The sequence below is a fragment of the Poromitra crassiceps genome (assembly GCF_964638095.1).
Source record: "Poromitra crassiceps genome assembly, chromosome: 9".
NCBI lineage: Eukaryota > Metazoa > Chordata > Actinopteri > Beryciformes > Melamphaidae > Poromitra > Poromitra crassiceps.
This window is the reverse complement of record NC_139630.1, coordinates 56,827,262-56,899,350: the sequence shown is the minus strand read 5'-3', so window position 1 is coordinate 56,899,350 and position 72,089 is coordinate 56,827,262. Positions and strand designations below refer to the sequence as shown.

At 45.4% G+C, this 72,089-nt stretch overlaps 2 protein-coding genes across 2 annotated transcripts; one reads left to right on the top strand and one right to left on the bottom strand.

The window, feature by feature from the left end:
* Positions 1 to 36,811: 36,811 nt before the first annotated feature.
* On the top strand, positions 36,812 to 50,659 carry ufl1 (UFM1-specific ligase 1). Its single transcript, XM_083643668.1, has 19 exons — positions 36,812 to 36,943; positions 37,184 to 37,329; positions 37,563 to 37,591; positions 37,796 to 37,893; positions 38,011 to 38,125; positions 38,842 to 38,972; positions 39,127 to 39,185; positions 40,137 to 40,283; positions 40,411 to 40,586; positions 40,775 to 40,954; positions 41,053 to 41,179; positions 41,401 to 41,523; positions 43,911 to 44,031; positions 45,082 to 45,251; positions 45,360 to 45,490; positions 46,180 to 46,260; positions 47,276 to 47,361; positions 48,034 to 48,214; positions 49,358 to 50,659. The coding sequence occupies exons 1-19, from the start codon at positions 36,867 to 36,869 to the stop codon at positions 49,559 to 49,561; spliced, it is 2,382 nt and encodes a 793-aa protein (XP_083499794.1). The 5' UTR covers positions 36,812 to 36,866; the 3' UTR covers positions 49,562 to 50,659.
* A 6,663-nt stretch (positions 50,660 to 57,322) lies between these two features.
* gpr63 (G protein-coupled receptor 63) lies at positions 57,323 to 62,288 on the bottom strand. The gene is made up of 2 exons (XM_083643673.1): positions 62,115 to 62,288; positions 57,323 to 58,925 (listed from the first exon to the last, which is right to left on the bottom strand). The coding sequence occupies exon 2, from the start codon at positions 58,805 to 58,807 to the stop codon at positions 57,584 to 57,586; it is 1,224 nt and encodes a 407-aa protein (XP_083499799.1). The 5' UTR covers positions 58,808 to 58,925; positions 62,115 to 62,288; the 3' UTR covers positions 57,323 to 57,583.
* Between the last annotated feature and the right edge of the window lie 9,801 nt (positions 62,289 to 72,089).

Here is a 72,089-nt window from a genome sequence, read left to right as displayed (position 1 = left end):
ACTTGACAATGAAGTGTGAATTGTGCTTAATGATAATCTGCCAAGCCTAATATGGATCTAGTGATAGAAGCAGGAGCTCCTATTGATAGAATGAGTGAAGAGTGTGTCTGAAATGTCAATGTGATCGTGCGTATGATTATCTCGTTAACGCAAAGCTCCCTGGGATATTCTTGGGTAAGTGCGCAGCAGGGCTCGCTTAACGCTGTGAGACATGAGCGCAGAAACTGAAAGCAAAGATAGTCCAGTGTGGGTGTAGTGCTATCAAACTGCCACATGGTGTCACAGCAGGTAGTAGGGATGTTCATCAATTATCGAAAATCGATAATCGATCGTTAAGGATTGGAATCGATCCTGTGGCATTTGGATCGATTTTTTAATTATTAAAAAAAAAAAAAAAAAAAAATTTTTTTTTTTTTTTTTTTGGGGGGTTTGGGTGGAATTCGTTCCTCCTCGCCCCACTCCATTGCACAGCCGACTAACGTGAGGTGGAGCTTCATATAGTCTCTAGTTTTCTGGCTGGGCACGGGCCTTTGTGCCAACAAAACTGTTTTAAACATGGGAAATTCACACCGGCATGCGCCGGGGACAGCAGTGTTGGAGAGGAGACACATTGAAATAAAGAGTTCATTGAGGAGAACACGTTGTCTTTCGTATTTTCTGCCATAAGCATTCATTTTGTAAAAAAAAAAAAAAAAAAAAAAAATGAAAATATTGAAAATTTTCTAAGTATTAATAAAATCGATGATCGATAATTGATCGTTAATATTAACCAATTATCGATTTTGGAAAATTTTCAAAATGAACATCCCTAGCAGGTAGAGTTCATTCCAGTTCAGATGCTATGGGAAGACTACCGCTACCGCTATATTAAAACACAACACACCTTCAGAATCAGGACAGATCTGGCAGGGTTCAAAAGTGCCCAAAGACAAAAAATAATGTAAACAGAATGATAAAAGGGATAGTTACGTTTCCTGATTATGATTGTCTGAGCCGCGTTCTTCTAAGCCGTTGTAAAATACTCTATTATAATAATTAATATTCATACTCTATAAACACCATAGACCGTATAAATATATCGACGTATAGCTACTGTGACTCCACCCATTGGTCGCATTGTGAGATATCGCGTTAACAAGCATGAAAATGGCGGTCATGAGGTCACAGTGACCTTGAACTTTGACCGTCAAAATCGAATGAGTTTATCCTGGAGTCCAAGTGGATGTTTGAGCACAATTCGAAGTCAAGGCGTTCCTGAGATATCGTGTTAACGAACATCGGAAGGACGTACAGTACAGAGGGACGGACGGACGGACGGCGGACAACCCCATAAACATAATGCCTCCGGCCGGGCTATCCCCACAGAGGCATCAAAAAGTCTTTATCAATTAACAAGTCCAAGTGCTCGTCTCCAACGTCCGAGTCCGAATGCTCAAGTGGAGTCACGAGTACTGAAAATGAGTCCAACACTCGAGTCCTACAACACTGATTTTGGCAACAAGACTCCGTACTCGCTGATTCATGCCAACAAACCTTTCTCTGCATGTGAATCTGAATCCATGCATATGTATTGTGGCTGACCTCAAAACCCCACAGCTGTCAGCATTACACTACACAGTGAGATATACACAGCACAGGAAGCGTACCATCACATATTGAAAAATAAATAAATAAATAAATAAAATAAAATAAAGCCCACCCACTTTGCCTGCAGGTAATTGTGTGGGGATAATAACAGCAGTGTGCTGAGAAGGTTTACTTTCATAAGTTAACAGTCACTCCGCAGAAGGAGTCAGGCAAAGTTGAGACGGAGCTTCTCTTCCTCCCCCAGCTCAATTCTCATTAATGTCAATTTCATAGTGCAGGCCCCGGGGCGACGCTCTCCTAAAATGTGTCACATATTCAATAAACTCCCAGACATCAAAAGACTTCCTAAATAACTCTGTTTTCATCAACTTTTCTGCCAGCGTGTTGATTTTGAGAACTTTTACCCTCGTGCCTTTTTGACCTCAGATGTGTGCCAGCCCAGGTTTGGCAGCGCTGAAATGTGTATTAAATAGCGGTAGATCTATGCGGGAAAGAATAATATATGAATTTAAAATGGCATCAAGAATACACCCACATGTTCAATACACTCCTAGTCATCAACGATGATGATGCTGTTTTCATGAACTTTTTGCCATGCTGATTTTGGGAACTATTACCCGCATCATGCCCTCGTGCCAGCCCACATTTGGCAGGGCTGAAATGTTGATTAAATAGAGATCTATATGGGGAAGAATAATATATCTCACTACTATAACAAGATGGCCATAAGCACGCTACATGTAGACACTAGTTCATTTAAAACAGCGTACAGTGGATGGAATGGCGCTGGAATGTGAGCGTGTGTAACGGTAGCCGACTAGTGGTCGTGCTGTGCAGTGAGTCAAACTCACTCCCAGACGAGATGCTCTAGCAACAGATGCTACAGCCCAAATGGGTGTTAGCCTGCTCGGTAGAGTCCGCCTACCGATATCGAAGGTTTCCGAGTTCGATTCCCAGCTGTGGGGGACGTTACACAACACGGGTTACATGAGGTACACGCCACGGGCCATTGTTTTTCTTCTAAAAAAATGCATCAACTTGAACGCGCTGATATGTCATATCAGTGGGCACATGATTTTTCAATGAACTATACAATTCTGCACTGTGAAATATTTCAACACGGGGTGAAATTCAGGGTCATCAGCAGTGGGTTTGTGAGTGTATCTGTGTGTGTGTGTGTGTTTGTGAGTGTATGTGTGTATGTGTGTGTGTGTGTGTGTGTGTGTGTGTGTGTGTGTTTGTGAGTGTATGTGTGCATCTGTGTGTGTTTGTGTGCGTGTGTTTGTGTTTGTATGTGTGTATCTGTATGTGTGTATCTGTGTGTGTGTGTGTGTGTGTGTGTTTGTGAGTGTTTGTGAGTGTATATCTGTGTGTGTGTGTGTGTGTGTGTGTGTGTGTGTATGTGTGTGTTCTGTCTGACATTCTGTCTGTAGAATGAAAGAGGCCTTCAGTCACATTAATCTGCCACTCAATGTTGTGTCTGTGTGTCTGAATGTCCTTCTTCACTCATCTTTCTGACAGCAAAGTAACCCTGCTGTGCTGTGCTCTCTAACTTGGTTGCCATGGTCACAGTCAAGTTGTGCTTTTGCTTGTTGCACTTTGGAGTTGCCATTTATCCCGTCAGAGACGCAGACGACATGACTTGCGTGATGTTTTTGCGGTGTAGCAGCTCCACAGGGGATGAGCTCAGCCCCTCTCAGAGCAGCACCCGCCTCGGCAGACAAAACAGATTGATGCCCAGCAGACTGCCGGAATCAAACAGATTGGACTTTTAGGGGCTCTTTTAGACGAGACATGACAGCCGCCTGGTAATCATTCCGTTTCAATGAGAGGAGAGCGGGGAGCCGCGGAGGAGGTCTATCCCCCCCCACCCGCCTGCTCCACTACAGCTAGTGAGTTTCTCACACCCAGAGTCCCACAACTCAATTGACGAATCAGTGGACGCTGTAGTCACATTTCCATCATCAACGTATTTTGATCCGCAGACCCTAAATGGAAACATGGCTCATGTTGCCCGGCCAATGAAACGATTGCTTGTTTTGTTGTCACCGCGTTTTGAAAATGGAGTCAGCGTTAATTCATGCAGTGTGTGATTTCCACAAATGCTCCCCAAGCAGTTAGCAGGACATGAACGTGTGTTGGTGAAAAGGACGCTCGCTGTTTTGCCATCACTTTGCAGCAGTAGCATCTTGTAGTGACTACACGGCTGTGTTGTGGCTGTTTCCATGGTAACCATGTGCACAGTGTGCGCTACGGAGCGAGTCTGCATGTGTTCATCTCATGTGAAAAGCCCAGAAGTGACTAACATGATCTGAGGCAGAGCTGCTGATATCATCTGATTAGTTCAGGTCAACCGCACTGGGTGGGCGGAGCCAAATCATCACTTTTTTGGAGCACGTATTCACCTTATGTTCAGACGCGGGGGGTGGGCCAAATTCTTCCGGGTCGTGTTAACACTTCCGGCGGTCACGGCGCGAAATATGAAAGAACGTCATGAAGAAGAGAGTTGTTTTTGTAGCGGACAGTGCAGGGGGTAAAACAAAGAACGTAGCCTACTACTTTGAGGTCGGTACACAGCAAGCAAGCGGAGTATCCACTGTTAGCTATGTCAGATAACGTTATCGTCGACAATGACGAGCACTTTCTTGTAAAACATACCTGGACTCCAACAAAGAAAGCTTCAGATAGTTTTCTCTCCTCCGAGCGCAGCGCGAGCCATTTACGTCTATAAGACCCGCAGACGTTAACGTAATTCCCTGGAATGCGAGACTTAACGAGCCAGTTACATGGCGTTGCATTCTTAGACATTGCCGTTTGCTTTTATTTATTTTCAAATTATTAGTTAATTCAGAGTTAGATGATATTGGAGCAGCCAGCCATTTTATTTTAGCCAGAAGTCATCACACGACCACACAACCGGGTCAAATGGGCGTGGCTACATAAGGTGAATAGAGTAGTGAGGAATGAGTGCTAAGACACGTATGTAGCACTTCCTGTTCCCTCGTCTCAAAGTCAATGACATGTTTGTATGTGTGTATGTGTGTGTGTGTGTGTGTGTGTGTGTGTGTGTGTGTGTGTGTGTATGTGTGTGTGTGTGTGTGTGTGTGTGTGTGTGTGTGTGTGTGTGTATGGGGATATCGGAAATGTTTTGGACAATAAAGAGAGAGGAGGGGGTTGAATTGTGTGTGCGTTGCTCCAGTCTGACTGAGAGACTGTTATCAGTTGTTATGGTACACGATGCACTGGACAAGGTCTCAGCAAAAGCAGCAGTCCTCTGCTATGGGGCTATGGGTGAGATGTCAGGGTGAGATGTCATGGGCCGGAGCAAAGAGAAGAATAATTATGTGTATGCAAATATAGCTTATTGATTAATGTGTCAGATGTCATGTTAACTTATATTTTTCTCCAACATCGGTCAAATGCCTGAAATAAGCTCTGTAGTTTAAAAAGGTTTATGAAACTGTGGCTTTTGTGTCAGCAACATCATCTTCACAAATGACGACCACTTTTATGATTTGTCAAGCGTGATTTTCAGAAAACGCTTCAAAAATCACAAAAGTGGTCCTCAATTTCTCCCCGATTGTACTTGGCCAATTCCCCCTGCTGTCCCGGTCGTTACCCCGCCCCCTCTGCAGATCTGGGGAGAGTTGTAGACTAGCACATGCTTCCTCCGATACATGCAGTCGCCAGCCGCTTCTTTTCACCTGACAGCGAGGGGTTTCACTGGCAGGATGTAGCACGTGGGAGGATCACTCTATTCTCCCCAGTTCCCCAGGAAAGCAACAACACCCCCTCTCTTCTCTCTCGATAAAACTACTCTATATCAAACAGCTGTTAACTGATGCCAACCACTTGCCTGTGAATTTTCATATTAACAATGTGGTGTCATATGAATTATGAGCGGTTGTGTTGCTCGTTATTAAAAGAAAGTCAGATCAGGTAACTGCAGCCATAAAGGCTTACCTCAACAGTTGACTCTATTGTGCAGACACACTCTCCTCTGTGGCACCAACATGTGGCCATGAAACCTTCTTATTCATCGATATTTAGCCGCACTTTATCTTGTGACACTGCGGTGAGAGAGAGGGGCTTATTTGCCGTTTCTTGTAATCCTCCTTTCCCATTTTGATAATGCTAGTTTCAGCATAATTTCACATTTGATTTATTGCTTGCGAGGTGAGAAACTCATTCCAAAAGGATATGCAGCACATTGTCGCCCATTTCCAAGCTTTTGAAGTGGCTCTTTTGGATTTCATCATGACGGATTGAAAGGAAGCTTGCATGGCGTGTAATGCTACTTCATTCAGTCCATGTTGACTGATGGAACTCTTGACTTGACATCCGCAGACGAGTAGAAGACGAGAGCAATGAAACGGATATTGAAATAGAGGACAGAGATGCATGCTGATTAACCGTGATTATTCACCTCATGTAGAAGAGACGTTCTGGCTTGAGAGACTAACAGGAAGTGTAAACGCAATCGGAAACCGATTGCGTTTACACTTCCTGTGGCAGAGCTTATCCCCTCAGCAGCCTGCTTCCAGTGAGTCACTATAGCTTTGACCAGAGAGACGATCTCTGGTTTGACCAGAGACGATCTCTGATTTGACCAGAGACGATCTCTGATTTGACCAGAGACGATCTCTGATTTGACCAGAGACGATCTCTGATTTGACCAGAGACGATCTCTGATTTGAGCAGAGACGATCTCTGGTTTGAGCAGGCAAAAGAGCCGGTGTTTTGAACAGGAAGTCGTAACACATACGGGTCAAGTGGGCGGGGCTACATAAGGTGAATAGGTCAGAGCAGTTACAGGCTACTGTGGCTCTGCCTTAAATTCGAGCTGAACCCAAAAATGACTTTTCTTTTCTTTTAGTTCAAATACCTGGGTATCCAGTGCACATATTGAATAATGTATGCAAAGAAAAATCACAAAAATCTAATTTATTTAATTTTTCACACTTTTTCACATCAAAAGTTCATTTTTCAAGATTTCATTCATAACAGTAATCTACAGTTTGCTGATGTCACCTAGTACTATCAAATTTCTACCCCATTTCAACCAATCATATCACGACATGGCAGCTGTCAATCAAATCTTCATTTCAGGATCATTTTCTCTTCCAAATGAAGGGGAAAATGGCGCCTAGTGCCTGTCATCTGGCAGAATTTCTAGCCCATAAACTAACTACTAACTTGACCAATTATGCAAACTAAATCAAACGGTAATGTCTACGAATGCAAAGAAATGTAACTGGCTCGTTAAAACTCGCATTCCAGGAATATTATTTACCGCAATAGCGATAATGGCACGCGCCTCAGAGCTTGGTTGTCAGGGGTCGCACTTCGGAGATTCCAGGCCGACAGGCTGCACTCTCCGCTCGGCAACACGAAGGCAGCTGGCTGCCTGCGGCTCGCTGAGCTCCACTCCTCCCGTCAAAAGGCTCTTCCCGAGTAGAGCGCCACAACACGCTGAATCCCACTCGATTTGGAGGCGGAACACGCCAGGATTGGCCAAAGCCCAATCCAGTCCCCAGAATTGTCAAATAAAATCATCGACATGATACTATGACCCGCCTCTCAACCTGTCATCTCAGACAAATTATGTTTTCAGTCTGAAACGGACTCTGACGCACACGACGAACGGGTTCAGTTCGACTTTAAGCTGGACTACAGTACACGTTTCAACAAAAGATAGAAACAAGACTATAAGTGTTGTAGTCTGCAGAAAATAACACAGAAATGGTTTAAAATATATATATATATATTAAAAGTTTATAAGGGAAAGTAGCCTATTACCATTCTCTTTTTCTGTCAGATTCAGAATGCTTGATTGAGATGTTCAAACCTGCTCATCTCACCTCTGTTCTGTGATGTGCTTCATTAATTCAAATGTATTCTGATGTGGTCTGCTGTTGCCTCAGGGACCAATGAGCATCTTTGTAAGGAGTGTGCTGTTGCCTCAGGGACCAATGAGCATCTTTGTAAGGAGTGTGCTGTTGGATTTGTTCATCAAAAGTAGCTGGACTTGGCCATCTAATACATCTGACACCTATGAGAATAGTACATAGTACTGCAGGAGAGCCTGTGCGTTTGATCAGGAGCCAATCACACCGGTGATGATCAGAAGATGTTGGGTTCAAAGCCGGGGCAGAACATCCATAAAATTATTCATTATAGATATTCAATATCAGTAGTTACAGGTCTCTGGGATGTAACGTGACGGTGAACCCAAGAGGTTTTTTCAATATACGCCAGGGAACTATTTTCTCAGAGGGTAAGGTTAAGGCAAATTAATACAACAGGGCACAGAACATTATTGATTTGTTTAATGAACCAAACCCAGAAACGTATTTTGTTTCAAATCAATGTTGATATTGTGCATTTGCGTGGACACAAATGTACGCCTACATCTTATTCTGGCGATTCGGTTTGCTCTTCGTTTGGGGCTTGAACAAAATCCTGGATTAAGAGATCTCCAGAATTTATACTTTGCTGCCTTCTCTCGTTCTGTCTGAGTCCCCCTTCTGAATTCTTTGCATTTCCTGACCCCAATTTCTGAGTTTGCCGCTGTGATGAGGGTTCCCACTGGGCCGGGTTCAGATGCAGACTGACTGCAGTCAGCCAACAAGCAGTCAGCCAACAAGCAGTCAGCCAACAGGCCTCTGGTTTTCTGTGCTCCCCAGAGCCAGCCCATCCGCTCTGCATGTACAAATAGACATCTCAATCTGCTTCTAATTGTAGCCGCTCAAAGGGCCAGCGTATGCCATGCACATATTTTACCCAAACTCTTCACCCTCGCAGAAAATCACCATAGCTAAGCTCTGCTCTGACTGTAAAAGTCACGATTACTGATTTGAAACAAGTAATAGTTCAAAATAATAAACAACAATTTGACCTGTATTTTGTAGCATGATAAAAAAAAAATTACGGTAGTTAGTTTTTCCTAATTTACTTAAAGTATATATTAACATAAAAATAAAAAATATCTATGCTTTACATATTCACTACAGGTTAGTCTGGTGTTGGAAAGCTCATTTCTTGCTTTTAAATTCATGTTTGCTCCCAACTTACATGTAGAGTCATGTTGGTTCTTTGTTGCTCCATTAAACATTAATTTCCCTGACTGGGGAAGTACTTGTGAAAATGTCCTTCACTTGGATATGATGAATGGCTGCTCCCTGCACTTCTCATTTCACACTGAAGGTCAATTATTTCCTCTGATATTATAGGCATAAATTAAAGCCTTGTTCATTTTGCTCACACACACGAAAGAGGGAGAGCAACTGGATATTAAAACTTGATTTAGATCAGGTCAATCCGAATCCACTGAGCGGTCTCCGTACTGTACAGCGCGGCAAAGTCTGCGTCATTATGCACAATAGATATGTTCGTTTAATGAAGAAACTGCATTTTCTGGATCGCCTCGAACGAAGCACGTTCTCCCAAATTGCCCCCTGAAGACCTCCAAATATCGATACCAAGCCGAGCCAATGTCCGTTAGGTTTCTACAAAGTGAAAAATGACCAGACAGTGTTTATCGCACAGATAATTAGCTAGGTCATTAGCAATGATACACAACCCCTGGTGCATCAAAGCTTGCGTTACTGGCTGGTCAGGCACTCGAATGCCTGAAGCCAAGCAGCTGTACAGAAGAAGAGGGGAGGAGGGAACACAAATCAATACTATATTACCTCAATTAAACCTGCATAACCACTGGAGCTACTCCTCAAGGTGTGCACACTGAGCTGCAGGCTTCTCGCCTACTAAGGACATCACTTAAGTTCTATGATGCCTGAAAAAATGAAGCAATGTACAGTATCAAATTGAGCATTTGGCCTCATACCTATAACAACTATTAGCATTAGCAGCAGGCGGGATTACTGTGCAAATGCAATGAAAACATAGTTTCCTGCCGGGAAGGGAAACATTGTGATTAACAGGAGTTGACTTGCTAATTTTGAAAACCGCAGTACGCACTTTTTTGAGTGGAGTCAAGTGATTTGCCCTACGATGACATGCTGAGGAAAAAATGATTACAGAACAAAGAGAATATTTTCCTAATTTTGCATTATAGAATGGAATTTCCTTGCTGCAATATATATGCATATAATGTACTTCGGTTTGCAAATTGGACTGTATGACCTTCCAGACGTTTATACGTGTATGATTGCTGCCCACTCTCCAGATTAAAATGTCCGCATTGTACGTGTCTACAATCCACAGAAATGTCAAATATACACATTTCTGAAATAGATAAATTCACGTTTCTAGATACCGAATACTGAAAGAATTATGTTATACACGTCCTAGAGCCTGGAGGTTGCGGTCTTGAACGTAAGGGAGAAAGGGTGGGAGTGGCGGACCTGTAACCTTTAACCCTAACCGTCCAGCATTCCCGACTTGCAACTTTCTCATCATAAAACAGCTGGTTCCAATCCTGACCCAAACGCTGACCCCAACCAAGTTGCTTTTGTTGCCTAAACCCAACTATTGTTGTACTTGCCCTGCGGTCCACCTTGGACCGCAGGGCGCTACGAAGAGTGAGACGTGCGGCCCAGCACGTAACAGGATGTGAGCTGCCAGAACTGCAGGAACTATATAACCAGCGGTGCCTCAGGAGGTCCCTGAAGATCATCAAAGACACAAACCATCCCCACAACAGCCTGTTATCCCTGTTACCCTCAGGTAGGAGATACAGGGTCCCAAAAGCACGCACAAATCGCTTGAGGGACAGTTTCTTCCCGCAGGCCACGAGACTCCTTAACATACACAAATAGTGTAGTAGCTGTACTGTACCGCACTGTAGATGCTACCATTATGTATGTATAATGTTTAATTGTATGTTTAATTAGGTATATGCTATTTGCACCTGTACGTCAAATACGTCGAATTTAAAATGTTTAAGTACGTCCAAAGTATGCATATGACATGTGCACCTATGTGCAGTGAATATGCCACTGTCTCTGACTTGTCTTATCACTATACTGCCTTATTGCTTGTTGTGTCTCTTGTTGTTTTTGCACTCATATGCCCTGTTATATTTGTTACTATGTTGTAAACGGAGTTCACAGCACAAGAATTTCACACGTGATACTTGTACTACGGAGTGACAATAAAAATCTTGAATCTTGAATCTTGAATCTTAAAGTAACAGGCGATCTAAGCTGTGACTACTGCAACACCTTACCGAACACGCTACCGGGCCAAGTCGGTGGTCACGGGTCACTAAGCAGGAAGTACAGTAGCGGTGGCTCCTCTGAGGCGGTTACTTGGCCGCGGCAAGTTAACCAGGAAGAGCCAGTGTCTGTGCTGGAGGACCGAAATGTTCATATTGTACATTTCCATGGATTCTAGAAATGTAAAATGCTGACATGTTATGCTGGCGATTGGGTTTCTAGAAAACTTTGGATAACTCACTCACTCACTCACTCACTCACTCACTCACTCACTCAGTGAGTGCCGTCTGGCACTTGAGGTGATGGCAAAGGGATCTGCAGCTGCTGCTCTGGGGGCTGTCTCGTCTCGGGAGTTACTTCTTACCTTTCAACTCTTTCTCCACTGTTCTGCACCAGGCTTCTTTGGGTCGCCCACGGTTTCCTTTCCCCCTGGGGGCCTCCAGCCATCTCCATCGGGACACCTGGATTGTCTCTTGCATGGTCACCATTCCTGTCCTGCTCGGGAAGATCTTCATTTGAGATAGTGTTTGGCCACAAGATCTTGAGGATACGCCTCAGGCCCTGTCTGGGACACCTCCAATTCTCGTTGGATCATGAGGGTGGTCTTCCAGCAGTCTGAGCTCTACAGGAGCACGCTGAGGAGATGTTGCTCTTGGATCCTTCACTGGCTAGTAAAAAGAAGAATAGAAAATAAATCAAAACAGCAGTGATATAAACCCAAAGGCAAGGCACTCTGTCTCATATGAAAATAGATGACAATAGGCTGCAAGACAATTAAGAAAATGTGTTTGGACCCAATAATGTTCATCACAGTAATGTATTCAATTCAATCAATTTTCTAGATGTGTTTCTTTCTTTACATTTTTTTTTAAATAATTTTAGCCATATTATCATCACAATGAGGTTGAATATTCCAGGGGATTTGATCATATTTCAGTTTCCAACAGATAATCAGTAATCTACAGAAGATTATTACTCTGGGCAGCTGAGTGTTTGTCTGGTTCAGTCAGCCTCTGTCCCTGAGGTGAGAGAAGTGGGTTCAGCAGGGCTGGAGGCTGCGCTGACAGTAACATGTGTGTTATTATATCTACAGTGCTGACTGTGATTACTGTGACAGCGCCGTTCACAGGATACCTGCAGATTTAGGCGTGTTTACTGCCACCTGAATCTGAATTCAGGACAAACCAATTTCACCGCCGAAACAAAGAAAAAAAGAAGGAAAAACTAGCCTATTTCTGACAATTTGGGCAGTACAAGATCAAGGAAAACAGGAATTGAATCAAGGGTCCAATAAGTCCAATTAGGTTTATTAACACGTTCACTGCCACTGACGTATTAATACGTAAAAAAAAATCCAGCGGTTCACTGCCATTGACGTATTAATACATAAAAAAAATCGATTTTTTTTTTTTGACGGTGGGATGTGCATCTAACCCTTTTACATCTCTTATATAAGTATTGGACGTGTACAACGTGTACAACCCATTCCACCGACCCACTAAGTGGCGACAAGGAAGGAGGAAGGCAAGCAAAAAGCAGTGTGACGAAGCCATTCTCATGAAAATGGATTGGCGAAAACGCTTTCGTTTTCGCGCTGATTGCTGGCAGTGCGGGATTGCAAATTTGCATAATAGATCACGGATGGAACACACTTTGAAACACGCAGCATAAATATGACCAGAATCGCAAAAGCTTGATCAAAGCTCTCAACCAAAACTCCAAGAAGCGAGCGAGTCCAACCAGACTTCCTCAAAGAGCGGCCGCTCAGACAGGCACAGCCGCACAGCAGCTGCAAAGCAGTGAGACTGGTGACAAGCTTGTGACACGGCCGCTGGCTGCAGCCAAGAGGAACGCCCACGGAGGAAGGAGTTGGAAGCAGAGGGGAGTTTCCTGCTGTTATGGAGGAAATTACTGTTCAAAACTATTGTTTAGGTCTTACTGATGCCAAAAATGAATGGTTAAAGTGACTGTTCTATCGAATTTCACAAAAAGCCGTTTATCTCTGAATTATTTTTCTGACGCTGAAACCATGCTGTATTCAACTGCTAATGCTTACATAACTACTAACTCTACAAACTAACTCTTTTAGACAGAGAAAGCACACATTCTATTAGTTGTTTTGAGATATTGTGTGTTCACAAAATCTTAGCAGAAAAGAATCCTCGGCTCTTGTAAAATGAGCCAGAATCCTCAAAAAAAACCTGGCAGAACCTACCTACAGCATTGAAAAAAGGGCTGGCAGTCAATGTGTTAAAGCAGATTTTTTTTTTTACTTTTAAGCATAATTTTTTATTTTTCAATCTGGACCCTATTTTCATTTTTTTTTATGTATAACTAATGTGAGCAGAAATTATTGAAATTGGTGCAGTATTGACCAAGATTGCTTCAGTTGGCAGCCGCATGGCACGCATGTCTCTACTGCACTAAACAAGCTTGTTTTTGCCACTGACATTATGGGACAGGATCATACAGTGTATTACTCCATGGCAGTATTATAGAGAGATATTTACCTTCTGCTTCATCCAAGTATCGCGAGAGTTGCGTTGTTGCAGGAAGTCAGCTGAGCCAAGCAAGATGGGAGCAGCCATGTTTCCCTTTGGAGTAGCCAAACAGAAAGTGTTAGCTGAAACATTTTGTAAGTTATGGCTGAATATTTGATAAGAATTTGAATTTGATGACCGCCTGTATTTATTTGAGCCGGAATAACCTTATATACATACTGAGGAGCGCGGCCATGGAGAGACAGAGAGGAACAACAGGCACAGAGAGATGGTGAACAAGCTACTGCGAGTTCAATAGAAGCGTTCATTTTCTCTCTCTCTCTTTTACAATAACAATCTGAGCCTGTGTCCATTGCAAAAATAAGCTGGTTTAGTGGATGTATGTGCACGGGCAACTGAGGCAGGAGGGCCATGCGTGCAAATAGGCTGCCATCTTGTGCAGTCAATAGTGCAGCAATTTCAAAAATGCTAACATTATTTAGTTATACATACACTATTCATTTAGTTATACATTAAAATCCAGGCAGGGTGAAAAACACTGAATCCTCCTTTAATGTACTAGCAGCTCTCTTCTGATTTAATGAGTGGGCGTGCAGCGTAAAGAAACCTATAATCACGTGGTGAGAAAAATAAGAGTGGTACTCCAGGAGTGTTGACCCTGCCTGCACTCCATCTCTCTAAAGAAATGCAGATGTATAGAGGCCGTGTGTGTGTCTGTGGATGTTTATGAGGAAGGTAAATACTGGCAGCCATTGCACAAATTAGCTGCTTTAGGTAAAAACCATCAATACAATGCTGCATATTGGAGTACATTTGCACACTGTGATAAAGAAATAGTCCTGATTGTTCATGATGACATTTCAAATAAAATGCTGAGGGAAACAGAGAAAATTGAAGTACGATTAGTCGTGAATTTCTGGGAATTCTGGGAATGCGCTCGGCAATCCTTTGACAGGGGCTGGCAGTTTTCAAAAAGCTACCTGGCAGGCGATTGGATGAAGCATCTGTCTGTCACGTCTATCACGGGCTCGCTTCTCGCCGTCGCCGCACCTAAAGCCCGCCCGTGGATGCCTCTGGATTGGAGTGCGGCAAGGTGGATTTGTCCTGATCGTGATCTCATGATTTCGCGTGAATCCAGCTGCCTCGCCAGGTTACTGTATCGGTCCTGAAAATGAGTAAGCATCATTACAAATACAGTCAAACATAAAACTCTCTTTAAATTTCACATTCAATTACAGATGATTAATCAGCGTGATTAAAAGCATTCAGACTGCAACATTATTCAGGAGAAAGATCTATTTTTCAAAAATATATCTTCATTAGTAACGGCTTCAATCTAAATTCATTCAGGACCTGATATTTCTGGATTTGACAATACTGCTCAACCTACAACAGTGCATGATGAATGGGCAATCTGTTGCAATGATACATGCTAGAGATTGCTTTGCCTAGAAACACAGTGGAAGTATTACTTTTGAATGTGATTTATTGCATTTATTTTACTCTGAGCATATGTGAGGACTAAAAGGGTCCGCACCTACACTGGAGAGCACCTGGCACGCACGCAGGCACACACACACACACACGCGCGCGCGCGCGCGCGCACGTGAATAGTATGCAAACAGAGTATACGCACAGAATATCTCTCTTGTTCTCTGATTCTTTCCCACTCACAAACACACACACACACACACACACACACACACACACACACCACAGATATGTACAAATAAACTGATCAACAGAACTAACGTGATCATGTTTCATGCCCCATGTGGCGGTCAAACAATGTCAAATCGCTGTACGAATAGATTACAAATATTTGGACACGAGAGGCACCGCAAGACAAACAGCCGACACAGACCAGGCCCCTCGCCAGCTGTCTCCCGCTGGCCTCGCTAGGTACTGCGCTCGCTGTATCCTATAGGGGTTGGGTATAGGACAGAAGTGCGGCGGCAGCAGTTTTCTCCTCGACAGTATATGGGAGCCTGTGTGCACCAGTTCCTCCTTTACATCTTCCTCAACACATTCACTGTCATGCTCACTTCAGCTAGTGCTTGTCAGCATGATATCCTCCTGGGAGATGAGGGAGGGAGGGAGGGATGCCCTATAGAATGACAGGCCGTCAGCCCTGAAGGCAGAGCAGTCAGGCTGACCAGTGAAGAAATATACGGAGAGAAAGTGAGCTAAAAGTGGACACCTCCCTCTCTCTCTCTCGCTCTCTCTCCCCTCCCTCTCCCTCCCTCTCTCCCCCTCTCTTTCCTCTGCCTTTGATAGAGCGCGCTACAGAGCCGTGATGGGAGCTTGAAACAAGCTGCATAATTTAAAGAGGGCATCGGTGATTTTTGATGTGCAGACCTTTATGCAAATGAAGTAGAAGATCCAGGTCCCTGCAGAGATCACTCGGCTTTCTTCTTCATAGTGGATTTGATTTTTTATTTTTTTTTATAAATCTAAATGAACTCTTCACACTCCCTGTGAGACCCCCTGAACCTCCCCAGCCTCCCACTTATACGCACTATGATTTACCGTCCCGCGTGTGGTCCATATACCCCATATAGAGAGAGACCAAACCGAAGCGGTCAGCCGTGCAGCATTGTCTGCTGAACACACAGGGTTAAGATTAAAAAGTGATACATCTCGAATTACGGTTTAGGGTCTTTAGGTATTTCTAGTGTTTAGTGGTAAGGAAGGTAAGGTGGTTATGATTAGGTTTAGGGCTGAGCGAACTGCAGATTGTAATTGTAATCATGCAAACATTTCTCTGGGGGAGAGCCGCTCTGGAGTCAGAAATAATCTCAGTGGTTGAATGAATTAAACATCTGCAGAGCCAAATCATCTTTTTTTTGTTGTTAAGTAATGTTAAAATTGGCGCCCGGGAGGGGAGGGGATGGGGGGGGGGGGTCTACTCCCTCGCCTACCAACACAAGGGTCGCAGGATCCTTGGGTGTGTGGCCGTGCCTGTGGGTGGGAAGCCGGACAACAGTGATGTGTCCTGGTCGCTGCACCAGCGCCTAGTCAGGGCACTTATTGTGAGGGAGGGGAACTGGGGGTGGGAAGCGTGATCCTCCCACACGCTACGTCCTGCTGGTCAAACTCCTTTTTGTCAGGTGAAAAGAAGCGGCTACTGGCGACTTCACATGTATCAGAGGAGGCATGTGAGAGTCTACACCCTCCCCAGAGAGACAGAGGAGGTGGAGCCACGACCAGGACAGCTTGGCAGGTCAAACTAGCAATATATATACATATATATATATATACATATACATACTATTGGGAACACATGGCAGATGTAGGCTAATGTTAAGCTAATATCTGGGGGAAGAAAATCATAGCATCCCATCTATGGTAGCGTCCATTTTAATATTATTCCACTCCAACCATGAATTTGATTACTAACACTTAACTTCACCAACCATAGCTAGCAGTATTAGTAGTGTCAATAGCTAATACTCACTAAGTGAGTTAGCTTAGCAATAAATATGCACCAAAGTACGTTTTAAACATTAGGCAACATTCCCACAGTCTCGACGCCAGACCCATGAGAGTTCTTTACGCTGATACACTACTGCATGCTGCAGAGTAGTATGCGGAGCGCAGCGATTCAACGTAATATTTGAGTCTGGGGAGAGACTAACGTTCCCATAACTCCAGTTGGCTTCATGAAAAGTATGTGAACATAAACAGCAAGGTGTGCTCTTTTCACAGTGGCTAACAACAGGCTAGCAGTAAGTAAGCTAGCAAGGAAGACGTGTGCATCATGCATGTCACAACCACTGACCTCAAATTCACGTCAATTGTCACGTCAAGAGTTTCAATACTACACGGTGTAACTTCACAGAAGCCAGCCCTCACCTTCACAGTTGGGATTCTGATCAAAGAACAGCTCATTAGCATCAGTATGTTTGGGAATAATCAAAGTTTTAAGACTATTTTGTGGTGGTTCTTTTTTCTCTTCTTCCTTGCTTGGAGAGCTCGAGCCGTTCACTGGCGCCAACGCAGCCCACCCAGGCAGCACGAGCGCGACGCAAAGCAGCGGGTCAGTCAGTCTTCTTCTTCTGGTGTTTTATGGCCGTTGTTGGCAAACATCTTTTTGTGCATTACCGCCACCTTCTGTGGCTCAGTAACTGTGCAGCCTATTTACATTGATCATCATTCAAAGTGCTCCCTCCCATTCACAACTATAAATGGCCACACTGTCTATTATGCCTGAGTCTGATGGAACAGAAATATGAGAATATACTTTTATGTGAGTTCTATATTGTATCTAACATATATATACATATACATATACATATACATATACATATACATATACATATACATACATATATATATATACATATAACATTAGGCTAGAAGATAATAACATTATTATTATTATTATTATTATTATTATTGATGGTGATTTATAGTAATAATAATAATAGTAATAGTAATAATGATAATACTTTTTTCTGTAGGGAGGTGTCGCTATATTGAAAGTCTCGGCTCAGTTGCTGGCAGCATGACATAAGAGGCTTCACTATGATGATTGTGTTATAAAGTCAGATAAATATATAAACAATAATTCAATAATCATCCATATTAGTCCTAGAATTGTAGTCTGATTCTGAATAAGCTCATGTATTTCACAATATATTGCAGATCCACTGGCCATCCACCCCCTGATGTGAGGTAGCAGCTATGAAAAATGTAGATCCAAGCCGAGTGGACGACCAAAGATAATGGGTTTAATGTGAATCAGGTGTACTTTCAAGACATTCATTTAGCTCAACATTCCTTTTGGGTTCACCGACTTCCAACAGTCCTCCCACACAAGACAGCCAGGAATCTATTTACAGACATTTGAACCCCACCAGCTTTTCTCGCCGTGCAGAAAAGATCTTAGCTAAGGCTCAGTCATGCATAAACATGAATTCTGAAAGCGTTGCCATATTTTTTACCTATTGTTACAAAAAGCCGTGGAGAAACAACCTATGTCTCTGAGAGCTGACCCTCATATGTCTCATAGTTCGCCTGCAGCTCCAAATGTCAAATATATAGGTTGGTATGGGCAAAGGTCGCCGATGTTGTGTTTTTCTTACTGGATGGAGGGGTCGACTAAGGTCAACCCCTCCCACTCATATGGAATGATATAACTTTATATATGTATGCATATATTTATGTAAGTGAAGAAGTTCAGATGTCAGTATACAATATAGTGGACAACTTCACGGGGGGGGGGGGGGATTATCCCAGTCATTTAAAAACAATTCATGATGAATTCCACTGTGTCTGGAATTAAGAATGTGACCTCCGTTTATTGTGGGCACTTGAAATATTATACATTCCCTTTCTGTATTTGATTACAAATCCCGTGAGGTGGGGTGTGTGTTACGATGTGTGTGTGTGTGTGTGGGGGGGGGGGGGTGCTTCCAGAGCTGGCTCCTCATATGTGAGGCTAACCGAGTCAAAAAGCAGCATGGCCAGACTAATTACAGGTATTGACTCGCATGGTCCCGTTACAGGAAGAGAACGTGACCCGGGTTTGTTTTTCCACAAGTTCTCTTTTGGCCTTTTCTTTTCAGCAGCTTCTTGATTCCAGAATGTCAATTCATGCATGTATTCATTTAGCATGTGAGCGAAAAGGCAGATTTTTTTGCCGTTTCTCATATAGGGCCCCGGGGGGGGGAGAAGATCCAGAGCCAAATCACACAACAAGCGGGCCCGCAGAGACGACTCTGAAGCGGGGGAGCCATGTGACTCACACGCGGGGGGATAAGAAAGAAATCCTCATTGTTTAAATTAAGGGCGTATACTTGCCTTAACAGGCGAGAACAGATCTAGAATGTCTGTCAAACGAGTGGATGTGGACAGAATGTTTCCAGGTATCCAGATGGCCAGTCAAGAGGATCCTTCACCAGGTACCTGAGGAATGGCAACGACATGCTGCGAAAGAGCCGACGGTGCCGTCACTGGGGATGCCAGTGGAAACATCTGAAAGGCCTTCGTCTCAGGAAATTGCCACAGAAACTGGATCCCTATGGCTGAGGAGCATGGTGCATATCTAGCCTGACAGATACAAAGCTATGGAAGACTGAATCCTCCAGGGCCATTACTGCCGCTACATCAATAGCCAATAAGACAGTATAATCAGCCTGGTTGCCAGAATAAAATGTCGACATTGTACGTTTCTGCAATCCCGGGATATGTAGAATATGAACATATCAGAAGCAAAATACGCTGCACATCACATTTTCGATTTCTGTGAATATTACAGTTATACACGTCATAGAGTCTGCTATTGAAAGAGCACGGTGTCGAATAAAGCCCCAATTATGCTCAACGTTAAATACGGATATGTATAGACCTTATTCGACGCCCACCGCCGCCATGTTCTCGACATAACACAGCAGCTCTTAAGTGACAGCCTATGTAAGAGCAGCGTTTATAGGAAGCTAGCCGCCGTTAGCGTTACCTGTATCGTTCCAATTGTGTTCGGATGGTGACCTGCGTCTGTAGTAATGACAGCAATAAAGTCCCCGTGGTTTGTTTCTATCTCTAGCGTCCACAAACGTGAAGGGAGCAAGACGGAGGATACGTCGGCACACAGGAGATGTGTGGATAGTTAGGAGAAACTTTCTGACAGCTCCTCACAGCAAAGTCTGTTCACCTTGTTTTTTCTTTTGTTTATTATTACAGGCATTAACGGCAGCATACAAACAACAACTCTGGGGTTTTTATTGCGGTCATCACTATCGCTATTTTGTAATGGAACAGAAACGACAATAAGGCCGTTACTATAGTTGTCAGCTGCAGGATGGTAGGTCAACAATATGGCGCTGTCCGGGGTTAGCGAATAAGGTCTATACAGATGGAGCTTTCTGTCCGGACTCTGCGTTCATTTCGTGCGTAATTCTACACGTTTTCTGAACGCTTACAGATACGGATGAAACTGTTTTAACGCTGGTAAAGGCAGCAAGGTTTTCAAATGAACCTCCGTTTTGGTTCAAATTTACGTCGATAGTCTAGCAGTCTAGAAGATTCACCAATTTATTATTATTTTATTCTAAATTGTGGTTTTTATATTTTTATGTTGTACTCCATTGATTTTATCCATTGTAAATATTCTCGTATTTCAGTTACATAAACTGCCAAGAGAATATTCAATAAAGGAAACTTGAAACTGAAACTGAAACTAGCCTACATTTCCCTGGGTTGCAGATACGTAAAATGCCAACGTTTTACTCTGGCGATTTGGTTGATATAATAGGCGTGGGTCTTGATTGGGTTGGACTGATATTGGACTACTGAATTTTGAGCACTTGTTTTGTGAATTCTGACCTTTTCCTTCGTTATGTGATTTTTTTTTTAATTCTATGTTCGCACAAGTATATTATACACTGTTTGCAGTGTTTACGTTGATCATAGTAGTGATTTCATGTCAAAGAGATTCTTTGCGTCAGGGTAAAGTGAATAAATAAAATGGACCCGGGGGATTTACTGAAGGACGCGAGAGGCCGCGCTGTCCTCGGGAATGACCGTGCGTGATTAATGAGCCTTTCATATTTGTTCATATTAAATTCATTTCCAGCCAAGTTAATTGTGCAGCTATAAAAAAAGAGTGGACGTCACACGGTGCCTCACTATCAGACAAGCCATCCTCCAGAGAGTTGGGGGCGAAACCTAGGGACCGTGGGGGTTTTCCTCTCCTGTCAGGCCCATGAAAGGATAAGCAGCAGCTCCGAGCCCCTGCTGTGTGGCCCATACGATCCCAGTGTGAGGTCATGCTCCACTTTCCCCCTATGGCAGACAGACAGCTCACCCTCCAGACAATCAATTCATTAACGTACAGTTTAGCTGACAAATGAAGCAATGAATGGAGGAATGAATGGATGAAATGTCTTCTGGATGGCTTGACTTTGCAACAGATGATCCCGTCGACTGCACTGGTGTCCCTGGAGGAGAATGTTACCATGCATGCACTTGGAGGAGGTTGAAAGGCCCTTATACTCATGAAATTAATCGTGTTGTCGGCTACTTGTCTGAAATGATGGTAGTTTGCTGTTGGAAACCTTGAATCTCGAGTGTTTTAGTCTCTGCGTTGGTCCCAGTGCAGTCCTGATAAACTTCTAAAAACTGGAACAGACCAACTCAACTTGAAAGGACTAGCGGCAACGAAGGACGACTGTTGCGTCGCCTCACGTCACAGCACAAAGACTACAGCCCACGGGTGAACTACCACGTATGCTCTGCGCCTGCGTGAGACCGAGGACTGTGGATATATGCAAACCAGACACATGAAACAAAGCAGAGTCTGCCTAGCATTGTCATGTCACACTCACTCACCACTTACACGGTTTCATAATATAGCTACTTCTAATGGAGAATATATCTGATAAAAAGATGCGAGTGACACTGGTGCTGTCAGGCCTGGCCTGGTCTTGTGGAAGAAGAAAGGAAGAGGCAGAGGCAGACAAATAAGGAGAAACTAAAATGGGTGATATCAAGCGACAGGCTCAAGGAGCTTTCCTGAAGGCCAAGTCGTTATCATGATCAGATGAGATAAAGATGAAAAATGAGAAGAATGTTTTATGTGTGCCCTCTCTTCTGCACTGCTTCACTTAACCAATAATCAGCCAAGCAGCCAATCAGAGTGACTTCTCTCACCGACTGTCCGACGCTGAGCTGAGCAGCCAATCAGAGTAACTTATCTCACCGACTGCCAATCAGAGTGACTTCTCTCACCGACTGTCCCGACGCTGAGCTGAGCAGCCAATCAGAGTGACTTCTCTCACCGACTGTCCCGACGCTGAGCTGAGCAGCCAATCAGAGTGACTTATCTCACCGACTGCCAATCAGAGTGACTTATCTCACCGACTGCCAATCAGAGTGACTTCTCTCACCGACCGCCCGACGCCGATTCAACATGTAGAATCGGACGAAAAAGCTGCCGACAAGGCTGACTAGAGCTACAGGTGCAGGACACACCGCAAAGACTAGGGGGCGACAAGACGCTCACCGACACTGCCGACCGCCGATTATCGCCTGTGTGGGTCAGGGGTTTAAGGAGTGGAGATTCTTTATGCGCCAGTTTTTCAGCCCAAATACATTTTCACAGATTCTTCTATTATGTTATTATTTCTGCTATGAAGGGGGGGGGTCACTCGCCATGCTCAGCTTTCCAGATTTCCTCCTTGGCTTTGTGAAGCGAGGATAATGGAACCTCTGCAGCTTGCACAAAAATGGATCTGGATATAATCTGAAAGGGCCAAAATGAAGACAACACTTGAGAGGACGGTATGCTTTGCACTTGTGTCATAAATCTCCTAGCAACCACATCTGGAGGTCCATGAGAGAACTGGCTTTAATATAACTGGGTATGAAAAAGAGAGATCACCGAGAAGATGTGGATGTAGGCTGGCTACCTCCAATTCAGCAATGTTATAAATGAAAATGAATAGTCTGACAAGGGATATTCATGCAAATGTAGAGTACTGAGACAAGTAACTGACGGCAGCGCCTTGTCTTTAGTCCCACCAGCCCCTTTGGTCTTAGTTTTCATTATGTTATAACATTCAAGTTATTAGCCACTAATGCTTAGCTTCTACTACACATGCACAAATCAAATGTGTTATCAGTGATAGTTAGCTAAGCAGGTACTATGGTTAGCGAGCTAACAAGCTTATCTAAAAACACAAAGTGGTTAAATGACCAGTTCCCAGTGAAAAACAGCACATACTGTAAATTGTCTATTCACTTCTGTTGAGTTGTACAAACACAGGTTTTGTTGCCCAGCTGTGGCATCACCTGAACGTCCCTTTATTATCGTATAACATTTCCATGTGGTCCCTTCTCTCCCCGACTCCCCACCTCATGCCTCAGTCTGGAAACCTCCTCAGGATGCACTTCACTTCCTCTGCCTTTCTGTCTCTGTTTCCCAGACCTCCCCTCTTCTCTTATCTCGCCACCATCAAAACAAACTACAATCTGATCAGCTGTTATTTTGTAGTTCCTCACACTGCCGTAAGTCACTCTGTCTGGATGAGACTGCTGTGTCAAACGTGTGTGTCTGAATCTAAGCTACAGCACAGCTGAAACGTACTGTATGTGCAGCAGTTCTCTGTCGAACGGAAGTGAACGGGACCAGCAGGGATCCTTCTGGGATTTGAGAGAGTGAAATGTCAATAACACCTTTATTCACCAATAAATAACAGACCTATTTATTTCTATAGCTTTAGGATTGACGCTCAGCTCCCATTCAGCTCATTCACCCAGCTGAACTGCCCTCTCCATTGAGACACTTATAGGTATTGGTATTGGATGTAATGTGATATTCCAGCCCGGTGGTCGGTACAGGTCGGTACAGGGCATGCCCCTTATTGTTTGTTTGCTTGGGTACTTTATCTCTATTGATTTGCACTGGATTGTTTGGACATTCACAGTTTGCTGTGGTTCTGGCCCGCTTGCAGCAAATGTTTGACTGTTATTTGGGCCTGCCTAGTGACCCGTGTCCAGAATCATATGTACAAACGCCAAGCGTCCAGAATCATATGTACAAACGCCAAGCGTCCAGAATCATATGTACAAACGCCAAGCGTTTGTACATACATCTGCTGATAGAACTTGTCTCTTGCCCAGTACGACAGATCCAAGCAATCTGGAGCCCAACAGCACCGGACATGGACCTCGCCAAAGCAGGATGATGGACTCATCCTCTCATGAACTTGGACTGAACGGGCCGGTTCCATTTTTCAGCCCAAAATCAAATGTTTCCTTTCTCTTCCTTCCTGTAAGACTGTGAAAAAGCAAGATATCTCTCGAATGCCAGGAATTATACGTGACATTCCAAGTATGTGAAGTACATGAAAAGTGAAATTCCAACCCCATCAAATGTCTTCAAAGTTTACTATCTAGCTTGAGCTCCCAAAAACACTGCAGTGTGTGAAGCTCCTGAGTCTCGCACAGAGATGCAGGTTCTCTGGACTCCACAACTTGTTCAGGCTATGAAATGTGATCAGGAGGTACAGCTAGTAGCAATTAACATAGTTGGAATGGATCAACTTTTTCTTTCTTTAAACGGCATCTTCAAATGAATTGGTATTTTTAGATGGTTGTACAATATGATCTTTTCAGAAGCACTTGTGTTTTTGTGCGTTACAAGGTCAGTGAGCGTTCCCAAACAGGAGTGAGCCGAGTGAAATGATGGCGTCTGTGTGGACTGGTGTCTGTGTGGACTGGTGTCTGTGTGGACTGGTGTCTGTGTGGACTGGTGTCTGTGTGGACTGGTGTCTGTGTGGACTGGTGTCTGTGTGGACTGGTGTCTGTGTGGACTGGCGTCTGTGTGGACTGGTGCTCATGCTGCTGCACCCTCATTACATCTGGCAGCAGCATACAGACATTAACCTCTCTAACTATAACAGGACTGATGCCTTCTCCCTGCTCCCCCCTTCCTCCCTGCTCCCCCCTTCTCCCTGCTCCCCCCTTCTCCCTGCTCCCTCCTTCTCCCTGCTCCCTCCTTCTCCCTGCTCCCCCTTCTCCCTGCTCCCCCCTTCTCCCTGCTCCCCCTTCTCCCCCCTTCTCCCTGCTCCCTCCTTCTACCTACTCCCCCCTTCTCCCTGCTCCCTCCTTCTACCTGCTCCCCCCTTCTCCCTGCTCCCTCCTTCTCCCTGCTCCCCCCTTCCTCCCTGCTCCCCCTTCCTCCCTGCTCCCCCTTCCTCCCTGCTCCCCCCTTCCTCCCTGCTCCCCCCCTTCTCCCTGCTCCCCCCCCTTCTCCCTGCTCCCCCCTTCCTCCCTGCTCCCCCCTTCTCCCTGATCCCTCCTTCTCCCTGCTCCCCCCTTCTCCCTGCTCCCTCCTTCTCCCTGCTCCCCCCTTCTCCCTGCTCCCCCCTTCCTCCCTGCTCCACCTTCTCCCTGCTCCCTCCTTCTCCCTGCTCCCCCTTCTCCCTGCTCCCCCCTTCCTCCCTGCTCCCCCTTCTCCCTGCTCCCCCCTTCCTCCCTGCTCCCCCCCCTTCTCCCTGCTCCCCCCTTCTCCCTGCTCCCCCCTTCTCCCTGCTCCCCCCCTTCTCCCTGCTCCCCCTTCCTCCCTGCTCCCCCCCTTCTCCCTGATCCCCCCTTCTCCCTGCTCCCCCCTTCTCCCTGCTCCCCCCTTCCTCCCTGCTCCCCCCTTCTCCCTGCTCCCTCCTTCTCCCTGCTCCCTCCTTCTCCCTGCTCCCCCCTTCTCCCTGCTCCCCCCTTCCTCCCTGCTCCCCCCTTCTCCCTGCTCCCTCCTTCTCCCTGCTCCCTCCTTCTCCCTGCTCCCCCCTTCTCCCTGCTCCCCCCTTCCTCTCTGCTCCCCCCTTCTCCCTGCTCCCTCCTTCTCCCTGCTCCCTCCTTCTCCCTGCTCCCCCCTTCTCCCTGCTCCCTCCTACTCCCTGCTCCCCCCTTCTCCCTGCTCCCTCCTTCTCCCTGCTCCCTCCTTCTCCCTGCTCCCTCCTTCTCCCTGCTCCCTCCTTCTCCCTGCTCCCCCCTTCTCCCTGCTCCCCCCTTCCTCCCTGCTCTCTGCTCCCTCCTTCCCCCTGCTCCCTCCTTCTCTCTGCTCCCCCCTTCTCCCTGCTCCCCCCTTCCTCCCTGCTCTCTGCTCCCTCCTTCCCCCTGCTCCCTCCTTCTCTCTGCTCCCTCCTTCTCCCTTCTCCCTCCTTCTCCCTGCTCCCTCCTTCTCCCTCCTTCTCCCTTCTCCCTCCTTCTCCCTGCTCCCTCCTTCTCCCTGCTCCCTCCTTCTCCCTTCTCTCTGCTCCCTCCTTCTCCCTGCTCCCTCCTTCTCCCTGCTCCCTCCTTCTCCCTGCTCCCTCCTTCTCCCTGCTCCCTCCTTCTCCCTTCTCTCTGCTCCCTCCTTCTCCCTGCTCCCTCCTTCTCCCTGCTCCCTCCTTCTACCTGCTCCCTCCTTCCCAGTTTGTCTGCCTCTCTCCCTCACTTGCTGTTTCTCTGGCCAACTCCCGCCGCCACTCTGTGTGATTGTGCAGACTGAAATACTGTTAACTCAGCGAGGTGCAGGCGCCTGAGTAGTGCAGACAGAGAGTAGATTCCTTCGCCTACCAACGCGAAGGTCGCAGGTTCGAGCCCCCGTGTGTTGCCTCCGGCTCAGTGGCCAATCTCTGAGGCTTTCCCACGAGGGCGCACGCGGAAGTAACCCTGAAAGCTGTCATTCCTCAAATGGCCACTTGAGTCAGAAGTCCCGTCGTTCCCGTTCACCCCCATGTTAAATGCCCCACGTTGTAACAGTGATGAAGCATCTTTACAGCCTGGACCCAAACAGGGTTTTGGTCTATATAGCTGATTTCACCTTTTCATAACAACTGTAGGGGGGTCATTTCTTTTATAACTCGCCCGTTTGGAGTAAAATAGATTATAGAAAAGGCCAAAAGGGGCTGATTGACAGGTCGCCTGTCCAGTGATTGTGCAGCTTGCCGATCACGGACCAATAGTAGGCGGAGTTGCGGCTCTAGGAAACGCCCCATCTCACGTGAGCTGCGCAACGACCCCAGGATGGCGACAGACAACACTTTGCTACAAAACATGAGTAAAAAAAAGAGTGGATGGGTTTGTCCATATTATTTAGGTCAGTGGTCTGGCTCGGTCGGCCATCCATCCATACAGGCACAATTGGCCGTGTCTGTGGGCGGGAAGCCGGACTAAGGGTATTTATCCTGGTCGCTGCACTAGCGCCTCCTCTGGTTGGTCAGAAAGTCATTGTATAGTTTGCACACTGTTTGAAAGGAACATTCCAAAAAGCATCTTTCTGCACAACTTTGACAGAAATGAGTGCTGTTGTTTCTGCGTGCGTGTTTCTTCCACAACGGAATGACTTGTTTGATCTGAATAAATCAGTTCCACCTACGTGCCACCACCAACCATCACACTCACTGTCAGAGCTACCACCACCCACTTACACCTCAAGGAGGAACCAGAGAGCAGTGAGAACCAAGGTGTCAACCACCACTTAGCAGCCTGTCTGCATCAGGCCTCATGCTAGCTTAGCTGCTGTACTGCTGTATTTTTAGACAGAAAAGATGTCTCAGATTGAACATGTATTACAGAAGCGCCGGGGGTTTGGCAGTTGAATAAACACCTTTATATAGCACCAAAAGTGAAGACTTTTCAAGTGCATTCAAGAAAACAATGCTGCTTGTTCATCCTTTAAAGCAAAATGCAACAAAATCACCAGTAACGATATTTAATAATAATAATAATAATAATAATAATAATAATAATAATAATAATAATAATAATAATAATAATAATAAATTGTATTTGTAATTGCACTTTGGAAGCTCTGCTTAGAAGTTTCAAATTAAACTGAGGACATTTTATACCTCCTTTAGTAGAAGATGGCTTACAAACTAGGGCTGTGAATCTTCACTGCCATCACGATTCGGTTCGATTACGATTCAGAGGGCTACGATTCGATTATAAAACGATTATCGATGCATCTCGATGCATCTTAAATCGATGCATCACTTTTTTTCCCCAACACATGATTTATTTTTTCTCACTTTCTTTTTTCTCACTGTGTGGCTACTTTTAAAATAAAAGTGCATTTGGAATTGCATTGTATTATGATCCATAATTAAAATAAACAAATGCATGTACTTCCATTATATTTTATTCGATTATTTAAAAAATTTCTCTTTTTTTTAATAATCGATTTTTGACATTTGTGAATCGATGCAGAATCGTGCATGTCGGCATCGCGATGCATCTTATAATCGATTATTTTTGACACCCCTATTACAGACACCTTTTGTTGTTTTCACTTTAAAAATAGCGGAGAAATAGCGACATCTCCGGTCTTGACATAGGGCTACTTTTAATTTGACAGAAGAGAAAGTGCTCACTCTGTGATATAAACAAGCTGTTGTGCCTTGTTTTCAGGGAACACAGAGCCATATCTCTGGAACGGAGCGTGTTTATGAAGCATTAATTGCTCTCGTGAATGACATCATTCAGGATTCCAGAGCCATCTCACAGTGGACATAAACCGTGGAGCATCTGGGCGCTGGGTGTGTGTGCGTATATTCAATCTGAGTGCAATCTGTTAAAAGAGAGAACTCTGGTGACGGTCACACCGGAACAAACCAGAGAGAGAGAGATGTAAAGCCGTTTCTCACTGGTGCGGTGCGGAATGCGTTGCGAAATGCGATGCGATATTTCGTGCGGATTTTCCGCATTGCAAACTATACACACAGGTGCGGGTGCGAATTATTCGCATTCCCACGTTCATTTTCCGTCTGCGGAAAAACAGTGAGCAGAGACCACGATGGAGTCAAGCAGTAGTAGTAGCAGTGATGATGACCTGCTCCTCATTTTGCTGAGAAAACAAACGAGAAAGAGGAAAAGAAGGTTCTGGGTTCACCCAATTTGAGAGAGGCGCACAGAACATGGCGAGTTTCATCAGCTGGTCCAGGAGCTGCGCCTGTATCACGGTCGCTTCAGGCAGTATTTCAGAATGGGAGTTGAGCAATTTGAGGCTCTGTTGGGGATGATAGCCCCTCACATAATGAGGAAACACACAAACTACCGCAAACCTATCGACCCTGAACAACGACTGGCAGTGTGTTTGAGGTGAGCATTTTCATGTAATTTATTTTGTTTACCGTCTTTTGCTTTAAAAAAAATCACGATATACGAGGGATCAGTGTTTGTAAACAAACGAGGAAACTGGGGGGGACGTTCACGCTAGGAAGGCTATAGATATCCTGTAACGTTACAGTAGACTATGAACACAAATTTAATCATCACCATGCCAAACAGCAGCGCAGCTCCATACTACAATGTGACGTCAGTTGTAAATAAAGGATTTCATTGGTCAAACGTATCTTGCCGCATCCGAAAATCCGCGGAAGTCAAAGTCCGTGCGGAAAAATAAACCCCCGCACGAATGTTCCGCCTCGGTGTGCGAGGTTCAATTGCAACTCATTAAAACATTTTGTTGCAAATCTCCGTGCCGAATATTCGCGCGAAAATCCGCACCGGTGTGAAACGGCCTGTAGGCTTCAGATGGCATGATGAAAAGGAAGATGAAAAAATGTCATATTGCCAAACACTTGCACATAATTATCTACGCAATCAGTTGGTTCAGCAATCACGCTCATCCTGTGTCGGTGCATATGTAGCCATCTTCATGCAAGGAAAACTAATCAAAAGCCAAGTGTAAAATACTTGGCTGCAGCGCTTTCAGGAAGGCAAAAATAAATAAATAAATAAAACATAAATAAATAAATACACCATGGTGTTCTGTTCACAGTTACTGAGGTGTTTGGGCTGTGCATTTTATGATGCAAGTTTCACCACTTTTCATTTTTACTTTATTAAAAATAGAGCCCTCCCACATCCTCCTGCCCTGTACTTAACATCACTCTCTCGTGCACACACATGCACGCACACACACACACACACACACACACACACACACACACACACACACACACACACACACACAGACACACACACACACACACACACACACACACACACACACACACACACACACACACACAGACACACACACAGACACAGACACACAGACACACAGACACACACACACAGATACACAGACACACACACACACACACACACACACACACACACACACACAGACACACACACACACAGACACACAGACACACACAGACACACACACACACACACACTATGCTGATTAACTGAATTCCTTATTCGTATGCATCCCCTCCCTGTAGTAAACCCAACTTTTGTTCAGGCAGACTCGTGTTATATAGCTTTACTTCTATATGACTGAAGGGAGGCTTGATAATTACCTGCCCACACCAGCTCCCACACACTTGAGTCTGTTTGAGAAATACCATTAAGGGGGTCAAACTCTGGGGGATTTTAAACCACATACAATACATTTTGCCATACCTATAGGTGTATCCCACCCACACACTCCTCTGAAACCAGCCAAAACCCATCCGTAACATATTAAAATTCAGTAATTCAGTAGTAGTGTTATCCTTTACCTGGAGTGGTGACTTAAATCCTCGCTTTAAGGCAGAGGGGATATTGGAGTGAATCATATAATATAATCCTAAAATTTAAACAAATCTACTTACAACTTTCTCCTGATTATAAAACGTGGCTTGCGGGCACTGATTAGTCTCTTGCTCCTGATATAAAGTCAGTCTTTTTCTTCTGGGCAGATTGTGTGCTTCTTATTCAGCTGCTACGGTCACGCTATGCTGATGTGGAAGCTGGGAGATGGAGAGCGGATTTGAAGTGTGAAAATGTGCCAAAAACAAAAGTTCTTCATCACAGCGGGCTACTGGAAGTAACGGCTGTGAGAGATAGTTCAAACTTACCAAACATAGAGGGACAGTTTTCTCATTGAACCTCTGAGATTGTGCTTTTCATTTTTTTTAATTGCAATTAATTACATATAGGCCTGCAGTGAATATGCATATGACATATACAGTATTTTCACTCCTAACCTGTCTTTTTTGGCATGCAAATGTTCTTCACTAACCACCATCTGTTGACCTCCCCGAGAGGGAATTAATGGCTTGTAGTCTACTGCCCCCTAGAGTTTACCCTTCTGCACTACACCCTTGTGCTTGTTCTATCTGCACACAATTAAGGAGCCCGTCTTGTTGGTGCCACTTTCTTTATCATATCATTGCTATGACACGGCAGACAGGACAGACGGTGTAGGACAGAGGCTCCCAAAGCGTTCCATGTCATGGACTGTCAAATAGATCGGAATTAGACACCATTTTGACATACAACATATCAACTTCTTTGACAAATGTGTTGTTATTACATCTGTTGGTACAGAATTGCATCACTGTCTATAGGCTACTGTTAGAGGAGAGGAAACAGTGGAGGCTATGGTAAAGCCTCTGAGTATTCTGTTACATCACCACACGGCCATCTTGGTAGGAAAATAATGCAATAAATGAATAGGTGATTATAATGAATAGTGTATTCATAATTTAGTGTATTCATAATTTCATATTACAGGACTGTATATTATCATAATGCCACATGCATTTCCCACCATTATGGTGCTTTACCATACAGCTCATTGGCTGTGCCCTGTCTTGCAGCAGCCTGGTGTTGGGGTCATTAGGCTGATTGCGTGCACCTAGGCGACCTTCAGACCAACCTTCAGACCTCCTCAGACCAACCTTCAGACCTCCTCAACGATGCATGGTGGTGCCCCTCTTGTTCTGTTCGTCTGTTTAATGTAGTTAATGACTTTTCTAGTTATTTCCCCTTCATGATTTAGTTAATGAATTATTGTTTTAATAAAGAAAGAAAAAACATCGCATGGATGCATAACTGTGACGTATCCTCAGTGATGTACCCTGGGGTCATAGGATGTTTCGGGTCTCGCAACATCATACACCCTCGCCCAGGTGACCCAGCCGGGGCTGGCCAAGCCCCAACTTACGTCCCAGTAGCTACCCACGGTCAGCCCTATAGGGAGGGTCGAAGGTGGTCATGCGGTCAGGGCCACTCAATACGCTGCTCCGGAACTACTCTGCCGGGACCGGGGGAGGGAGAGGGCTCTGGTACGTAGAGGGACCGGGCTCTGTGGGTTGCCACCCGGCCGGGTTCCTCCCTCGTCTCACCAGGTCTACGACCTGTGCGCTGCACCAGAGTCCCCCGCTCCAAACATCTCATTCCGAGGTGATGGTATCTTAGTGGACACCATGCAGTACCAGTACTTGGTGGCACTGCAGTCTCCACTTGCGGCTTGAATGGCCCTCCTAAAAGGCCTCTCGTGGGTTTTTGGGCTTCTTCCTCACGGAAGACGCAGGCTGGGGAGCTAACCCATACTGCTACCCGGGTGCCGTCCCTGTTCCGGCTGTCAACTGACTCTCCAGTAGTCACCAGTCTTTCCTGGTTGTCACGTAGTCTATTCCTATGAGTCACTGGCTAGGCCAGGCTAACTAATAAAGAAAGAAAAAACATTGCATGGATGCATAACTGGGACGTATCCTCAGTGATGTACCCTGGGGTCATAGGATGTTTCGGGTCTCGCAACATCATACACCCTCGCCCAGGTGACCCAGCCGGGGCTGGCCAAGCCCCAACTTACGTCCCAGTAGCTACCCACGGTCAGCCCTATAGGGAGGGTCGAAGGTGGTCATGCGGTCAGGGCCACTCAATACGCTGCTCCGGAACTACTCTGCTGGGACCGGGGGAGGGAGAGGGCTCTGGTACGTAGAGGGACCGGGCTCTGTGGGTTGCCACCCGGCCGGGTTCCTCCCTCGTCTCACCAGGTCTACGACCTGTGCGCTGCACCAGAGTCCCCCGCTCCAAACATCTCATTCCGAGGTGATGGTATCTTAGTGGACACCATGCAGTACCAGTACTTGGTGGCACTGCAGTCTCCACTTGCGGCTTGAATGGCCCTCCTAAAAGGCCTCTCGTGGGTTTTTGGGCTTCTTCCTCACGGAAGACGCAGGCTGGGGAGCTAACCCATACTGCTACCCGGGTGCCGTCCCTGTTCCGGCTGTCAACTGACTCTCCAGTAGTCACCAGTCTTTCCTGGTTGTCACGTAGTCTATTCCTATGAGTCACTGGCTAGGCCAGGCTAACTAATAAAGAAAGAAAAAACATCGCATGGATGCATAACTGGGACGTATCCTCAGTGATGTACCCTGGGGTCATAGGATGTTTCGGGTCTCGCAACATCATACACCCTCGCCCAGGTGACCCAGCCGGGGCTGGCCAAGCCCCAACTTACGTCCCCAGTAGCTACCCACGGTCAGCCCTATAGGGAGGGTCGAAGGTGGTCATGCGGTCAGGGCCACTCAATACGCTGCTCCGGAACTACTCTGCCGGGACCGGGGGAGGGAGAGGGCTCTGGTACGTAGAGGGACCGGGCTCTGTGGGTTGCCACCCGGCCGGGTTCCTCCCTCGTCTCACCAGGTCTAGGACCTGTGCGCTGCACCAGAGTCCCCCGCTCCAAACATCTCATTCCGAGGTGATGGTATCTTAGTGGACACCATGCAGTACCAGTACTTGGTGGCACTGCAGTCTCCACTTGCGGCTTGAATGGCCCTCCTAAAAGGCCTCTCGTGGGTTTTTGGGCTTCTTCCTCACGGAAGACGCAGGCTGGGGAGCTAACCCATACTGCTACCCGGGTGCCGTCCCTGTTCCGGCTGTCAACTGACTCTCCAGTAGTCACCAGTCTTTCCTGGTTGTCATGTAGTCTATTCCTATGAGTCACTGGCTAGGCCAGGCTAACTAATAAAGAAAGAAAAAACATCGCATGGATGCATAACTGGGACGTATCCTCAGTGATGTACCCTGGGGTCATAGGATGTTTCGGGTCTCGCAACATCATACACCCTCGCCCAGGTGACCCAGCCGGGGCTGGCCAAGCCCCAACTTACGTCCCCAGCTACCCACGGTCAGCCCTATAGGGAGGGTCGAAGGTGGTCATGCGGTCAGGGCCACTCAATACGCTGCTCCGGAACTACTCTGCCGGGACCGGGGGAGGGAGAGGGCTCTGGTACGTAGAGGGACCGGGCTCTGTGGGTTGCCACCCGGCCGGGTTCCTCCCTCGTCTCACCAGGTCTACGACCTGTGCGCTGCACCAGAGTCCCCCGCTCCAAACATCTCATTCCGAGGTGATGGTATCTTAGTGGACACCATGCAGTACCAGTACTTGGTGGCACTGCAGTCTCCACTTGCGGCTTGAATGGCCCTCCTAAAAGGCCTCTCGTGGGTTTTTGGGCTTCTTCCTCATGGAAGACGCAGGCTGGGGAGCTAACCCATACTGCTACCCGGGTGCCGTCCCTGTTCCGGCTGTCAACTGACTCTCCAGTAGTCACCAGTCTTTCCTGGTTGTCACGTAGTCTATTCCTATGAGTCACTGGCTAGGCCAGGCTAACTAATAAAGAAAGAAAAAACATCGCATGGATGCATAACTGGGACGTATCCTCAGTGATGTACCCTGGGGTCATAGGATGTTTCGGGTCTCGCAACATCATACACCCTCGCCCAGGTGACCCAGCCGGGGCTGGCCAAGCCCCAACTTACGTCCCAGTAGCTACCCACGGTCAGCCCTATAGGGAGGGTCGAAGGTGGTCATGCGGTCAGGGCCACTCAATACGCTGCTCCGGAACTACTCTGCCGGGACCGGGGGAGGGAGAGGGCTCTGGTACGTAGAGGGACCGGGCTCTGTGGGTTGCCACCCGGCCGGGTTCCTCCCTCGTCTCACCAGAATAGAATACATTTATTTTGGTGTAACGACTCCCAGTCCCTTCATTATATTACAACGCGTCCCACGTAAAAATGGAGGGAGTCATGCACTAAAGTAAAAGTTAAAACTACAATGTATTATCTAATATTAATGGACAAATAACTAAACAACACAAACCACATTAAACAAATGAACAGAACAAAAGGTGCATCAGGGTCTTCTTAAATCGAAGGAGTACACAGGCCCAGGTGCACCCATCAGCCTAACGACCCCAAACGGCCAGGAGAGTGGGAGGGGCTTATCAGATGGGGGATCTGGGACAAAATCTTATCAAATGGGGGTCCATGCATGGCCGTAGCTAGCTATGAGCACGGGGAGGTCCGGACCTCCCCTAATATTTCAGAGAAAAAAATAAAACAATCTGCATGGAAAAGCATGAAAAACACGGGATCTCTTTTATTTTGAAACGAAAGGCAGGTCAGGCAGGAAGTCATCTGACGCCACGTCCGCGGTAACTTGATTCTGAGAGAGCAGCAGCATGGTGGTGAGTGATGACTCTCTGTCTGCCTGGCGAGATAATTGAAGGTGAGCGAGCTGCGAGACAGTGAGCGAGTGAACGACAGACAGTGAGTGACACTGACAGATTTTTTAGCAACAACCAAGAAAGTAAGTGTCTAGTCTGTCTCTTAAGTAATGTTACCTGTGTGACACGTTGGGATGCTACTGGCTAATCATGCATGATGCCAATTGCCAAGCTCCCGAAGTCAGGTATGCAGGTGGCTATATGCATGGTTTCAGTTTCATGACCCAATAAGTAACAAAAAGAGGTGGTGTAAAGTTAAAAACAACATAATATATTTTATTTTATTTTTCAATCGTTCCTATCAGGAATAAATAAATGTCCCTCTGTATGTTTTTTTTATTATCGATGATGACTTTTGTGTTGTGTACGGCTTGGGTTGTGTACCTGTGTTTGTAGGTGTCATTTTGATATGAATTTGGCTAAAACAGTTTGTGTTTGTTAGTTACAATTATGTTGACAGGAGAGCTGAGCAGGTGGTGACATGAAAGAGAATATACTGAATAATGACATCACAACAGTATAATCCTAATGTTGATTTAAAATGATATATTACTCTAAATATGGCTAAAAAAGGGGGGAAAAAAAACTCAAATTTTTTTCGGCGGCCACCGAATCCGCCTCCCCTTGCTGGACCTCCCCTTACCCCGCTCGCCGGACGCTTCTGGCTCATACTGAGCGCATTAGCGCCCGGCGAATGCAACCCATTTCACATATTAAATTTTGCCATTTTCACGTCTGGGTCTAAAATCCCGGCTCCTACCTGAGTCTTCACGTGAAGTGAAGACGCTATCCGATGTCAAACATCCTCTTCTTTTAATGACACCTAGTTGTTGCATCCAAAATGTTGCATAAAATCCACTTTTCTGTCGCTCAAAAACCGAAAAGCATTTATCTGGAGCACCTCGAGCAACCCGGAAGTCGTTGTTCCGGGTTGCTTCAGATCAGAGAAGAAGAAGGGGCGGTGCTCCAGATACATGGTTTTCGGTTTTTGAGCGACAGAAAAGTGGATTTTATGCTACATTTCGGATGCAACAACTAGGTGTCATTAAAAGAAGAGGATGTTTGACATCGGATAGCGTCTTCACTTCACGTGAAGACTCAGGTAGGAGCCGGGATTTTAGACCCAGACGTGAAAATGGCAAAATTTAATATGTGAAATGGGTTGCATTCGCCGGGCGCTAATGCGCTCAGTATGAGCCAGAAGCGTCCGGCGAGCGGGGTAAGACCTCCCCTATTTCGGAACCCTGGCTACGGCCCTGGGTCCATGGTCTAATTTGTGTCAGTTTAGGGGTCCTTGGCGAAAAGTTTGAGAACCATGACTGGTTAAATAAGCACCATATTGACAAGAAATTATATGACATCATGGATAGTAGGCTACTACTGTATGTATTAATTGTCCTTCTTACACATTCAACCAGAGTGCAACTGACCTCATTTTGATCGACGGGTAGGGCACGTCGCCGCATTTTGGGAGCAGCTGAGTAGAAGTTTTTTTTTTTTTTTTTTTTTTTAGCCTTTATTTAACCAGGTTTGTCCCATTGAGATCAAAGATCTCTTTTACAAGAGAGACCTGAAAGTAGAAGAAGCCCTCAAGCCATGGAGTTCAGCAACCTGTAGTAGTAACTCGAGGCAAGTCATGGATGTGTGGCAAATTCGCTGCGCGAAAGGTAGGAAAGGAAGTTTGGTCCTTTCGGGTTTCCGTTGTACGTCACTGTATGTTGACGTGTGGCTAAGCAGTCGAGCTGTAGCAGCAACTACATTGTGAATCGTTGACTGAGGCAGAGACACTTGACTGAATTTAGCAAGTAAATAAACTGTCAACAATGGCAGCCGACTGGGAAGAAATCCGCCGGCTTGCTGCCGATTTCCAGAGAGCACAGTTTGCTGATACAGTGCAAAGGTAATGCAAAACGCCACCCAATACTGCTACTGTTAGCAGCGAAGCTAATGTTAGCTAACGTTAAAGTACACTGGTAACGCTAGTAGTAGTTGTGAATGTCCCCCTAACGTTATACGTTTTCTTCGCCAAGCGTACCAGCTGTTGATAGTAATAACGTTAGTTACAAACAAACACCCTAACGTTGCGTTACATACATCTTCGGTCAATGTTATGTGGTAACGCCAATTTTGAAACTTGCAGGTTATCAGAGAGGAATTGCATTGAAATCATTGCAAAGCTGGTTCAGGAGAAGAAGCTGGATGTGCTGCACACTCTGGATGGAAAGGAGTACATCACCCCGGCTCAGATCAGCAGGGAGATCAGGGATGAACTCTACGTCCATGGAGGTCAGTTTAACAGAACCAGGCCAAAATACCAAACCAAAAATACTAGGCTGCACAGATGTTATATGATGTTGCTGTCAACCACATTTATAGACTTGGTCATCATCAATCATTGTTATACTTGGCAGACTATTGTACAGAATTTCAATAAAGTTATCTGCAGTATCATCAGAAATGTATGATTATTGTAAGTTTGACATGATGGAGTCAATAAGACTTTCCTTATTCTTTCACAGGGCGAATCAACATCGTGGACCTCCAGCAGGTGTGTATTAAATAGATTAATTCTGGGATAGTTGAAATGTTGCTTTGAGAACTGTGCAAGTTATGTAAGAGTTGACAAGCGGCTGTTTTCATATTTTCTGTACCATATGTCAGTAACAAAAGTTAAAATACAGAAATCCTGCCCCATATCATATGCCTTTATTCAAACATGCTATAAATGTTGTCATGATCTTGTTCCTTTCAGCTTATCAATGTGGATTTGGTCCATGTTGAAAGCAGAGCGGGTGACATAGCCAAATCTGATAAAGGTGTTCAGTTTGTACTGGGACAACTCATCGATGAGTAAGTATGAAATTACATGTTGTTTGGTTTGAAAGGTGATGAGACTAAAAATTGTAAGTTGTGAAGAACATTTTTCTGCCTTTCTAAACAGTCTTGATCATCTTGTGTTGGCTGTAGAACTTACCTGAATGGTTTAGCGGAGGAAGTGAATGACAAACTGCAAGAGGCTGGTTTGATCAGTATTGCAGAACTCTGTAAAAACTATGACCTGCCAGGTGATTTCCTGACTGAGGTGAGTCGGACTGCAACTAACCTTTAGGGGACATTCACACCAAAAGCGTTTTTTTTCAGTCAGAACGCTATGAAAATCATGTCGAGAGCGCTTCCATTGTGCACAAAACCCAGCGCACGGAGCGTTTTTTTCTGCTCCGTTTTGTTTACACCTGCAGTCGCGTGCAGTACGGATCAGAACACAACGACCACATGGACGCTAGCCAGCTAGTTTTGTCTGTTTGATGTTGTTCACTGTCAACATGAAAGCCAGATTATTGCCAATTCTGGCAGAAGCGGAGGTTGAAAATCCCTCGGGAGGAGAAAAGGTAGGAGCAGTGGAAATGACGAGCAGCAAGCTTTTCCTCTAATGTTCAACTTTTTTCAGCTTTAAAACACCCACAGCGCTCCTCCAAAAACAACAGACGCCACCAGCGCTTAAACGCCAGGTGCGTTCATTAAAAGAGGAGCACGTTTAGCGTATCCTTACATAGAGAATGAATTGCAGAAAGACGCTGGCAGCTCCAAAAATGCTTTTGGTTTGAATGTCCCCTTACTCGCGTTTCTTTTTATCTCACCATAAATCTCTTACAAGTTTCAAGTCCTTCAAGAATCATGCAATACATTTTAGTCACTGTTTGATGTGTGATGCTTCTTGGCACCCTCAAATAGACTCATGTATTTTCTTGCTCACAGAATTAAGACATAATATCGTTTTTTTTCTCATGTCTATCTTAGGAGTTATCAAAGCGCCTTGGGAAGCTCATCCAGGGGGAAATGGACGAGTACAACAGAGGGGTCATATTTACTCCAGCTTTTGTTGCTCGCCACAAAGCCCGAATCAGAGGGCTTTTCAGTGCAATCACTCGGTATGTTGGTCCATTTTCTCGGTACATTGAAACAAACGCTTTGTCAATTACAATATGTTGTGTTCATTCAATTCTCTCTTTTTTTGTAAAAAAAAAAAAAAAAAAAGAAGAAGAAAAAATTGAATTGAATTCTTACCTGTTCTTTATTCTGTAGGCCGACACCTGTCAGCAACATGATTGGAGCGTTTGGATTTCAGGAACATCTTCTCTATTGTAAGGAATGACTGCTTTGATGTTTGATTGTTGTTGATTTGAGAAGCGGTTTCAGTCAATAATATGTGCTTCACCTCATTGTATGTAGCCATATAATAACACAGAGGCTCCCAAACATTTCAGACCATGTACCACTATGTACCAAACCAAAGTTCCACTTCCCACGGCAGATACATTTTTTTAATTATTATTGTTATTTTTCCAAAAAGAAAGCATAAGAAAGGCTAAATAACAACTAGGCACCAATTGTGAAATTCTGGGCCGATATCAATTAAAATAATGTTTTTTCTTCTTCTATGCTGTAGTTTGTTCGCCAAACACTGGAATTTCCTAGCCTGAATGGTACATACATGAATGTACATTCAACACACCATGACATCACCAAATTTCCTAGGCACACTTGAATGCATCACAATGTGATCATTGAATCGGTTATCAGTTATGTCGTCTTCTTCTTTTTGTCCCCTTTATTTCTCTGTGTTTTATGGGCTTTCAGGTAATCGTACACTTCTTCATGTCTGCTTTTCAAATAGTTGATAAGATTTGACGTTACAATTCTTGCTTGTAGCACCTCCGAAATGTCACTGGAAACTGAAACATATCGCTGATCTTTCTCCAAGACGGCCGACATAGTTTCACTTTTATTTGATAACAAACCACCCACGCACGGCCCCCTCTTACGTGATGCCAGTTGTGTCCAGGCTCTTAGTAACATTACTACTTATTGGATCTTCTCTGAATCGGCAGCTGCGTAGGCTGTTAAATAACCCAACCCAACATTTAGCCAGCAACACAACGGATAAACATCTTATTTGCCACTAGGCTGATGGCAGTCAGCATGGCTCTTGTCTACCACCAGGTGGAGCCTCGTGGACCAGCCACAGTTTGGGATCAGTGAAATAACACGTACATTATAACGTTGGCTCAGTAAGGTGTTTTGTGCTTTGGCAGCTGTCTTGGAGGAGTTGGTGAATAGCGGACGTCTTAAAGGCACAGTGGTTGGAGGCCGGCAGGACAAGGCTGTGTACATCCCTGACATTTACTCCAGAACGCAGAACACCTGGGTGGACTCTTTCCTGCAGCAGAACGGATATTTAGGTACCCCTTCCAAAAACCTTGCACTCTATTTTTTTATGCCATTTGTTTATTTATCTCCATTTCAATCTTCAAACCTGAAATTATAATGACAAACATTTTACCGAGTCTTGTTTGTTTCTCCTTGCAGAGTTTGATGCATTGGTCAGGCTGGGGATCCCTGACCCCATCAACTACATCAGGAAACGGTTTAAATCCAGCAAGCTGCTGTTCCTCAGAGCGGCCTGTGTGGGGCAGGCTCTGGTGGACCAGGTGGAGGCTTCAGTGGAGGAAGCTGTCAACTCTGCCACGTGGACTGACATACAGGTGCCAACAATGGGTCTTTCACCTCACTCTGCTCTGTACAGTCATTACATTCACATGATTGGTTTATAGCAAACATGCCAGTTGTAGGAACAGGATCATTTAGCGGACAACTGAGAAGTCAGCCAGTCTGAAATCACATCATTTGGAAATCTAACTCATTCAATACATTCTCCCTCTGGCTGATTTAGCCAATTTTGCCCAGCTGTCTGTCGATGGAGGACGTTGGGATGCTGATCAACCAGGCTATGAGGAACACGAATGTGCAGTCGTCTGCCAGAGTGCTGGGAGGCACGGTTGTCGTCAGCGAGAAGTTCATCAGCAACTGCCTTTCTCTGTTTGATGACGCCATGCAGAATAAAGCTCAGAAGGTACATCTCCTGTTGTGTTTGGTAACAGTGGAATATCACTGTCTTTAAATACACACTGTCTTTGTTATGAAATTTGTGATGTGGATGTTCCATCTCAGGAGGTCAAGAACAATCCAGTGTTTCTGATCACTGAAGAGGATCTGAAGCAGGCGTCTGTGGTGACGGAAAGCACCGCGCCATCCAAGAAGGAAAAGCGGGAGGCAGAGCGGCGGAAGAAGGCTTCAGGTTAGTTAAAACCACCTCACCTCACGCTGATATTTTACAGCCAAAGTGCAGTAAAACTACTATTACAATAAACCGGCACAGTAGGGAGCCACTTAGTCTCAGACACACTTTTGTGATATTTGATATTGTGGAAGATTACTTCTACTTAGAGGCATTAAGATGATATCTTTTGTTCATAATTTCCATCATCCATTGACTAATTTCTCCGTTTTATTTCCCAGAGGGCACCGGCAGCGTGAAAGGAGGCGGAGGCGGCAATGCCAGAGAGATCAGGATTCGCAAAACCAAGAAGAAGGGGAGGAGAGATGAGGACAGCGATGAGGAAAGCGGACCTGCCCAGCAAAGTATACTTATGCCCACCGTGCTTTTTAGTTTATTATTATGATTTCTTTCATCAGGCTTTTGTCCGATTTTTCTCCTATTTTCTCCCCAATTGTACTTGGCCAATTCCCCCCGCTGTCCCGGTCGTTGCTCCACCTCCTCTGCCGTTCTGGGGAGAGCCGTAGACTAGCACATGCTTCCTCCGACACACGTGCAGTCGCCAGCCTCTTCTTTTCACCTGACAGGATTTCACGGGCGTGATGTAACGCGTGGGAGGATCGCGCTATTCCCCCCCAGTTCCCCTCCCCCCGAACAGGTGCCCCGACCGACCAGAGGAGGCACTAGTGCAGCGACCAGGAGCCACCCACAGACACGTCCAATTGTGTCTGTAGGAACGTCTGACCACGCCGGAACTAATGGTCACAGTGCGATTTCATCTTCATGGGGACATAATGGGCCTCATGCAAGAACCACTCGTATGAAGAGATTTGTTCTTAAATCACTTGTACGAGCGATTTAAGAGAACCTGCCACATTCACACATTTTCTCGTATGTGGAGTTTTGGTCCAGACCATTGACTGATTGTATAATATATGGACGACGCGTCCCAGCTTCCTACCGCTATGCAAAGTAAAGCCAAGTGATCTAGCTTCTGTGAGCTTGCTTGTGTGACTCGTGGATAATTCTATATGAATATGTCAAAATAAATAGGACACCTTCTCAGTCGCTGTGAAGATATGAATCTGTTTAATTATAACCACACATGAGCATTTATAGGCAGCTTTGCACGCAAAGCCCAATTTCACACAATGAAAGGAAACCACACCACCTAGCTAATCGTCCCTCAGGGAATTTGTTGTTGACCACTTTTTACCTAGAAACGATTTCACTTATTCCATGAGTGAGTCATCCAAAAGTTCTTCCACATATCCTCCCTTTCTGACCTTTAGGTCAGATCTGGGTTGGACCATCGATTTTTGCATACTCACATGCCTGGCCCAAAGTGAAACCGCCGTTCCCTTTCATGACATAAAAATGACAATGTTATATATTGGAATATATGACCTTATATTAACAGGTGTTACAATCTGTAAAATATAGGCTAAATTATAAATAAACTAAGAATAAAATGAAATAATAAAAAATGAAAATATTAAAAAATGAAAATAAAACCACAATCTTTTCAGAGAAATATGTCTATACAATCATATGTGGAAGAATTTTTGGATGACTCACTCATGGAATAAGTGAAATTGTTTCTAGGTAAAAAGTGGTCAACAACAAATTCCCTGAGGGACGATTAGCTAGGTGATGTGGTTTCCTTTCATTGTGTGAAATTGGGCTTTGCGTGCAAAGCTGCCTATAAATGCTCATGTGTGGTTATAATTAAACAGATACATATCTTCACAGCGACTGAGAAGGTGTCCTATTTATTTTGACATATTCATATAGAATTATCCACGACATGACATTGTTTGGGACCTGAGTCAGACTGAGCCCCCTCAGGCGTGCCGCCTTCTGATGGAGGTTTGAGAGTGGCTGTCTGTCACAGCTGTCAATCATTACATTTTATATTGTAAATTAACTAATTAAAAACAAACTGATCAGAAAAAATAGCACTCTAACATACATCAGTGTGATGACAACTACCTAAAATGACAGAAACCATCTTCGGGGAAAAATGTATTTGAAGTCTACTTAGACTTTTTGGTTTGGCTCATGTCCCATCCGCTAACATGGAACAGGTGGGATTTATGACCTGTACTGCAGCCAGCCCCCAGAGGGCGATGACCTGTACTGCAGCCAGCCCCCAGAGGGCGATGACCTGTACTGCAGCCAGCCCCCAGAGGGCGATGACCTGTACTGCAGCCAGCCCCCAGAGGGCGATCAATACGTTTTGGCTCCACTCTTGAGGAGCTGTCATGACGTCCTTATTTTATAGCCTATGGTCTGTCCAGAGTTGTACGAGTCACGTACAATCAACCTTTGGTGTCTGTCACTTTGAAGAAATGTTGAGTTTGAATATAGTATATAAATGACACTGTAAAGTGTAAAGTAATGTATAATCATTGTTTCAAAAGAAGGTGGTGCGTAATTTATTGGAGCACAGCCACATGAAACGTTTACGCAGGTCGTTTACGAGAGTTTTCTGAAGATACGGGGGCTTGGTGAATCTGACAAAAAAAGTCTGAGAAATGGAAGATAAGAATATGAAGATGTTCTTGCATGAAGCCACTAAGTATGTTTCTGTATGCGCTTGTTCAGTGAGGCATTCTGCAGTAACAACAGCCTAATGGCTGCTTGGTTAAAGATCTCTCCCTTCAGGGTTGTTGAGCTTTTTCCCTGTAAAGACAAAGGTAACTGTAGTCGCCCTGTGAGACTAATTAGGTTTTGTTTTACCTCTGCCAAGATCGTAGCAAACAGACTGAAGTCCCCTTCCTGGCCCAGGAGGAGATTGAAGCCGTCTTGGAGCAGCGAGTGAGTGACTGCCCGGAAGAAATTCTCTCTGAGCTGGCAGAGCATTTAGTAAGGTAATAAGGAGGGTTTTGTCAAGAAATCAAGTTTTCTCAACTTTCACTTTTCCTCATCTCACCAAGAAATGCAGGGTTTTTACACACAACTTGTTTGTTTTTTTGTGCCGTTATCAATTTAGAGAATTTCACAGTTAAAGTGTCACATTTGTACGTTTAAATGACTTTATGTCTGAAACTTAGGCTGCTGTGAAAACACATTGCTCCATAATTTCTGACAATGACTGATATATCTGTGTTCAGGATAACCCTAGTCTCGACGCCAGACCCATGAGAGTTCTTACGCTGATACACTACATTACTGCATACTGCATGCTGCAGAGCTCTCTCTGGGTCTGGGACACTTTCCCTCAGAGGGCTGGTTAAGTTAAGTTTAAGTTTAAGTTATCCTTTATTTATCCCCTTGGGGAAATTCATCCTCTGCATTTGACCCATCCTCTACTAGGAACCTTCCTAGAACTAGGAGCAGTGGGCAGCCACTGTGCAGCGCCCGGGGACCAACTCCAGTTCTTTTTGCCAGTACCTTGGCCAGGGGCACTGACAGGAGTATTAACCCTAACATACATGTCTTTCTTTGATGGTGGGAGGAAACCGGAGCACCCGGAGAAAACCCACACGGACACGGTTATGGGAGGGAACCGTTCACTTGGCCAGTCATATGCCAGTGATGGCTTCAGTCCTCTCCAATCAGTAACGACTTTGCGATCAGACGACACGGGAGGCGCAGTCCATTTGCTCTCTCATCGGTGCTACGACCTGTCACTCATTCAATTTCGACCCGCCTTCAAAACCAGCAGTGGCTGTTAACTGGCACAGACTCACTCATGTAGTATGCGGAGCGCAGCGATTCAACGTAATATTTGAGTCTGGGGAGAGACTAGGATAACGCTGACTAACACTAACCCAAAAGTAAGCATGATGGGATGGGACTGATCATGCTTTCTGGCGTGCATAGTGACCTATGACCCCCGAAGGCCCAATCTAAGCCAGGAAAAACCCCTGAAATGTGAAACAATAAGCTTCTGTTAACATGGAAGTCTTTCTCCACAGGCCTTTGACCAAAACCTACCAGGAGGTGGTGCGGGCGGTGTTCATGTCCTCCTCCAGCGCTCCTCCATCAGGGGTCAACAAGAAGCAAAGTATGAAAGATATGCAGGAGGAGATAACCAACCTTTACAACAACATCCGTCTCTTTGAGAAAGGGACCAAGTTCTTCTCAGGTAAAAAAAAAAAAAAAAAAACGGTTTGATTCGTCCGCCACTGAAACGGAACGCAATCACCGCAAATGAATGCCAGCTGAACGTAATGGAGATACTTTGATCCCGCAGATGAAACCCAGGTCCATATCGCCAAGCACGTCCTGAAGACCGTGTGCACCGACGTCAGCAACATCCTGGTCAACTTCCTGGCGGCTGACTTGATGATGTCAGTGGAGAATCCCAGTTCCATCACCAATGAGGTCAGCAGAGCTCTCGGCGCGGCGCATTGTCTTGTGTGCTTCAAATACTATCAGTTATTAATGTAATCTCCATAGAAGAAATGTAGACAGCTGATGAACTAGACTCAGAGATATAAGATCGCATTTCAGATAGATGTATATAGATTACTTTTGCACTGTATGCCATACAATGCATACCTGTTGATCAGCTCTGCGATCTTAATTGATCTAAAAAGATAATCTGAATTACCATGGTGGTGCCCTACACTGAGTGTTAATGGCATTGTTTTTTATTTTTTAAGTATTTAAATTGATCAAGCAGTATTGAAATGATTTCATTTATTTTTATTTTATTCTGTTTATTTGACAGGGACAGTGTGCATGTACATGAATCATTCTCAGTAAAGAACAAAGAGATGCCTTGCACCAGATTATAGCTTCAAGCTAATTTACTAATTTCATATTGTTGTTTTCGATACAAAAGTCAGTCCATGTACAGTCGTAGAAAATAGAAAACATTTGCTCCTCAGAAGAATATATTCTTGTTTTAATATTAAGATTGCCATAACCACAGATGCTATTGTAAAACGGCAGCATTCACATTTCAAGTTGAATTGAGATAAATTCATAATTAGAATCTGGACGTGTTCATCTTGCAGATTGCCCTGCGATGTGCGTACATTAAATGATTTCCCGATATGTCGACGCAGGTCAGAGGGAAGATTTTGGGGAAGCTACCAGATGAAACCAAAGGGCCTCTAATGAAGCTGCACAACTGTCTGAATGGAAAGGTAGGTCGGCTCCCGCTCGGTGACATCATCAGCTGCTTGGTGACATCATCAGCTGCTCGGTGACATCATCAGCCGCTCAGCTTTGTCATGAGGATGAAATGCAATGCGTACGTATAGAGAGCCAATGTCCCTCCCCTTCTGGTCGGACCCTATGCGCACCAGCATCTGAAAAAATATAAATGGCGGTGAACGGAGAGAGGCGTTACTTTTTTGATCCCGTTTGTGCCACGAGGTGCAAGTTATAAATCAGAAAGACTACGCACAACCAGTCGCATAAGTGACATCTCTCCCACGTTGGTGTGACGTACTGTATATTGTGCGAGACCAGAGATGGAGTTGATTGAACGATTTCATACAAAACTAAATGTTTCAGTTTCACGACAAACTGCGACGAAAAAAGTATTGTCTCTCGCCGCTCACCACCATCTTTTTTAAGACCTTGGTGCGCATGGTGAGGCAGGAAGTGACGTCCACTTTGGCTCTCTACGCTCCTGAGACCCAGCAGTTCATTTTTATTATCCTCTGTTGGGGACATGATTCTCTGGTCTTGATTTCAAGAACCATATTATGTGCTCATGCTGAAACCTGTTGCAGGGGAGCACGGGTTTGATTTGATTTGATTTGATTTTATTAGACAATATGCAATACATGAGACAAAATACTGCGGTGTCAGGGATAAAACGAAAAAGTCCAGGACTTATTTCCATCGTTGTCCCACCTGGGACGCTGAGGGTGTGTGTCCCCCCCCCTCCCCCTCCCAGGTGGGTTATCTTTTGGGGGGAAGGGGGGGGGGGGGCACTGCACAGCAGCTGCACAGAGGTCTGCCATTGGCTCTGAAATGTGCCTCGCTCCACAAGAGTTCATCCTATCCAAATGTGGAGTGGGCGGATTCGAAAGTCTCAATCCTAATGGGCTTTTTTTGTGTGGAAAAACTGACGTGACCAACGGCTGAGCGGAGACCTCTGATTTTGGCGTGTTGAGTATCTCTTTCATCTTGTCTTTTTCTTTTGAACAGACCATTGAAGATTTTTTCAGCAACATGGAAGCTTCTGCTGAGGTGTGTGGATTCATGCTGAAGAAGTGCGACAAGAAAAAAGAGAGGTAACAACAAGCCTGCTTTGTAATTGATTGTTTCTTCTTTAAAGGACAGACTGCACAGTCTTTTAGCTTGCCATTTCAAAAGCATCAGCATCTTATGCACAAAAAGCAGAACAAATACTGGACTAAACTGCTACCAGTTGTCACACAACTGTAAGCTGATAAAAAGCCACGTTTTTCAGCTTGTTAGTCTGCCCTAACACACTGATGCAAATCCTGTCATCAACTCAAGATGGGGGGGTGGGGGGCTGTGGATTGGAGATTTGATTTGAGGTATCTGAATGTGTAGCCCCGCCTCCAAATGTCATAAGCCCCAGACACCCCAACCCGACATCAAAGAACTAGCGTCCGGCAACAACAAAGGCAGAGTGTTGCGTCGCTCGCCTCACGTCACCTGTGTCACCTCGCCTCACGTCACCTGTGTCACGCTCGCCTCACGTCACCTGTGTCGAGGCGGAAAAGTTGCACTTGAACACACAGCAAAGATACAGCCGACGGTCAACTAGAACGTAGGTTCTGCGCCTGCGTGAGATGGAGGACTGCAGATATACATGCAACAAAGTAGCGTTCACAATAAAATTGTGAAAATAATATTGTATGTGTATTGAAATGATCAGATGATGTGTGTGTGTGTGTGTGTGTGTGTGTGTGTGCGCGCGCGCGCGTTCTCTCCAGACAGGCCCTGTTCCTGCACCGCACGGCTCTGATGGAGCAGCTGAAGGACACGGAGGATCCTGCGCTGGTGCTCCACCTGACCGCCTCCCTGCTGTTCCAGGCCAGCACCCACTGCCCGCTGCACGCCCCGGGCCGCTGCGTGCCCCACATCATCGGCACCCTGATGGGACGCATCCCCACGGTACTGCTGCCAACACTTGTTCAAATTAATCGTTCACTCATTCACTCACTCACTCACTCACTCACTATCCCCATATAGTGAACTATATGGGGAATGATCAAAATGAGTTTCGGACACTACACAGATTCGGTAAAGACAACCGCATTGCATTGTGGTATACCGGCGAAAATGTAGGGTACATTCGTTGTTCACTAGAAATCGCTGTGCATAGTGGGTATTTTATAGTGGACTAAATAGTGAATCAAATGAACAGTTTAGAATTTGAATTAGAATTCGGACACTATATAGGTTGAGGCCACGTCTCGTCATAGACGCTGGTTTAGCTGGCTCAGCCTGGCTGGGGGCGTGGTCAGGGTGGGGTAAAAACCCCCGTTCTATCCATTCAGCAAAGTTAGAATTTAGCTGATAGCCCAGCCCAGGCAGACACGATCGGGGATTTAACCACCGCAGTAAACGCACATCTGAGCAGACGTCTTGTGTTCTGCTCTAGAACCCCCAAACCTGTAGTTTAGAGCCGCAGCACCGTCTTTTGGTGAGTCAGCTAATGAGATATATGGGCGGTTTTACCCCACTTGCGCGCCAGCCATTTAACATTTTGTGGGCGTTCCCAGACATGCGGACTGTCTCTATAAAAGAAATGGCGACACTAAATAGTCCACTATTTCTGTCATAGGGACCGATTCCGAACAGGGCTTGCTTTACTGACTGTGCGACCACGTGTGTCGAACAACCGTGTATCTGTACGCTGTTTACGCATGCTACGTTAAAATGGTTCCTCCACCTTCACCTTGGTGAGGACTCACTCACTGTCAATCTACACTGTCTCAATTAGTGGTGATGGGACGCAGCCCCAAATCTTTCATTCAAACTGATAAGACGGGCGCTTTTTTGCTCTAGTAAATTGAGACATGTTGATATTTGTGCTTCACCAACAGTTTAAATGCTTCCATATACAGCAAATGTTGTCGAGATACATCTTCATCTTGGGATTGTTTACATACAGTTTTCAGACACAGCAGCTGTCGGTAATGTCCATCGGTAATGTCCATCTGCCTGGAAGCCGTCGCAGTGTAAATAGCGTGTTTGTTTCGGGGAGTTAAAACGCTGAAATATTCACGTCCGTCGGTCCTCCATGTGTTTCAGGAGCAGCAGCAGCTGCTGTCTCGCTACCAGAGCCTGGTGGTGAAGCAGCTGGTGAGCCAGAGCCAGGCGAGGAAGCAGGGCGAGGTGGAGGCTGATGAGCGGGACGACGAGGCCGAAGACATCCGCTCCGAGCTGCTGTCCCTGACGCCCCAGATCAAAGAGCTGGTCCTGTCCCCGAGGAAGACTTCAGTCAATGAGGACTGAACGGCTCAGACAGGGGGACAAATACAAATTGATAAATGAATGGTGGAATAGATCACCAGGCCAACCGGTATGTGATTTATCAATGGTCTTATCTGTTACTGTTAACAATGACAATGTAAAACCGTCCTGGTCACGTGAGCTCATGTTCGGTTTCGCTCCACGGATCAGTCTGGCTTTGATTTGGCGACACTGATTGGCTGAAGGAGTTGTCTGTCAAGGCAAGTCCTGCCCACTGAAATCAACGCTGGCGGCTCGAGGTCCAGACTGATAACGTAGAGCGAAACAGATTGTCAGATCACGTTTTCAGGATGATTTTTTTTACCAGGCTTAACACCGGGATTCCACTGAGTGCATTTGCATTGCGTTGCGGCTGTGCTCCGGTTTTGCTCTGTGCTCCGCCAACACTAACCGGCTGCGTGCAGAGCACGTCACGGCTCCGCTCCGCCAGACAGCTGGAGTGACGAGACCGACAGGTTCTCGCTGTGAAATCGCGCGCATTCGCGCGAGACAATTTGTATGTGGGATAAATACAACAACAAACAGGCAGAAGATCATTGTTCCCAACTGGAGAAGCAGAGGAGGGGTGGACTTGCTTGGTGTTGTCCTTGTAAAAAGGATGTGTCGTGTCATATATTATTTTGTGGTTTTCCACTTCAATCATGAACTTTTCCTCATCCATGTTTGTCCTCTGGCTTGATCTTGAATGCTGTAAGCACCTCCGACCTGTTGACTCCAGGCCTGGCTCCGCCCAACTTGCTGCGGCTTTGCTCCGTCATCCGTGAAAAATAGAAGCCTTGCGTATCTGCGTCGGAGAGCTCCGGATCGTCGGAGCTGGGACGGAGTAGACATGCAACGCAGCGGAGTAGGTGGAAGTTGACACATTGATTAGAGTGGAAGCGTATCGGCTCCGTAGCCGTACCGGAGCGCAGACGGACTCAGTGGAATTTGCGCGTAAGAGAGTGTCTATGTGAAATGCTCAAATGTGGCCGTTATTCTAAATTATTTAAGGGAAATTCCTTTGTGGGATGTATCTCGAATGACCTAATTAACATGAATATCCTCAATGAGGTTATCACTTTCAAGAATTAATTAAACGTTCGCCCCCTTCTTTGCTTGTGTGCTGAAGTTATTTGTTGTGTGTGTCAGTCACTCTGTCCTACTGACACTATAACCACATCTGACCATAACTGTTCCTATGCAGGTCTAGAAAAGTATGGAAATTAATTTGTGAATGTTTCTTCGTTCTAAAAGAAAATTTAAGCTAGATCCTCTGTTGTTTCACATATTATGGTGTTGAAGAATTAGCTATAGAATGACAAAGCCTAGTTTACCCATATTGCCTAACTACTATTTGCATAAAACATAACGTAACATAAACCAGAATCTTCCAATCCGAAGAATCCCACCATATCCACTGTGCATCTGAAGGAGCTGACAGGACACTGGTTTGTGGTCACACATGATGGAACTACAAAGGACTGAAAACAGGTTTTCCTCACTGTGTGTAATCCTGCGCTGCAACACTGGGGGGAGCCAACACCCAATCTAACATCAATAGGGCAGAAAAGATGTCTGACAATCTACGTTCTGATGAGGGAAAAATAAAAGAAAAAGATTATACCTTATTTGTATAGAGGCAGTGCATTGAAAAGTAGCCTACGTAAAACTCAAATACACGGATGACATATCAAGAGTTTGTTTCCAAATTAGATTATTTGGAACAGGCAAACGAGATAGTCTTATTACTGGACTCCAAACACGGCCATAATAACATAATCTTTCATGGGTTTGGAGTGCTTCTTTGACCTGTTTTGTTAATGTTTTTCAACTGAGGCAAATCTAGGTTGGGTAAACAGTCAAGTGTCCAATAAAGGTGGGCTTGCTCTAGAAGAAACTCTACAATGCATAAGAACAACTGTAAAATACATTCTGGTAGCCTATATTCCTGTAAATTTCCCTCATATATCCTGAATTTCTCTGTTCTCCATCTGGAATAGACGCTCTTGATTATTACATGACATTCCAGAAATGCAATGACCAGTGGAAAGATGGTCGGTAGCCGGAGCCTTTTAGTTGTCAAAAATGATCATGCTTATTTGTTTTCAACCTGGATTGACTCCATACTATATCACGTTTGTAATCGGCGACATGTGTCTGCACCATGTGCCGTGTGGTCTGAAGAGGGATGCACGTCTGAGGTCATCATACACACAAGCACATGCTCCAGATCACCATGGCAACAAGCATCTATTTGAGGCCACATTCTTTCTTGTTTCTGCTTCTTCCTCTTTTCGTCTGTTCCACCGAGGCCTGTGGCTCTGGCAGGAAGAGAAGATGTCAACAAAGAAATCCATTCTAAAATGAGATCAATAAAACGGTGCCATCCATCCTTATCAAATGATTCATAGTGCAGAATTGAAACAGTTTTTAAAGGATAGCTTAAGTCCTCGATTGACAAAAGATCAAAGCAGTGTTCTGCACTGAGCTTTTGTTCTGACCTGCGATAAAAGAAATTTGTGTGCAGATTCCCTTATTTTTAATTGTCTCCGAACACCATCAATGGGGACATTTTCATCATGGGCTGCCCCGGGAATCAAACCTTGCATTGTTATAGTGTCACACTCTCCCCATTAATACATAATGTAGGTGCTTCATAAAGCATATTATTATTATACAAATTGATTGATGATGATGATGATGATGATGTTTGTGTAAAACGCTGGAAGCCCATTTAAAATGTACCTCTCTATGTCATGTAATAATAATGGCTATAGCATTATTGGGAGACTCAGGTTTCCATGGCAATGCATTGCAACATTGATATTATGCATTCAACCATGGAATACCTTAGTTTCAACTGTATTGAGATAACATGGGGCAGCTTTGTGTTTATATGTGTGGCGTGCTTGTGTCGAGTTTGGGAACTCACAATCTATATTCAAGTTAGCTTGCTAGACCTAGCAAGCTAACTTGAATATAGATTGAAAAAGGGTAACAAGTGTAGTTATAGTGCCTAGTTATACTATAAGTACAGTCTTGTTACCCCGTAGTTATACTATGACTACAGTCTTGTTACCCCGTAGTTATACTATAAGTACAGTCTTGTTACCCCGTAGTTATACTATAAGTACAGATCTTGTTACCCTGTAGTTATACTACAAGTACAGTCTTGTTACCCCGTAGTTACACTATAAGTACAGTGTGGTACCCCGTAATTAGCCTATAAGTACAGATCTTGTTACCCTCTAGTTACAGGCTAAATTCACTCCTTGTACCCCGTAGTTACACTATAAGTACAGTGTGGTACCCCGTAGTTATACTATAAGTACAGATCTTGTTACCCTCTAGGTACAGTCTAAATTCACTCCTTGTACCCCGTAGTTACACTATAAGTACAGTGTGGTACCCCATAGTTATACTATAAGTACAGATCTTGTTACCCTCTAGTTACATGCTTATTTGCGGGCTGTATTCTAAAGCGTTACCCAATTATCTTCAGAAGAATAAAAGCCACTACAACTGAACATGACTTCAGGCACCGTCACCATGCATTCTCCTGAGACATCTGCAACTTCCTGTTGCTAAGTAATAGTCTTTACCGGATGATTCAAGTGCGCTTCAAAGCTCTGGGCACGCTCATTAGTCACTGCTGGGTGAATAATGACGCCCAGAGAGGCAGCTGATTAAGAACATCCTCCTTTATATCCTTTAGGCTGGAGAGGAGGATCTGTATCTGAGCATCCTCCTTTATATCCTTTAGGCTGGAGAGGATCTGTATCTGAGCATCATCCTTTATATCCTTTAGGCTGGAGAGGATGTGTATCTGAGCGGGGCGGCAGGGATCCACTCTGCATAAACGACCTGCTGACCTTTCTCTGAGATGATGTCTCAACCCGCCCGCCCGGCCGGCCGCAGCCTCAATTTACTCTGCTTTCATGTCCACAAAGATGAACTTTCTCTTTGATGGGTCTTTTAGGTTGACCTCAAAGGTGTGCGGCTTTGAAATAGTTCAAATTAAATGTTGATTTATGATTATTATTCCGAATACAGGCAGCATCCTGGGAAGCGTCCCAGCCCCAAACTGCTTTCTGCACAACAAACAGAGCAAACAGCATCACGGCCTGCTGTCGGGCAACGGCGGCTAATAGTCGTCCCTGTCAAGTGTTGTAGTCGAGTCACTACAGCGAGTCAGAGTGGAGTCTCCAGTCCCCACAGAAGAGTCTGAGTCGAGTCCCTGTCTGAGTCCCAAGTCACTGAACATGAGCGTGAATCCACATGTAGGTGGAACACACCTGCCTGCCCTTGCACACGAAATTGAATAATGTCACGGTATTAATATCTTATATCAAATGATTATATCTTATGCCAAATGATTATGGCCTATTACAAACACAAAAGTCAGAGTCCGAGCATCCAAATTCCGACTCTGAATGCATGAGTCCGAGTCATCAGTGCTTATATATATATATATATATATGCTTATTCCCAGATATTGTATACGGGGTCTTCTTTTGATTCAGGCTCCTGGGAGATGTCCAATGCGAGAAGGTAAACCGATTGTATAGAATGAGGGAAATGAAGCCTCTGGAGTATTGTTGAACACAATGAAAACGTTTTGTCTGTTCTGTACATATTGTGTAATAGCCTATACAGCAGTGTGGTGGTGTAGTACATATTAGACTGAAGGCCATGGCACAAGTGGACATTACTGCTCCTTGAGACCTATATTTCAGAGCTATATCATCCACAGCATCCAATAAGTCAATCGTTCAAAGTAGGTAGTACATCTCTGAACACCATGAACCTCATAGAAGAACTGAAGGTTCGAGCCTCAACAAAAAGCAAACGGATACAACAAAGAACCCTTAAGACAGTGTTAACAACGTAAGAAATGTCACATTTTTTATTACATTCAACAGAAGTACAGTACACTGAAATTGCACATTTTCACCAGATATAGCAGCAGCATTCTGACTGGCAAATAAGACTAATCAATAGGCACATCCAAAACATTTAAATAGAAATACACGTTCAAATGTGTTTTGCGGCCATTTTCTGACCACATTCAAATTCCATTGAAGCTGTTACTTTACATGCCTTGTAAAACAAATTCTACGCGGCTAAAAACACGCCGTCGTTTCCCACGACGCATGATCTCAGTGGCAAAGAGGTCAAACAAAACCCAGTGGCAGTGAAGAAGGTCCCTGTCCAGGATTAAAGGAGCAGACCACCTCAAAATCAAAAATACATATTTCTCCTCTTACCTGTCGTGATATTTATGCATATAGATCGTTTTCGTGCGAGTCGCAGATTTTTGAGATATATCAGCCGTAGAGATGTCTGCCTTCTCTCAAATACAATGGAAGTGGATGGCACTTGTGGTGCTCAATGTGCCCCCCCCCCCAAAAAAGCATTAAAAAAAAAACTCAAGAGCAAAGTCTCTTTCCTGAAATCTACTCCGCTAGCTCGCAAACTAGTTCGGTCTCGGTCGAAAGAAAATAGGTCCTACATGAAACCGCTCGCAACAAGGTCTGTGGATTATCTTGAGTAATCAGGTCTTGATTTGCTGTGAGTTTTTCAAATGTTTTGAAGCGGGTGCAGCCACTTCTATACGTGACGGAATGTGTGGATGAGGTTTAGCGTAGGGCCCCTCCCCCAGCTCCCCGCTCAGCACAGACAGAGACGCAGGCGTAGACACTCCCCCAGCTCCCCGCTCAGCACACAGAGACGCAGGCGTAGACACTCCCCCAGCTCCCCGCTCAGCACACACAGAGACGCAGGCGTAGACACTCCCCCAGCTCCCCGCTCAGCAGACAGAGACGCAGGCGTAGACACTCCCCCAGCTCCCCGCTCAGCACAGACAGAGACGCAGGCGTAGACACTCCCCCAGCTCCCCGCTCAGCACAGACAGAGACGCAGGCGTAGACACTCCCCCAGCTCCCCGCTCAGCACACACAGAGACGCAGGCGTAGACACTCCCCCAGCTCCCCGCTCAGCACACACAGAGACGCAGGCGTAGACACTCCCCCAGCTCCTCGCTCAGCACACACAGAGACGCAGGCGTAGACACTCCCCCAGCTCCCCGCTCAGCACACACAGAGACGCAGGCGTAGACACTCCCCCAGCTCCTCGCTCAGCACACACAGAGACGCAGGCGTAGACACTCCCCCAGCTCCTCGCTCGGCACACACAGAGACGCAGGCGTAGACACTCCCCCAGCTCCCCCGCTCGGCACAGACAGAGTCGCAGGCGTAGAGAGCGATAGCGTCGATAGCAGTGGGTAAAACACGGACACGAATTAAGACACATCTGGGGTAACCCGGTGGCTCACCTGGTAGAGCATGGCTGAAGGGCTCATTATACTCCAGCAAGCTCCGTGGGGGTGGAGCTCCGCGAGTCACCGTGCGGACCTCGCGCTGGGCCAGATGCGTTTATACTCAGAAGTGATCAGCCAAGTGATCAACAAACATTGTACAATGGTAATAGTGAGAACAGCCCGTGGAAAGTCGCAATGAAACGCTATTATGTGCAGTACTGAGTGCGCTTTCACTCTCAAACGACCGCACATCAGCACATGAATGAATCACCAAACTTGTTTTTACTGAATAACCGTTTCAGTTCTCTCAGCCCTGATAGCCTACTCTGTGCTGCTTTTAATCTCTCTCAAACATGCTCTCAACACAACACCTTTACTTGTTGAAATGACTAAAAACGAACAGTTGCAAAGCAAAGTTTAGCCTACCTAGGGTCAAGAAATGTGAGGAAAACAGCTCAGTGTTCAGGGCTCTCAGTGGCTTGAAAGCGGCCATGTTTGGAGAGAAGCCGTGCGGAGGTCGCGCTGTGAGAAAAATCTTCAGGTATACACGATGGGCGCCCTACGGAGGTAGCGCCCAACCACGCCCAACACATTTACGTCATTTGACGCGTCCGGCCCTCGCTCCACCCCCGCGCCCTTCACGGCATGGTGAGCATAAAGCAGCCTTTACTCCTCTTAGCGTGGCCAACCTGAGTTTGAATCCGATCCGTGGTCTTTTGCCACGTCGTCATCACCGCTCTCTCTCCCCACCTTTCCTGTCCACCTACTGTCCTTAGTGTCCTATACTATAAAGGCAAAAATGCCCCCAAAAATCATCTTTAAAAATGCACTTTAAATGAATGGACAATTCACTTCCTCATTGGCGAGACTTTCGCACGCTATGGAGAGAGCGGAGAGAAACACGCACGTATATGAGAGCACACACTCAATCAGTGTCAGAGAGAGGGGGGGAGGGGGGTGGAGGACGCACCACTTACTTCAACACCTGGGTGTGATTTATTTTTTCTTTCTTTCTTTTTAGCAGCACAAGCCGAGCCGAGCCCACTTCCATTGTATTCGAGAGAGGAGACAAGAGGCAGACATCTCATACGGTTCATATCTCCAAAAGTCAGCAATTGACACCAAAACGATCTCTACAGGTGCAGTCAGAGGGAAATACGCATTTTTGGTTTGGGGGCCAACTTTCCCATGAAAGAGAAATCCACCCTTGCATCCTCTTACACTGTTATGTTTCATCAATTAAATGCATCGGGTATCATTTTGTGATATTGCAATTTACTTTTGGTGTACCCACTGTCGCCTACTTCTACTCCAGCGAGTGATTTCCTGCAGGTCCCAGAAGCAGAGAATGGCAGTGAACTAGTTCCGTTCAGCTGTGGGTTAGCGGCTAACCGTTAGCCGACATGCAGGTGCAGAGCAACAGCAATACGTCTCTTGGTGCAAAATGGCGGCTCTGAGAAAGAAGCCCTCTCGCTCTTTGATTCTGAGGGACTGACAGCAAAACATGTTTACACACAGATCAATCCTGTTATCAACTTCTTTTGTCGCTGCACCGGAAATATTGTTGTCAATATTTGGGCAACTATCCATGGAAATAAGAAAAGCATAACACCAAACAAAATAGGCACAAAAATGCGAGGTACATCGCCAGAATACCTGCTTTTTTTTTTAACAGTGTCAAAGGTGTTTTAGGGTGGATTTTCCCTTCAAACCACAGAGCGATGCTCTCCACACACGTACACAGCGCTCGGCTGTATGCGCCTCTTCGTGTGGCCTGGCAGCTGAGGAAGAAACTTGAAGTACTTGGGCATCAGATCGAGGCAGGCGTCGCGGAACTTCTTGATCCGCCAGTAGTATATGAGCGGGTTGAGGGCCGACTTGAGGTAGCACAACCAGAGGAGCCAGGCGCTGATTTGAAAAAAGTCATCTTTGTGATAGAACCCGCTGCTGAAGGTCGTCACCAGACTGTAGGCGATGAAGGGCGCCCAGCACGCCGTGAACACCGAGAAGAGGATGAGGATGGTGGTGAAGGCGCGGGTCTTGAAGCTCATGTCGATGTTCATCTGGAAGGGCCGCTGCAGGCTCATTAAGCCCAGCTTGCTGGCCTGACTCAGACAGATGCTGTCCGGGTGGCTGTGGACGCGGATGGCGTTGTGGCGGATGGTGTTGAGGATCCCCATGAACGTGTACAGCATGACCATGAAAGGGACGAAGAAGGAGACGAGCGTTATGATCAGCACGTAGGCGTGGTAGCCGGGCTCGCCGCTGTAGCCGAACACGCACTGAGGGGCTCTGGACGGGATCTGGAGGGACGGGGAACCGACGGCCAGCGGGAAGGAGAAAACGAACGAGAGTCCCCACGTGAGCACGATGAGCGCCTTGGCTCTGCTGGGGCTCAGCTTGTCTTGTTTCTGCACGATGATGAGGAAACGGTCAATGCTTATTATAAGCAGTATGGCCACGCCCTCGATCACAAAGAGCCAGAAGAGCATGGCCGACGCTCGGCAGAAGACGTCTCCGAAGATCCAGCGGGTGGTGACCACCGTCACCAGGGCGAACGGCATGTTCAGGATGGCCAGCATCATGTCCGCAAACGCCAGGCTGGCCAGCAGGATGTTGATGGCAGAGCGCATGGCGGATCTCTGGTAGACCATCAGGCAAACCACCACGTTTCCCAGCAGCGCCACCAGCAGGATGGCGATCATGGCGACGCAGAAGAAAACCTGGAGAGGCAGGCCGACGCCGGGCACACCCTCCGGGGCCTCCGCCGGCTCATCCGGAGGCACCCGGGAGCCGTGGGAGGCGTTCGCCATGGAGACGTTCTCCATCGCCGGCCTCTCAGAGAGCTTCAGCAGCCCCGTAACGAGGCAGCAGAGGCTGGCGTTAGGGTCCCCTGCCTCTGGAAGGGGAGTGACAGTGGAGCGAACCATTCTTCCCCAGGGGGAGCGCCGGGCATCGTCGGCGGTGATCTCACGCTGAACATGACGCTGTGGATGCGGATACTCCCAGCTCAAGGGAACGCGCAGACATCTCCGCGGCTGCGAGACCCTAAGAAGTACACACACACACACACACACACACACACGCACACACACAACATTAATGAATGCAAGACAGTCAATCAAAAATGTACAAGAAATGCTGGTTTTATTCTCATTATGGCATGGTACTGCTCCAACAGTTTGAATTCTATTTCCTGTCGTCGTCCAAAACAAAGGGCTGACAAATGATGATCTATGAATGGGCATTTCTGAAAGGAGATCAAAAGCAATTAAGACAATATCCTTTGCATCAAATTGCCCTCAGAGTTATAATGAAGGAGAGAGCGAGCCTGTAATCCACTCGGGGTTAGATGCCTTCACATCGCCAATTAACTCCCCAATTAACTCCACAATTAACTCCACAATCCCACCACCTTCTCTCTCCAAAATAGGCTCCTTCTGAGAAGTTAAACGTTCCTTCAGTCTTTACCTCGGCTCGCAGATGGTTCAAGCAGACTGGTGAGGAATACAACCATGTAATTCCCTCATTAGTAGTGACATGAGAGAGAACACCGCTCGGGGGACAAAAGTGTTTCCAAGTGTTTGAATTTGCATTGTAGCTATTTCCGATTGAAGCTGCTGCCCACACTAATCACACGATTCAACTGAGTCCCCGGTATGTTCATTTAACGTCTATCAAAGCGTGACTTGGTATAATTACGGTGTTGCGATTCAGGTTAAAAACCCCAAAGCAATTTATTCCAAGACTTGTGCAAAGAAAGACACGGCGACACACTGCATGTTGGAATAAATGGCTAAATGTATACATTCAAATGTGCGCACACGCACGCACACACGCATACACACACAGACACACACACACACACAAATGAACCCAGCTCTCTGCCCACAAAGTGATAAGAAATCACGTTAAAGTGGTTTCTCTCGAACCCTGCCAGGAACCAACAGCCAGCGTCTCTCTGGGTACAAGTCAATATCGGCAATAAAACCCCTTATCGCCTGTATAAACATTGGCCACTGTTATTTCAGACTGGCCGCTATCAATGGCTGAGTGGCAAATGGCAAATAAGAAACGTGCTGCTGACCATTGTGTAGACGTAAACGTAGATTGTTTTTAAAAGGTGACGGTGTCCATCTCTAACGTACATTTCCACAGAGATGAAGCTTCAATCTGCATTTCGATTTGGACTCATAGTGTGGGCGTGAAAATGAAGCAAATACAATTACAGGCGATTAGAAGCCCTGCGCAGGCATTTCAAATGGCACCTAAAGTGCAGCTTTCATGTAGCCACGCTAATTAAAACACGGCTCGGGCTGCTATTGTGATACGTGGCTAAGTAGTCATTAAACAGATAGCAGAGGAATACACATTATTCTGGTCACTGAGACAGTGAGGAAATAAAAGGCCGTGTTAAGGAGATAAACAGGCTGATGACAGCAGTGAAACTGGGAAGACTGTGGGTTTATTCAGATGCTGATGACGAGTGCGTTGTCATAACAATGAAGACTAGTGAATGAGAGCAAATAATAACGGTCTATTTCCTGCTGCTTCACAGATCCCTTCATACTGTATGCCTTCATGCTACATTTTGTAGAGCAGTGGTTCTCAAACTTTGTCACGTCAACGAACCCCATCTGATAAGATTTTTGCTTTTAGATGTTTTATGACAGAAAGTGTATAAAACCCACGACCAAAATAGTCATACGTGTTGTCATTGTGTTATGGATGGAATTATAGTACAAAAAATAAATTATCCCTGTTTTTTTTCTTCTTTTTGCTGGGGTCTCCGTGGAACCCCCTCAAGGACCCCTGGGGGTCCCCGCCGGACCCCACTTTGAGAACCACTGTTGTAGAGGATGCCATCTCATGGACCTGTACACCAAATATGTATGCATGATAGTGGAGCGTTCTACCTCGACAGGGAAAGTAGTGACGCACCTGTTTCCTTTTCAGGCAGAGTGACCTAGAAACGTTCAAATCGCCTCTTCAACCTCCCAGCAATCAAGTCAACCTGCAGTAAAACGGCTTTAGGGTTCTTAAAAGACTGGGAAGTGCTCAAATATGAGGCGACACAATCATGTGATGGAAAATGACATCTTCTAACCCTGAACCTGAACCTGGCTCCTGGCACTAAGGAGGTGCAGTGGCAGCCTAGTCTGTCAGTCAGTGTTGTTGGTTACAACCAGGTTACTGGTTTATGGCAAAAAACCTGTCCAAATGTACATGTATGTATTGTAATGTATCTATTAGTGGTATTTCAAACTTGGTTAAACCCTGATAATGTGTCTGCCATGGTCTATATGTGGGCAAAAATTAGAACATCTGATTATTTGATGGATAGTTAGGTCAGATCCTGCAAATAGATGGACACGTACATAAGAAAAACTGTAGGTAAAGATAATACTTATTATACATGTAACTGAAATCTAGCCAACAGTATGGGCCAGATTTGCGGACATGGGTAGATGACAAACTTAATTTCAGTGAAGATCTTTGATGAAATAAATGTTTTAATCTGAGACTAGGTATTGTTGCTGTGACACCAAGCCTATTTTCACGTTAAAATGTTCAGATGTTTTTGTGTGCACCTTTTGCTGAAATTGGACCTGTTTAATGGTGACCCCATGAATAGAAATGCATCTAGCACATATTCAAAACAGTTACTTCACCTTTTAAATCGATACCAGTTTCAGACAATATTTTCTTGGAACCTACAAAGAAGTGAACATAGACAGATGTGGCTGATAATGTCTCTGGAATAGATACCGATGATCTCCAATCAAAGGAAGACATAAAACACTCTTTATAACCCAAACCTAGTGTTTGTAGCCCAAACGTTGAGAAAATCAATGCCAAATAGAATTACACCTCATCTCATTTTGAGCAGCAGGCCTAGTAGGCTACTTCATCATCCTCGAGTTGAGTTGGTGCAATTTAGGCCAAAACTCCAGCAGCTCGCCTCCCTTTATTATGGGAGAGCCTTGACAAGTGTGTTGTTTTGCCAACAAAATGGTTGAGAAGACAACCAGTGCAGACCAGGGGGCTTCATGGAGAGAGTCTAAAGAGAGTTCATATCTCTGTGGACAACAGTGGGCGTTTTTTTTTAAGATAGCCTAGGAGACTCAAATACGTAGCCTACAAAATTCGCGTTTTAGCAAATGATGTATCTATGCATTTAAGGTTGCACTGTCGACCGCCCCTCGTTGGTTTCAAATGGTTTCCCTTTGATGTTACCTGCTTCAGTCTCCCATGTTGAAGCCCAGGAGCGGTTGAAGTGGTGTTAGCGCCTCAGTCCTCCAAATGGTGCATCTCGCCTCCTCTTTGTAGTCAAGACATGTAGCTCAAATCACACGTCCTACCAGGGAAAATAACAACACCGGCGCTGCTTGATCCAAAGTCAAAACGTGTAAATTTCAACAACAGTGCTACAGCCCCGGCGATGCCCCCTCCTCCTCCTCCTCCTACACAAGTGAAATCCGCATTTGGTTCAGTCTGTGTCGGATCACACTCTCGCTTTGTTTCCAGAAGAGCAGCCAGCGAGGAGAAAATAGCAGCGGTTCGGTTCAGAAGAAGTCTGTCGTTTCTCCAGCCAGGTCACTTTTCGCACTCTTTCCTTCCTACCAGCGAGAGATGAGGCAGCCTGAGCTCCACTGCGAAATGTAGGCTACCAGGCAAATCAATGTAGCGCAATTATTACACTGTTACAAACTATACACTCGCCCCAGCGTCAAGTCAGCAGCGGTGAACAAATACAACTTTCTCTTAGGACTTTCAAAATAAAATGTCTCTGAATAATGACTAGACATGAGCGCAAGAAATTTCTAGTCGGAGTATGAGAATTTGCTCAGTCAGTCCAATCATGTCCATGTCCATATAGACGGTTTTCACCAGCTGCAACCCCACATCACTTCCTTTTTCTCAGCTTCTTCTGTGTTTTATGGCGGTTGGCATCCTTAAATGTTGGTGTAATAGTGGCGACGCCCCTTGAAGCTTACCCCTTTACCCCCCCTTATGGGCGGACCTGTCCACTACACAACACTGTATTTACATAGGCTACCTACGTTACATATTTGGGGGAATGATAGGGATCTCACACTTGTACTGATGTCCAGCATGACTGGTGACGAGGGAAACATGAGTTTGCAGCAGAGGGGCACTTAGCCTGGGTGGTGGCAGCCTGGAGGTTGGGGTGGCTGGCCTGGGTGTCTGTGCCCAGCGGGGTGGTGCCGCTGGCGGCGCTCTCCTCCTCTCCTCTCCTCATCTCTCCTCTCCTCTCCCCTCTCCCCCTCCTCTCCTCTCCTCTCCTTTCCCCTCTCCCTCTCCTCTCCTCTCCCCTCTCCTCTCCCCCCTCCCCCTCCTCTCCTCTCCCCTCTCCCCTCTCCCCCTCCTCTCCTCTCCTCTCCCCCTCTCCTCTCCTCTCCCCTCCTCTCCCCTCCTCCTCTCCTCTCCCCCTCTCCCCTCCCATCCTCTCCTCTTCTCCCCTCCTCCTCTCCTCTCTTCTCCCCCCCCTCCCCTCCTCTTCTCTCCCCCTCTCCCTCTCCCTCTCCCCTTCTCCTCTCCTCTCCCCCTCTCCTCTCTCCCCCTCTCCTCTGGTCTGACCCACCCCGGTCAGCAGTCGCCTTTTATACACTGTCCCAAACGGCACAGGACAACGTGATTGGCTGGCTCAGATTTGAACAGATCTGAGCCAGCCAATCGCGTTATCCTGTGATGACGTCATGTCATGTGCCCCATGACCGGATGGACCATATATGGTTTTCCTCCCCCCGACTGGCTGGTGCTGCTGCTGACTGTTACTGCACTATCCATCAGATCCCTTTGCAATAACAACCCTGTGCAATCCATAAAGGTACATGGACGTTACTCTGCAGAAACTACAGTAACAAAATCACGAATTGCTCTGTTTTTGGAGCTCTGCATGTCTGTGTTTGTCTAGTTAATGTTAGCTAACGGCTAACATTCGCTAGTTAGCCAACCAACCAGCAGCTAACATTAGCTAGCTAGCTAGCTTACCGGAAGCGATATTTTTTTCGGATGATGGCGAAGGCATAACCCGCCCCTGGCCCTCTCTGCCTCTGATTAGTGGCAGCGTTATAAACCATAGCTATGACTATATTAAAAACATAAACACACTGGCGTCTTTCATGCAGGCTAGCAAGCGTAACTGCTGTAGATCTGTCTGACCCACTGAGTCTGACGGTCTGACCACAGACTGTAACAGAGATGTAATGCAGGATAGCCAAGCGAATGTGTTTGGTTTGGATGGAAGTTTGACGCTAGGCCAATCAGAGGCAGAGAGGGGCGGGTTATGCCTTCGCATAGCCTTCGCCATCATCCGAAAAAAAATATCGCCTCCGGGACAACAACGCTCCTACCCAGCGACAGGGGTGGTTGTTATGGCAACTATCAACAACAACTACTACTAACTACTACAAGACATAAAGACCGAAATAGGCTACCTTGTTAATGTGTCTGTCGGAGACACGGCCTAACGTTAACATTTAATATGAGCCGAATATCAGCCTGCGCTCAGTTATGTATAATTATTGTTAATTAATTTTGAGCATTCTTGTCGACTCGTGGGGCTAGGTATGTGACGTATATAGGTGACATACGGGTATTTGGCTGGTTTCAGAATGCTAGAATATGCGTGAATTGTCATCGTTTTCGGTCATAGTTTATATTGTACTGTCCATGGTCATAGTGCATAACTGTGTTGAAGCGGTGTAGTGCAGGGGCCTATAACAACCACCATCTTATGAAAAATATAAAAAAAAAATGTTTTAGTTCCCTAGCCACGCATAGACTGTAAATATGTTTTTTCCCCACTCTGCACTCTGGCTGCCTTCCATAAGTGTCTCAAACTGAGAACATTCTCAATTAAAACAGTTATTGTTATACAGAAACAATTAGTATTATATAGCTTCGTTTAAATGCTTAATTTATAGTTTTAATGTGCAAATTAATCATTTTCAATGGCTTGTTTGTTCTTTTTATAAAAAAAAAAAAAAAGCGACCGGAAGTTCCATAGACTGGAAGTTATGTAGCTTGCTAGCGGTTACCGATTTCTCCCCCTTTCTTTAGTATAGTTTACAACTGTAATGACCAACAGCAGACGGTATGTATGGATGATATTATCACGAATATATAAACTGGAGACCACGCTCCGTTTAGCACGAGGAGAGTGGGGAAGAAGAAGCTCCTCTCTCTTATGGACTCCGATGAATAGTTGAGTTAGCTGTGAAGCTAATGGAGCTAACGTTTATTGGAGCTTTGAAGAACAACATTTGTCAGTAAAACGTTGAGGAAAAGATCCCGTGTCACTGTATGGAAATGTCTAATGTCCAAATTCCAAAACCTGACAAGCGTTGGTGGACTAGCGATTACACGCGGCCGTTGAAGAGATGATTTGAGCTGTTTGAAAGAAGATATAGCAGAGTACAAGAGAGCATTCTTTGTACTCTGACCTCCAGATCTTCTCACTCCACTTTACTTGACTGCTTCTGAAGAAGGAAATGGAGTGTAACGAGGTAACCATTCAGTCCGATATCAGGCTAGAATCTTCGTGTTCCAAAAAGAACGATCAACAGCAGGAGTGGAGCCCCGGTCTGGACCGGGAGGACCGAGAGCCCCCACACATTAAAGAGGAACAGGAGGAACTCTGCATCAGTCAGAATGGAGACCAGCTTCAGGAGGGTCCAGAGCCCCCACACATTAAAGATAGACAGGATGAACTCTTGACCAGTCAGGAGGGAGAGCAGCTTCAGGAGGGTCCAGAGCCCCCACACATTAAAGATGGACAGGATGAACTCTGGACCAGTCAGGAGGGAGAGCAGCTTCAGGAGGGTCCAGAGCCCCCACACATTAAAGAGGAACAGGAGGAACTCTGCATCAGTCAGGAGGGAGAGCAGCTTCAGGAGGACCCAGAGCCCCCACACATTAAAGAGGAACAGGAGGAACTCTGCATTAGTCAGGAGGGAGACCAGCTTCAAAGGTTGGAGGAGGCTGAAATCACCAAGTTCAGCTTCACTCCTGTTCCTGTGAAGAGTGAAGACGATGAAGAGAAACCTCAGTCCTCACAGCTTCATCAAAGCCAAACTGAGGAGAAGAGAGAGACAGAGCCTCTAGCCAGCAGCTCAACCGAACAGATGAAAACAGAAGCTGATGGAGAGGACTGTGGAGTATCAGAACCAGCCAGTGCCTGCAAGACTTCAGACACTTCTGAGACTGAAGACAGTGATGATTGGACGGAAACTAGTCAACCTCAGCCAGGTTTAGATTCACAGAAAAACAGTGAAGTTCTTGGGAATAAACACTTAAGTTGTTCAGTTTGTGGTAAAATATTTGTTAATAACAGAAACTTGAACAGACACAAGAGAGTCCACACAGGAGGTAAACCATTTAAATGCTCGGTCTGTGGGAAATGTTTTGGTCGAAAAACAACCTTGAAAGAACACATGATAGTCCACACAGGAGATAAACCATTTAAATGTTCAGTCTGTGGTTACATTTTTGGTCGACAAAGAACCTTGAAAGAACACATGAGAGTCCACACAGGAGATACACCATTTAAATGCTCAGTCTGTGGTAACAGTTTTGTTCAAAAAGGAATCTTGAAAAAACACATGAGAGTCCACACAGGAGATAAACAATTGAAGTGCTCAGTCTGTGGTTACAGTTTTGGTCGAAAAAGAACCTTGAAAGAACACATGAGAGTCCACACAGGAGATAAACCATTTAAATGCTCGGTCTGTGGGAAATGTTTTGGTCGAAAAACAACCTTGAAAGAACACATGAGAGTCCACACAGGAGATAAACCATTTAAATGCTCAGTCTGTGGTGACAGTTTTGTTCAAAAAGGAACCTTGACAAAACACATGAGAATCCACACAGGAGATAAACCATTTAAGTGCTCAGTCTGTGGTAACAGTTTTGTTCAAAAAGGAACCTTGACAAAACACATGAGAGTCCACACAGGAGATAAACAATTGAAGTGCTCAGTCTGTGGTTACAGTTTTGGTCGAAAAAGAACCTTGAAAGAACACATGAGAGTCCACACAGGAGATAAACCATTTAAATGCTCGGTCTGTGGGAAATGTTTTGGTCGAAAAACAACCTTGAAAGAACACATGAGAGTCCACACAGGAGATAAACCATTTAAATGCTCAGTCTGTGGTGACAGTTTTGTTCAAAAAGGAACCTTGACAAAACACATGAGAATCCACACAGGAGATAAACCATTTAAGTGCTCAGTCTGTGGTAACAGTTTTGTTCAAAAAGGAACCTTGACAAAACACATGAGAGTCCACACAGGAGATAAACCATTAAAATGCTGTCTGTGGTAAGAGTTTTGGTCAACAACAACAACCTTGAAAAAACACATGATAGTCCACACAGGAGATGAGCGATTTAAATGCTCAGTCTGTGGGAAATGTTTTGATCATAAACAAACCTTGAAGAGACACAGGATACTCCACACAGCAGAGTTAACTTAATATTGGGCTGGACAATATTTCAATATTGTCTATCAATGGAAACATATTGTGAGAACATTGATCGATTTTCATAACAATTGTGTTCTAAATTAATGATAAAATGCAAATCATTGGTGTCTCAAAATGAGATGAAACAAATGAGGGAATATTATTTGTAAGTTACATGTTTGTTTCAATATATTATCCTGCATTTCCATTGTTCAATTTAGGCAGGGTATCCCGCGGGGTCTTGAAAAGTTTTAAAAGTTGATAAATCAATTTAGGGAAAATTAAATGTAGGTATTGTTCTGATTGTGTTAAATTGGCATATGCTATCGATCGCAGACCCCTGAATTGAATTGAATCGAAATCATATCGTGGCAGACTTTGTGATATCAGCAAATTTTGTATCATTGTCCAAATAATCTATACAATATCGTATCATGGTGAAACTTGTGATTTACACCCCTATCACTGATGTGATGAAAGCAGCGTTGAGGTCTTAAAACATAATAATTGAAAAGTTGCATCAGATGCCTCATGAAGCTCATTGAGATGTAGGAAAAGTAGGCTGTTCATGATGGTTGGAATATGGAGATCATCAGTTTACATGAAAGAAACATCAGATGGCAGATACTCATTCAGTGTGAATTTAGACTGTCATTGGACTTGCTGAGTTATAGAGTTGTTAGTACTCTTCCCAGACACTTCTGTTATAGCAATTTTTTTTAAAGCAGGTAGAATAAATGTAATAATTGAATGCATATACATTATAATGTTCTATCATTCTGGGCACAAAAACATTTACATTTTCCTTAATAAACTATACTTGTTTCAGCTACAGACCCTCATTTACAAATTTACAATCAGCTTTTCCACATTGCTCCCCCCCCCCGACATCACGTTACCAACATGGGCACGAAAGAGTGTGTGTGTGTGTGTGTGTGTGTGTGAACCTTATATATATATATAGCGTTATGTAGGCCTATTTACTGCACTTTATTTTCATTTTGTAATTGCCACGTTTTTTCTGTAATCCCTGGCGTTGTATAAATTTTGTTAGTTCCTCTTTGTCATACTATTGTTGTTAATAATAATAAAAAAAACGGTAGAGCAGCTCCCAGTGGTGTTTCCGGTGGTGTTTCCGCTTTGTCCCCCGTAGAAACGGAACACCGCGGTGTGTTTCCGCCGGATGACCGTGGTGCTACGCTTTTGACCTCAGACTATCTAAAACGGTAAGCCGGGGAGACGGAACAGATTAACAGACGGACTTTTAGCTGCAGTTACCAGCTAATGAAGGAAAGAAGAACAACTCTACTACAACGACAAACATGTCTGGAATGTGGGGCCACAAAGAGATCCGGGAGCTGCTTACTCTTCGAGCAGAAGACGAGATCCACCGCCATATAACCGGGACAGTAAAGGACGGGCCGTTATTAGAGAAGCTGGCTAAACAGCTGCAAGAGCGCGGCTTTGTTCGGGACAAGGGGCAGGTCACGAGCAAACTAAAGAGCTTGCGGAAGAAATTCCAAGCAGGTCGGTTAGATTGGCCATATTTCGATTTGTGCCAAACGATTTGGGGGACCGACCATTCTGCAAACCCGGTTGCTCTACTAGTTAGCAAGTTGGAAGGGCCTGCTGAGCCTAAACCCCCTCCTGAAGCGACGCCCTCCTGCCTGAGCAATACTGTGACCAAGGCTAACGACGTAAACAGTTTGGAGACGGACACCAGCACCACGAGGTACAGCAGTAGAGACGCAGAGCCTGATGATCAACCAGGTAAAAACGTGTTGTTGTTAGGGGGGGGGGGGGGGGGGTACCATACACGTGTACAAACAAAGCCAGGGCAGATAATAAACACCCCAAAACACTAACCTACCACCAAAAGACGGCTCGTGTTTACCGTGAGCGATATTTTTTCCCATGATGGCGAAGGCATGACCCGCCTCTCTCTGCCTCTGATTGGCTGATTGCACTCGACTACTCTCGCCTGCTTCTCAGGCAAGTAGTAGTCCCAGGAGTAGGCTACTTCCAAGCATTATTCCTATAACTAGATAGGCTATTTGTAACGTGAGCAGCAGGTGCAAAACAATCATTAAATCAACAAGCATGGGATGGCAGCATATAGAATCAAAATGTTCTGTGTGAGATCTTACTTTATTGTATTAAACGTTACAATTGCAAACCATATATATATATATACAGTATATATTGATTAATATTTCAATTCAATGTCATTCTTGTGTTACAATGAGCTGAATTAGTTCACTGTAAACGCACAGTAAAAGTACAGAGTTCAGTACTCAACCCTACCCCTACCCCCCAGTCTTTATTTTTAATCCTAACATGTTTTCCCCCATGTTTTTGTGTGTGTGTGTGTGTTCTAAGAGGTTGTATTCTATTTTTCTCTGTTCTGTAGTATGCGAGCCACCGCCAAAAAAGCAGAAACTGACGAAAGGCCAGGTGGTGGCGAAGGAGCTGAAGGAGCTGTGGATGAGAATGGAGCGTGTCGAGGAGGAGAGAGAGCACCTTCGGGATGAACGACAAAGGGCCCACGAAGAGCGGCAGAGGGCGGAGCTTGCACGGCAGCGTGCAGAGCATATGAACAGCTACAACACCATGTTTAGGGACATTCAGTGTGAGATGCAGTGTCAGACCTCACTTCTACGGGACCTGATTTCGCGCATGCCAGTACCTGCATCGCAGAACCCAGCTCCACAACAATACCCCACTCCACCTCCTGCCCCGCAGTACCCCTTGCCTCCAGACCACCAGCAGCTGTTGGTCATCAAAGAAGAGGTTCCCGCTGAGCACCAGGAGGACCCAGAGCCCCCACACATTAAAGAGGAACAGGAGGAGGAACTCTGCACCAGTCAGGAGGGAGAGCAGCTTCAAGGACCGGAGGAGGAGGATTATATCATCGAGTACCAGTGATGTGTGATGTGATGCCTAGCTGGCTGCTAGGAGCCGAGATGACTGGCCGGCCCCCGGTTCCTCAATTTCCGACAACGAAAATCAGATTTCCATACGGGTGTCATTTTGATAAACTGGCCTCATAGTGGGAATCTACATGGTTACTTTTGCGTGACAAGTCAAAAATGAATAGAACTTAAAGTGTCATATTTACAGAGCTGGACCATTGACTATAAATGCACTACTACGGAAAGCTGGAACCAGCAGCTACATAAAAAGTTCAGAGGGGGGCCTGAACCTGCACTCCGGTCCCGTCCACCGGTCACTACTGCGCAGACTCTGGTCCAAAAATGGCACCAAATCTGGAGTATTTTGGCCTCACTTTTTGGCTACATACCAGTAACAAGGAGCGTGGAAGGAAAGAGTCGACACTTAGACGCAGTTTTGGAAACAGCCGCTTGAGGCGCTGTGGTAGCGCCAAAGCAGCACCGCCACTGCCATCTTGGCCCTAAAATCAGCCTTGCGTCAACAACAAAACCAGCACAATGCAGACAGAGAGGAAACCATGGCCGGGAAGGAGAATTTACATTTGAAAAATAAGCTAAGTTTGGCAATTAACTGCAGAAACTCTGACAGTAAACAGCTGCTACATTTTTACATGAATTTACATTTACATTAGTGTTTGTTGTGGGTAGATTTATACATGGTTGCAAATTCTACATTGACATTTTTGTTTTTGTTTTTATTCTAGAAATGGTCTGGATATAGTGTTGTAGTCAGTGATTTATTTATTTTTTACAGCAAAATTTATATGTATGAGCTGAACATTCATCAATAAATATGTGTTATTTTGAATAAATCAGTAAATTGAATTTGTAAATCTGAACCCATGATTTCAAAGTGCTGTACTTGTTATAAATTATGTGAAATTCAGAATGAATGTTTACAATATGTTTAACGTGTTTCTATTTTGATTATTTCATAGATTGAATAAGTAAATAGAATAGTATGCATATTCATAATATTTCTTCATTTTTCAACTGGCAGAGGTACTTGTGTACAGCAATTAAGTAGGCAGGGACATTTTACTGGATGTTTTTTACCATAGACGGACAGGTTTCACTAGTCTCCTTACGGGACAAAATGGGGGAGGCGTAGCTCTGCTGCTGCGCGCTGATGTTGCAATGGAGCGATCGATTGAGTGTCACTTCTTGTTAATGTATGTTATTTGCCAGTAGGAGGTGGAGACATGGCTTCCATATTTATATAGGTCAGTGTCTTGGACCGAAAGCTGAGAATTAGATGGTTTTATCCAGAATTCCATGACTATCTGTATTGTACTAGGTAGATAACAGCGAAAAACTATGATCAAAACAGTCATTCTTCTGCATTCTCTAATTGTGTTAACTTCTGGTAAAAAAAATTAAATAATGGTGAAGTTTAACAATTCATGCTGGGGAACCCCTCAAGGAGCCTTGGTGGTCCCCAGAGCCCACGTTCAGAACCACTGGTCAATGAAATAGTATTTGACCTTGTGTAGCCTACAATAAGCCCACATTCTTGACAGTATGCCCACGATAGCAGACAGTGGGCCTGGTGTCTGAGCAGAGGGCCTCAGCTGGTCAGCAGCTGCTGTATTGGTACTCGTACAGAAAAACCTCTGTTCATCTGAGCCTCCAACCAATCTGATCCACTGCTCATCTGGATCATCCTCAGTCACTTTGTGAATGAGGCCCACTATTTCCCCAGCACAGACCCACCTGCTTGATTATAATGTGATGATGTGTTTCACATCTCTAAAACAGGGATGGAGTGGAGGGTA

Coding starts and splice junctions, on each gene's coding strand:
- ufl1 (XM_083643668.1), top strand. CDS start 36,867: ATGGCAGCCGACTGGGAAGAAATCCGCCGGCTTGCTGCCGATTTCCAG. Junction 36,944..37,183: donor TTTGCTGATACAGTGCAAAG/GTAATGCAAAAC, acceptor TGAAACTTGCAG/GTTATCAGAGAGGAATTGCA. Junction 47,362..48,033: donor TGCGACAAGAAAAAAGAGAG/GTAACAACAAGC, acceptor CGTTCTCTCCAG/ACAGGCCCTGTTCCTGCACC.
- gpr63 (XM_083643673.1), bottom strand. CDS start 58,807: ATGGTTCGCTCCACTGTCACTCCCCTTCCAGAGGCAGGGGACCCTAAC.